The sequence below is a fragment of the Coffea arabica genome, chromosome 3c, assembly GCF_036785885.1.
Source record: "Coffea arabica cultivar ET-39 chromosome 3c, Coffea Arabica ET-39 HiFi, whole genome shotgun sequence".
Taxonomy (NCBI): domain Eukaryota; kingdom Viridiplantae; phylum Streptophyta; class Magnoliopsida; order Gentianales; family Rubiaceae; genus Coffea; species Coffea arabica.
The window spans coordinates 38,219,907-38,291,489 of NC_092314.1; the positions used below are offsets into that span (position 1 = coordinate 38,219,907).

At 34.5% G+C, this 71,583-nt stretch overlaps 7 protein-coding genes across 7 annotated transcripts; 1 reads left to right on the forward strand and 6 right to left on the reverse strand.

Annotated features, from left to right (window-relative positions):
• Positions 1-884: 884 nt before the first annotated feature.
• On the forward strand, positions 885-1,712 carry LOC113735901 (F-box/kelch-repeat protein At3g06240-like). The gene has a single exon (XM_027262869.1). It carries the CDS (start codon positions 885-887, stop codon positions 1,710-1,712), a length of 828 nt encoding a protein of 275 aa, XP_027118670.1.
• Positions 1,713-26,917: 25,205 nt separating this feature from the next.
• LOC113735016 (endochitinase EP3-like) lies at positions 26,918-28,542 on the reverse strand. The gene is made up of 2 exons (XM_027261891.2): positions 28,022-28,542; positions 26,918-27,426 (listed from the first exon to the last, which is right to left on the reverse strand). Exons 1-2 carry the CDS (start codon positions 28,428-28,430, stop codon positions 27,014-27,016), a joined length of 822 nt encoding a protein of 273 aa, XP_027117692.1. The 5' UTR covers positions 28,431-28,542; the 3' UTR covers positions 26,918-27,013.
• A 10,386-nt stretch (positions 28,543-38,928) lies between these two features.
• Positions 38,929-40,868, reverse strand: LOC113735014 (endochitinase EP3-like). Its single transcript, XM_027261889.2, has 2 exons — positions 40,432-40,868; positions 38,929-39,501 (listed from the first exon to the last, which is right to left on the reverse strand). Exons 1-2 carry the CDS (start codon positions 40,838-40,840, stop codon positions 39,089-39,091), a joined length of 822 nt encoding a protein of 273 aa, XP_027117690.1. The 5' UTR covers positions 40,841-40,868; the 3' UTR covers positions 38,929-39,088.
• An 11,496-nt stretch (positions 40,869-52,364) lies between these two features.
• Positions 52,365-52,988, reverse strand: LOC140037953 (uncharacterized). Its single transcript, XM_072083137.1, has one exon. The coding sequence runs from the start codon at positions 52,986-52,988 to the stop codon at positions 52,365-52,367; it is 624 nt and encodes a 207-aa protein (XP_071939238.1).
• Positions 52,989-52,998: 10 nt separating this feature from the next.
• Positions 52,999-54,665, reverse strand: LOC113735902 (uncharacterized). Its single transcript, XM_072083138.1, has 2 exons — positions 53,081-54,665; positions 52,999-53,006 (listed from the first exon to the last, which is right to left on the reverse strand). Exons 1-2 carry the CDS (start codon positions 54,663-54,665, stop codon positions 52,999-53,001), a joined length of 1,593 nt encoding a protein of 530 aa, XP_071939239.1.
• A 2,343-nt stretch (positions 54,666-57,008) lies between these two features.
• On the reverse strand, positions 57,009-58,953 carry LOC113735015 (endochitinase EP3-like). The gene is made up of 2 exons (XM_027261890.2): positions 58,517-58,953; positions 57,009-57,571 (listed from the first exon to the last, which is right to left on the reverse strand). The coding sequence occupies exons 1-2, from the start codon at positions 58,923-58,925 to the stop codon at positions 57,159-57,161; spliced, it is 822 nt and encodes a 273-aa protein (XP_027117691.1). The 5' UTR covers positions 58,926-58,953; the 3' UTR covers positions 57,009-57,158.
• An 8,210-nt stretch (positions 58,954-67,163) lies between these two features.
• On the reverse strand, positions 67,164-69,113 carry LOC113735903 (endochitinase EP3-like). Its single transcript, XM_027262871.1, has 3 exons — positions 68,744-69,113; positions 68,103-68,480; positions 67,164-67,549 (listed from the first exon to the last, which is right to left on the reverse strand). Exons 1-3 carry the CDS (start codon positions 69,111-69,113, stop codon positions 67,164-67,166), a joined length of 1,134 nt encoding a protein of 377 aa, XP_027118672.1.
• Positions 69,114-71,583: the final 2,470 nt, after the last annotated feature.

Sequence of the window (71,583 nt, forward strand, 5' to 3'; positions counted from 1 at the left end):
AAGCTTCCATCTGATCCTGTGAAGGTTCTTTTCGTACCCGTTTTCGCTGGGGGTGCGGACTTCCTGTTTCCGACTCCGACGATTCTTCTTTGTCCTTCTTCTGGGCTTCAGGACCTGGGTCACAACGATCTCCCCTTTACAGCTCAGGTAGTTCACGATTGCTTCGAAGGTGGGCAGATTTTCGCCACTGCTTGCACCAACTGTTCAGGTGGGATTCGAGAGAGCTCCGTCCCCTCCTCAACTTGGATTGGACCATGGTGAGGATTTTGCGGATCGCTCTGCTCGTTCCCCCAGGGCTTCTCAGTGTTCTTCTGAGATCAAGTCTTCGTCATGGTTTGCAAGGAAAAACAAACTTTCCCATAGACGGCGCCAATTGATGAGTATGCTAAGATCACGATCTGAATAGAGCTTCCATGTATGCTCCCGAACTGACCTGCAATGGATGAACAGGGAGACTAGCTCCCCGTTGTGACTCAGACGCTCAAATCAGTTGAGAAGTAAGAGAAAGTAATTGTATTGTATGGTGCTATATGTGTATGTGTGCGTACCTTTCCTGGTCCCTCCATTCCTTATTTATAAAGTCCTGTGGGATGGTCCGAAAAGAGTCATAAGTCATCCCGCTACCTTTGGTGGCTATCCCAAATATGAGTCTTACTAAGTCACGGGAATTGGAGTCCCATTTGAATTTTACCTTTGGCCTTACCCAATGGGTCTGGGGTCCTCCCCCTGTTCGAACTCTTGGAGGCCGGTGGCTGAGGTCCGAATTGGTAGGTCTGCACTGCCGAGCAGGCTGGCCGAACTGACACGTGTCGTTGGGAGAGTTGACCCCTCTACAGGTACAAAATAGTTTCCCTTTTCAGTTTCTGGGCTCTTGTGATGGTTTAATGTTGTCAATCCTCAACAATAAAAGTCTTTACTTGTGGAATCCTAGTACTATACTACTAAAGAAGTTGCCTGAAATTGGTTTCTGGGAAGATAGCTATGTGTTTTATGGATTTGGCTATGATCAATCCTATGATGATTATAAGGTTTTAAGAGGTGTTTGTTGTGATGAATATTGGTTTAATGAAGAGAATTTCATATATTCGCATAGCATAAAGAGAAAGGGGGTAAGAGTTTATAGTAAAAGAAGTAATTCTTGGAAAAGAATTGGAAATTGTCCTTATAATGAGGTTTTGCAAGTGGATGGAGCTTATGTTGATGGATTTTTCTATTGGCTAGTGCTTGAGAAAAGGGGTAAGGATCAAATGTTATGTAGAAGGATTGGATGCTTTGATTTAGGAGATGAAAAATTCAAGAATTTGGAACTACCTAAGTTTACTGGGCATATGCTACATGTTGGGGTTTTAGAAAGGTTTCTTTGTTTGGTTTGTAATCACTATGAATCTGGCCCTGGAGCATGGACAATATGGGTGATGAAAGAGCATGGTATCATAAGTTCCTGGGCTATAGTGGCCAACATTCCAATTCTATTCAGAACTCCTTTTGTGGTTCCATTGTCCATTAACAAACATGGAGAAGTTGTGTTGCAAATGGGTCACAAGAAAGTTGTCAAGTTTAATTCCAGGAAGAATAAGTTTGACGTTCTTGTGCACAAGAATTTTGAGATCGAAACAGCTCTGTATACTGAGAGCAATCTGTCACCCTGCACTAATCCCAAAAGAAAGGCAACCACCGAGGCCAGAGAGATACTCAAGAGAGTGGAGTTGTAAACTCGATGGTACTTCCAGTGTTATATCTCTTCTTCTATGCCTTCCTTGTGTTAATTACTGTACTGCCTCCTTTTTTAAGTCTTGATCTTCAAATTACTTTTGCTGGTGTATAAACTCAACAACGAATGATACATGATGCACTTGTCTTGCTTATTACTTTGGCTTAAGATGAATTCATTTGTTAAAGCTATGGAAGCTTTCAATGTCTACTGATATTTTCTAAAGATATCCAACTTTTTTATTGACTAAGATGAGGGGAGAACGGAAAAACAGGAGGAATTATTGGTCAAAATGAAACTATTGGTCTAATAGAAGGGGGAAAAAAAACCTTAAACTGTGGGAGTATGAGCTAATCTAGAACACAAACATGTTAATTAACCTCTCAACAGCTCAAGAGTTAGCGTAGCTACATTAACTTTCTATCAATTTTGCACCTGACATAGTGCTAGCTTTGAATCAATTGCACTCTATGACTGTCACAAAATGAACACCTTCTTGTCCACTTGCATTCTTAGGAATTGAAGCTCTCCAACTATATGCTTCCTAATTATTAGGTTTGTGGCTGGACTCACTACTTCTATTTTGTACTCAATTTCCATGTCTAAAGCTTTTATTTGATTTGCATTAACATCAATCTACATGGCACATATCAACAACTCATATTTTATTGTCTTCTAATTATTTTAAAATCCTTGAATTAAGTAAAACCCAAATTTGTTCCTTTATTTTGGGGATAATTTCAGATACCTCCCTCAAGGTTTTTGACAGTTTCATTTAAATATTCTCTAAAATTAAAAATTACACATACCTCCCCCCTATGATAGATATGACAACATGTTAGCACCAAAAGCCTCATAATGACCAACATTTCCTCAAAATGTTGCAGCTAATAATATTGCAAAAATGTGAGAAAAAATTGCCTACAACACTAATATTTTTTTATGTGCTTCTTGGCGCAAGCATCTACAAAAGCAAAATTGATTTTGTTATTTCTCAACTATTATCTTGAGAAGCAAAATTGATTTCCTCAATTTGCCATAGAGAGGAATAATGCTAAGAGTTTTAAATAGGATGCATTTTTTATACTTTATCTAGGTTATATGATGCCAAGATAGAGCTGTTGCAAATTGTCCACTTTTTCTTGCTTCTAACGGTCATAAGTGCAGAATTGTATATGCACTCTTTGTTGTACTGAGAGGATCCTTACTACTTTCACATCTTTTTTCTCTTTTTTAATTAATTTTTATAAACAAAGTGGCAAATGTTTCGTTCAGAATATAAAGAGAGTAAAGTTGGCAAAAATTCATGTGTCTATACCTTTTCCCACTTTTTTGACTTTCCTTTAAAGGCAAAGGCTACAATATTTATCAAATGTGTCCATCAAAAGGAGATGAGTGTAATTTTAATTTTAGAGGGTATTTAACTGCAATTGTCTGAAACCTCGAGGAAGGTATACGAAATTATCCCTTTATTTTGCTAGCAAACACTAAATAAGAAAATTTGCAATTTGATAAATCAATGAACTATTTTATAAACATATGGTAAACAGTAATTTAATTTCAATTGACTTTTTACATATTACGATGCAACTATTCATTCTCAAACTCAACAGTTTTTATTTTTATCACCTTTTCTCAATTGTTTCAGAAAATAAGAAAAAAAATAGAAACAAGCAATCATAATGTTTTTATGAAAATAAAATAATAAAAAAGATAGACAAGAGCTCACATTTAAGACTTTTTTTTTGTTTTGGTTTAAGAATTGTACATAAGGTAGCTGCTGGCCTTGACAAGATGAAGTTTCTGTTTTGAAGTGCACTACAGGCTCCCCGTCTAGGTACTCGACCTCTAGTAGTGATGGAGCCAGAAATTTTTTTTTTCTAGGGGATCAAAATTTTTTCTAACAAAATTATCTTGATATGTTATGTTCAAAATAATTTTCATCTATTTAAATATATTACATCTAAAAACATCAAATATTAACATTAATTATAAAGATATGTTTATTTTGTAAATATACAGCATAGTCATAATGATTAAGACAAGTAATAACCTTTGATTAAATATTTTATAACATCATAAACCATCCAAGTTGCACATTATGAGAAGATATTCCAATATGTCATCTATACAATATATATATATATATATATATATATATATATATAACTATGTAGTGTAAAAATAACTATTTTCAATTAAAAAAAGATTAAAGTTATGTTAACATACCTTGAAATTCCAACCTCTTTTCTTAAAAGTAAAATGGTTTTACGTTCTTTCATAGAACTAAATTCATTTATTATTAAATCAATGCTAAATTTTTCGGCAACTTCCTTTTCTATGTATACAGTTAGGCAATCATTTAAGAAATTATCTTTGAGCTTATTTCGGAGTTTTGTCTTGATTATCTTCATAATTTAAAATGTCTGTTTTATAGTTGCAGTTGATACAGGAAGAGAAGTGAGAACAACTCTAATCAATTGGATTAAATTGTATATTTGTATATGGGCCAATAAAGTAATTATTTTTGTTTTAACCCATTAATAATTATGTATTGGGTCTTTTTATTATAATATATTAAATTGGGTCAATTTACTATGGATCATCAAATTATATGTTTAGGTTTTTGAAATTTCATAATATAAATTAACATTGAAAAAATTAAGGGAAGCCAACTTTGTTTTACATATATATTTATATACTATAAATTAAAATTTTCAAAATTTAGGGCATGGCCCCCTCAGCCCCCTTGGCTCCATCATTGACCTGTAGAGTTACTTTATAACTCCCACCCCAAGCATGGAACTAGTATTCGCTTCGCTTGTGACATGTAAATTCGTGGAGGAATTGATGTATTATTTGAGATGTGCCTTGTACGTTATTTGAGCATGGTAGTGAGTGAGTGAGTCTCGACGAGAGTTGGGCAGGTGGTTTGCCGAACCCTTTGGTTCGCCTTAGGGGACGTCTACACGGACTCTATAACTCTTTTTGCCATCAGAACTTCACTTTCTTGCAAATACAATCATTTGAAAGCTGGCATTTCTTAAAGGCGAACTCCACTCCTACGAGCTCACGTTACGTGAATTCTTGAGAGCTGGTATTATCAAAATGCAAAGATCCTATAAAAGAAACAACTAGTAGTATGATTTTAAAATTCGTAACAAAGTTGGGAGGATAAAATTCCTCCATTTTGTAAATTTTGAAATGCTAAGATGGATCCATTCTATTATGCTAACGGAGATGTATTATACTAACGGAAGTGTAATTTTTGGGAGGATAAAATTCTTACCAATTATTGTTTTTAGGTGTGAAGAAAGGTTTTGCAACTTAGATGTCTTGCTCAACCTTTGAGTATAGTCAATACTTCTTTTTGGTATGATTCTTAGCATTCTTTGGGTCCCTTGTACAAAAAATATAAATATCCCGTCTCTCTACTCAAAAGTTTTGGTATGATTCTTAGCATTTTCTGTAGTGTATTCAACTAATACAAGATAGGTATGGAAAGGTAAAGAATATGGCAAAAAAGTAGACACGTTGTAAAGCTGGCATGTACGGAGGATGAAGGGAATAATTATAAAAAAGCAAGTGTTACCTATAACAGGTGCAGGCGGTTTAGAAATGTTCATGGGCCCATCGACCGTGAGGCGTACTGCGAAAGCTGAAAATGTATTGAGGTGTCACGGAATTCACATAAGTATAATAGGCCTAGGAATAAAACACTGAAGAGGAAGCGTAAGCAGTACTAAACACAGCCATGCAGGTGGTATTTAACATAAACTGATTTTTGTGAAAGTAAAAAACATATTTCCTATAACATACCTGTTCTTTATGATATTTTGACATTACATCAACAAAATACTAGCTATTTATGGGCATTTTATTCTGAATCATTACATTTATGTAAAATACATAAATGTTTGTAACTAAAATTGAAAAAGTGTTACACTAATATTTTTATAAAAGGGAAACTAGTAGATTTTGTATTTAACAAATTTTACATATGTGAAAGTAAAAAAGATATTACCCATAACATACCAGCTCTTTATGGGTTTTTTACATTACATCAACAAAATACTAGCTATTTATCGGCATTTTACTCTGAATCATTACATTTATGTAAAATACATAAATGTTTGTAACTAAAATTGAAAAAGTGTTACACTTATATTTTTACGAAAGGAAAACTGGTAGATTTTGTATTTAACAAATTTTAAATATGTGAAAGTAAAAAAGATTGCGCCCATAACATACCAGCTCTTTATGAGTTTTTTGCATTACATCAACAAAATACTAGCTATTTAAGAGCATTTTACTCTTTATCATTACATTTATGTAAAATATGTAAATGTTTATAACTAAAATTGAATAACTGTTACACTTATATTTTTACGAAAGGGAACTTGGTAGATTTTGTATTTAACAAATTTTAAATATGTGAAAGTAAAAAAGATTGTGCCCATAACATACCAGCTGTTTATGAGTTTTTTGCATTACATCAACAAACTACTAGCTATTTTTGGGCATTTTACTCTGAATCATTACATTTATGTAAAATACATAAATGTTTGTAACTAAAATTGAAAAATTGTTACACTTATATTTTTATGAAAGGAAAACTAGTAGATTTTGTATTTAATATAAATTAAATATGTTAAAGCAACATTACAGGTGGTTTTATTAGTTACTTAATTTGTTGACAAGAAACAATGTTTCTTTTGCAAAATTTGTTCATTAGATTTTTTCAAATAATTAGGGTATAAAGGTAAATTTTCACAATCTTTTGTTAGCAATAGGCCCCAATTTCCTCCTAAGCAGTGACGAAACCAAGATTTTTTCCTTGGGGGGTGCCAAAATTATTTTCATATGTTATGTTCAAAATAATTTTATTCTATTTAAATATATGGCATCCTAAAATATCAAATATTAAGACTTGAAATCAGCTGTGGGAAGGCTCCGATAAGAACCTTAATGGAGAAAATGATGGTTGGAAAATTCTTCATTTTTGTGCTTGAAGGAAGAGAAATGGATGTGGGCAGAAGCTGTTTGAGAAAAAAGGGTATATACAGGGAGGACAACTGGAAAATGGATCAGCTTGTGTGAAGAAGGGAGAGCTGTTATTGTTGAAAAAATTTAAGTTGACTAATGAATGAAAACAGAAATCACGTTTGACTTTAATTCGTGCATTGACTTTGACAGTGTCAATAAGTGGGAATTTTTGTTCTTGGTTTCTAGAATGGTATTTGTGAAAGATTGATTTTGATCAATTGATATCAATAATTTTGGAATTGAATAATGTAGACTCACAAGTCACAACTATTGTGTGTATTTTATGACTTGAAGTTGTCTACAGCATTTAATTTAGTGCTCATTAATACATTAACTTGCCTAACTATGTTTTAGTCATACTTCACACTTGCATTAGAGTTTAAGCACTCAAAAGTATGAGACATATCAATTTGTCAGTTACAATTCATGAAATAAAATAGTGTAGAACCTGTGTTAGAATAATTTTAGGTTAAATGGTAAAGAAAAGAAACACTTTTACATAGCAATATAAGTGGTAGTCAGTTTTGGAAAAGCTAAGAAAGGATTAAAGCCCTGTTTGATAACCTAATTCAACACTTAAATTTAATGAATTCAAATCTTAATATATTCAGACCGGTTGATAACCAAAGATTAAGGGGCAAACTCCACTTTACCCCCCTGTGGTTTAGTGTTTTTTCACATAACCCTCCTATGGTTTTAAAAGCTATACATAACCCCCTTATGGTTTGGATTAAAGTGTCAAAGTGACGGAAATGATCATTCATAACGGTGTCACCTAAAATGTCAAAAATACTCTTATGTAAAGTTGAAATTTATGTATTAACCAAGGGGGGTTATGTGTATATTTTAAAAATCATAAGGGAGTTATATGGTAAAGTATTAAATCATAAGGGGGTTATATGGTAAAATATAAAAATCATACGAGGTTAATGTGTCATGTATTTATAAGGGTAATTTTGACATTTTTAGAAGTTCCGTTACGAGTGACTATTTCCGTTACTTTGATACTTTAATCCAAACCATGAGGGGGTTATGTATAGCTTTTGAAACCATAAGGGGATTATGTAAAATAAGGGAAAACCACAGGGGGGTAAAATGTAATTTACCCTATATTTGTATATGGGCCAATAAAGTAATTATTTTTGTTTTAACCCATTAATAATTATGTATTGGGTCTTTTTATTATAATATATTAAATTGGGTCAATTTACTATGGATCATCAAATTATATGTTTAGGTTTTTGAAATTTCATAATATAAATTAACATTGAAAAAATTAAGGGAAGCCAACTTTGTTTTACATATATATTTATATACTATAAATTAAAATTTTCAAAATTTAGGGCATGGCCCCCTCAGCCCCCTTGGCTCCATCATTGACCTGTAGAGTTACTTTATAACTCCCACCCCAAGCATGGAACTAGTATTCGCTTCGCTTGTGACATGTAAATTCGTGGAGGAATTGATGTATTATTTGAGATGTGCCTTGTACGTTATTTGAGCATGGTAGTGAGTGAGTGAGTCTCGACGAGAGTTGGGCAGGTGGTTTGCCGAACCCTTTGGTTCGCCTTAGGGGACGTCTACACGGACTCTATAACTCTTTTTGCCATCAGAACTTCACTTTCTTGCAAATACAATCATTTGAAAGCTGGCATTTCTTAAAGGCGAACTCCACTCCTACGAGCTCACGTTACGTGAATTCTTGAGAGCTGGTATTATCAAAATGCAAAGATCCTATAAAAGAAACAACTAGTAGTATGATTTTAAAATTCGTAACAAAGTTGGGAGGATAAAATTCCTCCATTTTGTAAATTTTGAAATGCTAAGATGGATCCATTCTATTATGCTAACGGAGATGTATTATACTAACGGAAGTGTAATTTTTGGGAGGATAAAATTCTTACCAATTATTGTTTTTAGGTGTGAAGAAAGGTTTTGCAACTTAGATGTCTTGCTCAACCTTTGAGTATAGTCAATACTTCTTTTTGGTATGATTCTTAGCATTCTTTGGGTCCCTTGTACAAAAAATATAAATATCCCGTCTCTCTACTCGAAAGTTTGGGTCTAACTATAAAATCAAAAGTTATTGACTTTATCAGAGGTGATGATTGGGAAGTGGCAACATGGGGGGAAGTTTACTACTTTGGTTAGTGACTTCAAAAAGTCTACTCCTTTATCTTTGCTATATAACTTATATCGACCGAATCAAATGGCATGAAGAAATTGTTCTGTTCTGGTGTTAAGGTAAGGTGGCTCAACCTGATATGGGGCAAAGCGCATATTCCCAAGTTTGCTTTTGTGCTTTGGTTGGCTATACAGGAAAGATTGATGGCAAAGGCGGTTCAACTTGGCGTGGTTCAACTTGGCATGGGGCAAAGCTCATATTCCCAATTTTTCTTTTGTGCTTTGGTTGGTTATACAGGAAAGATTGATGACAAAGGATAGGGTTTGTAGGTGGGGTGTCACTAATGAATCTATGAATCTGTGGACAATTGTTTTCTAGTCGTTACTTTTTGCATTGTGCTTGGGATACAGTTAAAAGGATGTGTTTTTTTTTTTTTTTTTTTTTTTTTTGACAGAGGTACTTTATATTAGAGGTAGAATGAGTTGGAAAGGATGTTTTTACTTTATATAGAAGTGGAAGTAGCGTGAGTTGGCAACAGGAAGTGTTATGGTGGAGTAAGCATACATGCTTTGATTCGTTTGTTCCTAAATTCAAGAGGTTGGTTTTAGCAACAGTTTGGAACAAGCATATTTTTTCAGCAATCCATAAACAGAAAATCCCATTTCTGATATTCAAAAAATAAAATAAAATTTATCGTAATTTATCAATGTGATGTGATATACCTTATTGCACAGTAATGCGAATCCGTATGAAAAACGAATCTGTACGGATCAACTACCCTGTTAACTTACTCGCTATCATGAACTGAATAAATCTTTTCAAAGCAAACCTACTAATGTAATTGTGCATCAGATTTGAAATGCCTAAGTGCTTAATCCACTTCACTTCGCTATGGTTGATTGGTTGCTTGAAAATTAGGCAGCAAGCGAGCAGAATTATCACCTTGAAAATATTAAGTAGATCATGTACATTATGAAGCATGTAACTTGATGCTCTAAAATCAATCACTCATCACTAATAAATATTAGATAAAAAGAATGACTGACTTTAATTATACTCAGTGATAGATGATTAATGTTTGCATTACTTGCATTACATGATATTTTCACATGGTGCGGCACCGCGTGTTCTTCATACTAAAGAAGGAAGTACGGAATCACTATAGTCCACAAAACATGCCGTCTTCATCAATCATTCTCTTCTTCTTCGATGTAACTTTCCTGAATATATGTGCAAGCTTTAAAAAAAAAAATTCAGCAAGAAACCTCAAAACTCAACTACAGCTCTGGTACAGTAAAGAAAGAATACAGAAGGCTGGGAGTTCAAGCGTGTGACAACATCAATGAAGCAACTAATACCCGAATTCTCTGCCAGCAAGGCTTTCTTCAGTCGATCCAGCCAAAATAATAATAATAAGGGAAAATCAGTTTTGGTCCCCCATATTTGGCCTGTATTTCAAATTAGTCCCCAATGTTTCTGTGAGAACCCAAAAAAAAAAAATTTCACCTTTTCTTAGTATTATTTTATTTCTTTGCTTCCATTTTTATATTTTCCTTCAATATATTAATTTCCTATACATTTTTATAAGGGAATATAGTTTTCAAATCATTTTCTTGGTACAAGTTAGTCCACGTTAAATTTGAAGTGCGTATTATGGAGGTGGGACCTGCTAGTGCGGTAAATGCGATATATTTTTGACGACTAGTTGGAGTTTTATGTTAAGTGATATTATTTTACAAGATGTTAGGAGACAATTACAGTATATTGAGATAGATTAACCATTGGAAGAATTAGATAAGAATTAACTCTTGGAGTGCCACTTGTCACAAACCTGTTGGACCTTACCTTTGACCAAGACTTCTCTTGATCTTTATCTTGGAAAATTTGGATAAACTTCATTCATTTGTTTCTTCTCTTGGCCGAATCTTCTAGCTAGAAAAGGAGAAAAGAAAACTTCCAACTTCAATCCTTGCTTGGATCTTGAGTTCTAGCCACTAACTTCATAAATTGCTCCATATAAAGTGCTAGTTAAGGAAGATTAGGAACTTGAATGGAAGGATTTTTGGAGGACAAGGCCTAAGCTACCATCTTTCATAGGAAGATAAGGTATTTTGCCAAGAACTTTCTATTTACTTCAATTAATTGGTGATTAGTGGTTTTTAGTTGTTTTAGATGTTGTTTTGTGGAAAATTAGCACTTGAATGCATGAATTCCAGATTAGGATTTCATTTTTTTTTCCAATTCTGTCGGTACTGTTACACCTAGTTAGAAGCCGATTTGGCCTTAGCACAAAACATTAAAGTTGTATAGAATGATGTTTTATAGTAGCCTGCAAAATTTCAACTCAATCGGAGCAACGTAGCCTGTGAAAAGACCGAAATACCCCTGCTGCCCTGTTTCTATCCGAACATACTAATCAGCTTCTGTAATTAGTTGTTTTGACAAGGAATACTACTGATTTGGCTGTCTATGTCTTCTTAAGACTTATAGCCTTGTATCTTAGCTTTCAAATGGCTTTGGAATCACTTGAATTGGAGTTGTATATTCTAAGATATGACTGAATGAGTCAGGACTGCCATAGTAAACTTCGAATTGGAAAATCTGGAGTTGTTTTGGTAAATTTGACCTAGATACATTGCAAACTGGACTGAGTGCCTTCTTCAACCTTGTAGCCCCCTATCTTAGCTTCGAAATGGTATAAGTTGCACCTCAATCCGATAAGCGTAGCCTCGGATGTGCCCATTCCGCAAAAACCTGTCAAAACTGTCTTTTATAAATTTCGTTTCCACACTTGTTGTTAGCTTAAATTTTTGTCCTTGTATTGTCTTGAGCATATTGAGTGGTTGTTTATGTTGTGTGTAATGTTGGGATTGATTGAGGAAAACAATGAAGTCATAAATGGCTGGAAAATAGGTAAATACAAAGGGCGTGCTGTCCAAATTTTCGCTCGAGGACTTATTTTCTATTTGAACTTGTATATTTTCGTTTGGCAAATATTATGACCGTTTTTCCATCTTAAAACGTGGTCCTTATTCAATTGGAAACTCCAAATGTTTACTTACTCTTACCAAATAAAGAGAAGTGGTTTAGGGTTTTCTTGGGTACTTTGTTCTCCTTTTTACATGAATTTCATTAAGACCTTTAGTTTATAAAATCTACTTGAATATGAGATGATTTTGAACCATATAAACGATTCCGAAAACAGTATTTCTTAGCCTATCTAGTTGGATTCCGACTTGTCTTTGGTTCAAGTGTTTTCATTGGAAAATTTTATAATCCTTTTGAGTTTGGTTTTACATTTGGTCTACGAAACCCTAATTATTTTGTCTACGGGTCTAAATGTCCTTGTTTCACTTTAATACCTAATTGTTTGTGCTGGATGAGCTGTAATATTCTGTCTCATTAACTTTAGGTTTTCTCGGTAACTGAGGATAATATCCGGAAGGATATTTTGCAAGTTGTTTTGCGTACATAGGTGAGTGTTCCTTGTTTGCTATATTATTCTTGACTCCATGATTTGTGTTATTGTTTGATAACGTGTTAAGTACTTTCCATGACTTTCAAAACAAGTTTTCTGGGCGAGTGTGTACTTCATCGCACTTGACCTAAATACGTATGAACTTTTCCATGATTTAATGATTGAACAAACGATTAGTTGTGCATGAATGTAAGCCTTCTGGCTGAACTGGGCACTGCCCTTCGTTACCGATCGACTCGAGCCAGAAGCGGACTTGGTCGGGCGATATGGTGACCCTGGGTGAACGTTTGGTATACTCGAGTATTACCTTGTAGTCCGGACAACGACCGGATGGGTGGAGCCTGGCCAACGGCCGGGAAGGGGGTGAACGAACGAACGAAAGAACAAACGAGAGATTTTATTTATAAAAATGCATTTTCAAACGATTGGAGGAATAAGGGGAAATGTCAGGAGAACGAACGAACAAACAAACAAATTGCTCTTTGTGAGCCCGTATCCTTTTAATGAATGTGTTACTATCGCTTTCCATCGTAAATGTTTCTTGAATTATTGATACTCCATGTTTAATGTCTTGAATTGATTGTTTGAATATGTGTTCGGAACCTCACTGAGTTTTTAACTCACCCCTTTAGTTTTATTTTCCTTAACAGGGGATGGCGAGCAGGATGAGAGCATAGACTAGCCAGTCTAGTTCTTTTGTTTCTTTTGTAGTGGTTCTCGCCTAGTGCTTGGCACGGGCTAGACGTATGAAGAATTGAGAACTTTTGTATATTCGATCTTTATACTCCCTTTTGGGAAGACAATGTATATAAGTTCCGTTTTAAGTTTTGGATTGTTGCCCTATTTATTCTTGTGATTTATTCCGATTTCATTTAAGGACTATAATGAGGGAGTGAATTCCGACGAGAGTTGGGCAGGCGACCCGCCGAACCCTGGGGTACGGCCTAGGAAAGGTGGGGCCATCACAGTTTCGGTCAGAAAAGGGAGACTTGCAATTTTGGTCCCCATATTTAAATAATAGGTAGATTTAGAACGGAAATAAAACAATGACTAATGCTCAATATCAAATTGTTGTTAGTCAACAACTTTGACTCTACACTTTTGGTCCCCAATATTTTGATTTTGAATCATTACATTTTTCTAATTTTTAAATAGTGATATTAAGATTTTTGCATGAATTAAGATATAAATTAGAATGAAATAGTATTAAATGGGTGATAAGAATTTTAGTATAATTAAATTTCTTTTTCTTCTTTTCTTTTATTTCATTTACCATGCTAAGAATATATATGTTTCTCTTCTTTTGCATAGTTAGTTTCAAATTTGGTATAACATATGTATGTTATTGTTTCTCACTATTAATTTAAACTCTTTATATTGACGCAACATCATCATAGCCTAACTGGTCTATCTTTGTTAAATATGTTATAATTGGATGATAATATACAAATAACAAGTAAAACATGAAGTAGTAGAAGAAATGGAGAATTCTATCCTTGTAATCTAAATATCTCATAGTTACTACTTAAAAAATTGTCGCATGTCTTGTGCATGTAAGTTTTAAATTGTTGTAGTTAGGCATTGTACTTATAAATCTAGTGAAGATGAGTGTCAATATAAAGTAATTTCAGGAATTCTTAAAAAAACTATATTTTAGTTTTTGTTGTCTTTCCTACAAATTGAAAACTAATGTTCCAATTTTGTAGTTTTAAAGCATTTATTTTAATTTCTATGCACTTTGATAATCATTTAGTGGTTCATATAATGTATATGAAATACCAACTTCATTTCAAATTTAATTGGTAACCTATTAAAATCCCAAAAAAAAAGATCAACTTAATTTACAAAAAGTATATATTCCTTATATTTTAAAGGGACATTTAATTAAGTTTTTAATTATCATTAGAAATAAAAATAATAAAACTCACTATGAATTATTTATTTGAGACTAACTACGTAAAAGCAAAGAAACATATGATATATTGTTACTTATTAACATGAATAAATAAAATAAAATAAGCAAAAGAAGTTTAATTAGAATCATTATTGCCCATTTAATACTATTTCATTCTAATTTGCATCTCAATTCATGCTAAAACCCTTACTATCACTATTTAAAAATTAAAAAAAAATATATAATGATTCAAAATCTAAACATTAGGGACCAAAAGTGTAAAGTCGAAGTTGTTAACTAATGGCAATTTGATATTGACTATTAGTGGTTATTCAATTTTCATTAATTGTCAAAATTTTGTCTAAAATGATAAATTTTGGGAGCTAGATTTGTTTTAATCAAAGTATTGGAGATTAATTTGGCACACTAGCCTAAGATTGGAGGATAAAATTGCAATTCTCCCTAATAATAATTGTAAAGTTGTAGTAGCATTTTTGAAAGTCAGAGAGATCCACACAATGACATGAGATTTTAGATTCCAGGTGTCTAAAAACTATGGGCTGTATATAGCCAAGATAACGGACCAGAAAATGAAAAGAGCACTGGGATTACAAGATTAAGTAATTAGTTTGATTAGAGTAGAACATACTAAAGTGTTAGAAGTTGTCAGTAATTTTTATATGGCTTATAGCATTTAAAATTCATATTTTCACCATAAAAAGGATAATAAATTCATCAACATGCAATAGTAAACAATCGTTAGATGCAAGATATATAAAAGTTAACAAAAATTATCTTAGTACCTCTGATATATTCCAAATTTGGATAAATCATCTGCCCCCAATTAATATATGTGCATATCATCATTGTCAATAAATATTTATGCATAAGATTCCCGTTAGATTTTATATTGAAGTGGTTCAAGCTCCAAATCTAGTTTTAGACTTGAGAAAATAAGTTAAGAAATTCAAGATTTGACATACAAATCTGAAAAGCTCTCAAATCTAACAAAACAAGATATAAAATTATCTAAATAAAACTCTCACTAGGATATCTTAGTAGAGAAGAAAATTCTCACTAGATAGTCTCACTATACTTTATTAGACATTAAAAAAAAAAAGAGAGAAGTCAAACAGAGGGAGGAAGGCATTCCTCCATGGAGGAAAAAGTAAGGGAAAACCGCCAATTTGGTCCCTAAACATTTTCACTAACGCCAATTTGGTCCCTTAAAGTTTTTTACTATGAAATTAGTCCTCAAAGTAAAATATTTACGCCAATTAAGGACCTGCGTCGCAGCGCCGCTCCAAACTTGTCTCTTATTGAAGTAGACGGCGGTCCATTCAGGGGCTTTTTGGGCACTTCATGCCAAGATAAAAAATTAAACATAGCAAATGAAACCCAGATGGAGAAGAGAGGTGGTCCAATTTAGCCAAATTAGGGTCTTGAGCAGATCTCATTCTAAAATGTCTTCAAATTCCTCTTTTCGAATGCACAATAGAAGGAGAAATATGGATGAGGGGTCGTCCAGTTCAGCCACCAATGGAGATCTAAGGAACAGGACATATCACACTTCAACTCTTGGAGGATTCAGTGGTCAAAAGGTTGAAAACTACACTGAAGATGCCCGTGTGGAGTGCCATTGCCGAGAAGTATGCAAAATAGTTAGTTCGTGGACTATAGCAAATCCATCAAGAAGGTTTTACGGATGCAGAAATTACGGCGTAAGAGACCAAACTGGAATGGGATTTATTTGGATTCATTCCTTTTTTTTAGGCTAATTGTTTTTTTTTATTACTAATATGAGAATATATGATAATTTGCAGACGCGCCATGCTTGCAATTTCTTTTTATGGCACGATCCTCCCATGCCGGAGTACACCAAGAATGTGATGGTGAAATTGCTACGGGAGCTAAGAAAAGCAGAGGGGGAGAACATGGAAATGAAGAAAGAAATAAAAAATATGAAAAAAAGGATGAAACTATTACTGTTGGTTGTATTTGGCTGCTGCATTTTATTAGTGATAGTGTTGAGTGACAATGCCAAAAAAAAGGCATGTAGAGCAAGGACTCAAAATGTTGCAGTAGCTTAGATAGTGCTGAATTTTGAACCTAGTTTAGAAAGCTATTGTGTTATGTATGACTATTGAAACATGGTTAGGTACTTATTTCTCATGTTTAATTTCAGAAGAGTTTTGCTTTGAATTTGAACAATCCCAACCTTGAAACCAAACTCTACAGTGACACAACAGCAAAACAACCAGCTATGACCGCAACTAAATATGAACTATGTCATACTCACCAAAAAAAAAAAATTTCTGCAGAGTTTTGCTTTCATTTTTAAGAATTCTAACTAGCAACCAAATACATAGGCCCTGTTTGGAACCTGAATTTTTTGGAAGTTTGTCTAAAACTTTAGTTAGTGCACTATAGAAGTTTTTGGAAAAATTTTTTAAGATGAAAAACTTTTTTTTTCTTTTCTTTTTTTTCTTTCTTTTTCTCTTTCTCTTTCTTTTTCTTTCTTTCCTTTTTCTCTTCTTTCCTCTCTTCTTCTGCTTCTTTCTTCCCCCTCCCCCTTCCCTCCCCCGTCACCTCTGCCTCCAACATTGAAGAAGCAGCAGACAAGGTCCAAAATTTTTTTTTCTAAGAAGGCTGTGCGGATTTTGTACCTTGCAAATTTTGAACTCTTCACTGTCATAAGGTGTGCCTGAAGACGTCATCATCTACCCTCTTTTTACGTCATCTTCCTCTGCCTTGGTTCTGGTTGTCTTCCTTTTTCTCCTCTATTGCAAAATGTATGTTGTAACAATAAAGCTTTACTGCAAAACGGAATAGTTGGGAAGAATCAGCTTTCTCTTTTAAAAGCTTTTTGCATCTCGTTATACAAAGCCTATTAGCAGGGACCATCACTTACTGAATTTTGTCCATTACTGTAGAGGCACCTTTATTCCTTTTGCCTCGACTTCAAAATAATCAGCTCATCATCTCCTTTTCATTTCCCCCAAATGCTTTTCGCTTTTTTTTTTTAATGTTTTTGAACATGTCCCTCTTTTGTTCTTTGCGCCTACATTTTTGCTTCATGATCTAAAACACCGATGAAAATTTCCCCTGGAAAGAAGACAAGAAGTTTCCCATGGAAATACCAGTCTCCATCTCACAAGGCCCGCGCCAAATCAGACTTTGAAAAGCTTAAAGCCTTTTTATTTCTTTTTTCCAGAGAGGAGGAGGGGGAAGGAGAGGGGGAGAGGGAGAAAGGGAAAGAAAAAGGATGTCGGTGCCGAAATAGGTGACCGGCGCCGGAAACAGTGGCGGAGGTGGTGGTTGGCGATGAAGGTGTGGTGGATCCGGGTGGGGGAGAAAGAAGAAGAAAAGAGAAAGTTTTGTGTGTATTAGATATTTTGAAGTGTGTAAGTTAAAAAATTTTGATAAGTTTTTTTGGGGTTCCTGTAGTAAAAGTTGTTAAAAAACTAGTAGCAAACAAATTTACCCAAAAACTTGGGTTCCAAACAGGGCCATAGTACGTTAAGGTTTTTTCAGATAACAACCTGAGCAATAAAAAATTTAAGAACCTGCCAATGAGTATCATTCCAACCATTAACAAAAAAGGGATATGTTCATATGAGTTGGACATGATAGTTAGGTACCAAAATAATAGCACAATTCCAGCAAACTAAATGTTCCAACTAATATGATTTAACTAGGGAACTAGGATACATGTTCCATAAGTAGGCTCACAAACAATGTTTAGCCAAATATCGTTAGCCAAAATACTTAAGTAGGCTCAAAAAACTGCTTTCAGTCCCTATATTCTCCAACTAATATATTGATCAACTTTGGATGTGAGCTACTGCAGCTACTTGCCATTACTCATAACTAGCTAGACGGTCTTCAGTTCTGGGTTCATTCTCCTCGTCTGGATCATCTATGAGCTTGTGTACCTGCATAAACATGCAAGTATAAGTGTGTTGTTATAAAGAAAGTATGCAAAGTAGAAACTATTTTTCATCTCATAAACTAACCCTCTACTTTATCCTGTGTTTTTTCCCAACTAGCTCAACATATGAGCAATAAGCATCCATAGATGCCTTCCATATTCTTCAACATTGTGCTTGATATGTAGGACATGTTTTCCTGTTATGTCCTGGAGCTCGACAAATTCTGCATTTTACGGTCTTTGTTTTTTGTTCAGGAACTTGACTAGGAGCTGAAGATGTCAACTCTATTGTTTCAGCTAGTTCTTGAACTTCAGTTCATGTGCATGAAGCTACAAGGGAAAATAATAATTATCAGTGGCTACATAGATACAATTAACATGCGAGTTGTAATTTGAGTATGGAGCAACTATGTCCTGCACCTCCAGCAGCTTGTTTTCCAACTGTATAGCTTTGCCAAGCATGATATTGATGAGCTTCTGGCTGTTTTTGAAAAGCTGGTTGTGCATTAGACACATTAGGACATAACCCCTCTGTTTAGAGAAAACATTAGCAAATAGACTTAATATTACTCAGAATAGTGTAGGTGTTTGGTAGGAATAACAAACCAACTGTTGAAGTATTTCTCTCATTTGCACAACTTTGCTCGCTGTTGTGGATTTTTGGGCAAGTTCTTCTATTGTGACTCAACTCTTGACAATTTTTGCACCTATTACTGTTGAAAGATGGCCCCTTACTGCTACCATGTGTAGTTAACTGTTCCAGTGGTATAAGTCGGGGGCATTTTCTTTTAGTGTGTCCTTTTTCATGGCAGTTTGAACAACTCAGTGGACATACTCCTGCTCTTGACAACTTTGTAACTCCATTACTGCCTTTTCGAGGTTCATCCGATTCCCTTCGACTTGCTTTCTTAGGCCTTCCAGGAAGTCTCACTTTCTTAGGTGGCAGTACAAGTTCATTGGTTGAGGATTTTCATGCATTTGGACCACTTATTGGAGGAATAGCAGGTTCATATGCAGCCAAGTACGCCTCCCTTGAATAACACTTGTGTACATAGTCCTCTAGTTTGCCACGGGAAAGTGAAATGCATGCAATGGCTTGACAACAAGGCAAGTCTGTGAGCTCCCACTTTCTACAAGTACACATACACTTGTCTAGGTCTACCATATAGGTTCCCCCATAGATGTGTTGGACTTCAAATCTTTTGTCATCTGACTGTCGAGCAATATTGGCAGCACACTCAGTTTTTGCCTTTTCCAACTTGTTCTGAATTTTTGGGCAAATGTCATTAGTCCGTTTCTTCATCCATTCTTTTTTTGTCCTTAATTTTTCCATCAGATAAACTTTAATGTTCTCAAGCATACCAAAAATTGGTTTTTCTTTGGCCTCTAGGACGACTGAGTTGAAACTCTCACATAAGTTATTCAATAGAATATCACACTTTCTGCTTCTCTAAAGTGTGATCTTGACCAGTGTGCTAGATTAGTGTTGTCTAGCAGCTACCTATGAGCATTGCGATCATACTCTCTTAAAATTTCCATTTCAGATTCAAATCTCCTCATATACGACGACCGTGCACACGCCCAAAATCTATTCTTAATGGATTGTCCAGGGTGCAACTTCTTCATGTTGTTGTGTAGGTGCCGTACACAATGTCTATGCTCTACTCCTGGAATCACTTCTTCAATAGTAGATCCTAAACCCTGCAAGTGTAAACCAATAAACAAAAGACGAATCATTGAAATAGGACAAAAAAAAAGGCAGCAAGCATAAGCAGCAGAATGTTACCTTTTGCCTATCACTAATAATAGTCCATCTCTTCTGTTCAGAAATTGACAAATCACACTTCAAGAATTCTATGAACCATTTCCAAGAATTTTTATTTTCGACCTCCACCACGGCATAAGCAACAGGATAAATGCAGTCATTTGCATCAATACCAATTGTTGTTAACAATATTCCGAGATGGGGACCCCTCAAGTGACAAACATCCACCTCAATCACACGTCTACAACCAACTTTGAACCCTCTTTTCAACGCTTTAAAGCATATATACAATCTTAAAAATCTATCCTTACCACTGCTTTCGTCAAGTATGGTCTCCATATGCACTGTTGTCTCGGGATTACAGGTAAGCAGTTCTTCACAATAGTCCCATAGCTTTCTGTATTGATTTTTGTAACTACCATAAATCAACAACTTGGCCTTCATGAAAGTCTTGCTTGCCTGGTGCTTAGTGATGTTGACATTGAGTTCAAGGTGAACTTTTTCCATGAATTGTGCAACTGTCACCTTCTTATTCAGCCTAAGGAATTCCATGTAATGTCTACTTAAGAAACCTGAATTGGCCCTTTTGTGATAAAATGTCCTACCACAATGACAAGATGGTCCCTTGGTTCGTATGACAAATGCATCATTATTAGCCTCTTTAGAAGCATAAATGAACCAGCTGCAATTTGCATCCTTGCAATTAGCCCTCATTCTTCTAATATCATTCTTTTTCCATTGAAAAACTTTTCCCCATTTCACACCACAGTAATCAACTGCTCTCTTGAAGATTTGTTTATCGTCGAATAACAACCCAGCATAAAATTTTGGTTCTGCCATGTCAATTTCAGGCCTAAACCTGATATATCTTGGCTTCCTTATTCTTAAACTGTCCTCATCTGAGGACTCACAGCAGTTATTTAGATCCTCAGTGTTGATTGTGGCTGATTCTTCATGCACTACAATGGGATCTCCACCATAAAGATTCAAGTCATCCTCGTCAGCCCCATTTTTGCTACTTTCTTGTTTGCATGCTGCTGTTTTTCCTAGTGCATCAACATTGATTTTGTGGCATTATTTTGACTACCTTGAGTCTCTCCATCAGCAAGTGTTTCTCCTATTTTCTGATCAACCCATTTTTGCTACTTTCTTATTTGCATGCTGTTGTTTTTCCTATTGTATCATCAGTTGGTTTTATGGCATTATTTTTACTACCTTGAGTCTCTCCACCAGCAAGTGTTTATCCTATTTTCTGATCAGTTTTTACCTCTTTTTTAGTACTAGCAACAACTTTTGGAAAAATCACATCATCTTCATCTTTGCTAAAGTCATAATCACTATCATGAAAACTTTCAGCATCAGTAGACTCTAATTCTGCATCATCATCAACAATGCAGTCATCTTCTTCCTCAATAACTTCAACTGGCACTGTAGTATCTTTAAAGGTAGTGCAGTCATCGAAGGTTATGTCAATATAACAACAATCTTCTTTTGACACACTAGACTTAGCCTCACCAACAGTACACCTTTCTAATTTACTCTCCAACAGCCTAATATGAAATTCTTGCACCAAATATAGTTCAACACCACCAATTTGGCTTCCTATGACAGCCATATCTACAACATCAGCTTCACCATCTATTTTGTAAAGTTTAAATTCATTCTCTCTGCCTAGAACTCTATAATACATTTTTACATTACCTTCATATCCAAGCAAAATACAGAATGCAAAGAGACTGTTCAAACTCACTCCATTTGTAAGAACACCCTTAAAAGATTCCACACTGTCCCCGAAATACTTTTCTTCTGGTGGTCTAAAATATACGCCACCATGAAATATTTTCAGCGTAAAATAATTCAATCTGTGTCCTGTTTCTATTTTTTTCACAAAAAAGACAAAAACATTTTTATTAATTATTTTTCACGTGCTCAACCTTTATTCTATCCCTATTTCCAGTACCATAAAAGCAACAATATAATGCAATTTTGCCAACAAAGGGACCACATAAGCTAAAGAAAAATTGCAAAAAGCAACATTCCAGTACCATGAAAGCAACAATATAATGCAATTTGCCAACAAAGGGACCACATGAACTAAAGAAAAGTACCATGAATGCAACAATATAATGTAATTTTGTCAACAAAGGGACCATATGAGCTAAAGAAAAATCGAAAAAAGCAACATCAATCCCATATCATACCCCATATTCAACCACCCGAATACCTGGTCTTTACTACCCATGAAATGGACATAGTGCATAAAATAAAAATCGATTCACAATATGTAAAGAATCAACCGATTATGTAACCAAATCATCACAACAGATTCACAATAAGTTTGGACTGACCAAACTTTCCCGCTACCATTTCACTGGTTTTAGCTCCAGCACTCTTTTGCTCACCCAATTGTTCCATCTTTAGCGATTTGATTTTATTGAAATCGCTTTCCATCATCTGATTCAGGTGCACTAATGCAGATTTCAGTCAGCAGCAAAAAGCCCTAAATCAGTTTCACACACACTCTCTCAGAAGCTTTGACGGGTATTTTACATACGTGCAAGCTAAAAAATACCGAATTACACCCGTTCACTGCAAGTATACAGATCAACTAGTAGTTTAGGGTATATATCGGGTCGATCCCACAAGGAAGAGTGAACAATTACCGGTATTACTAAAGCTTCTCTATTATTTAGACTATCAATAAATTATAACAAATTTAACCTACTGAAATTATACACAATAACAAATAAAAGCTCCTTAGGTTGTAGTATCCCTAACTACTCATGCAAGTGCTATATTTGGATCATTGAGTACTACATTTAAGCTAGTTATGGTGTAATTTCCTTAACCATGTGAAACCTACTTTCGTAGTGAATCAATTATATTTATAACTAATCCATACCTATTCTCATGGTTATGAAATTAGCTACAAGTTCATTTTTTCAGTGAAATTACATGAAATGAATCACTAAAAACCACATAGGTGCACCTCTACTTTCGTGATTGTACTCCCTATGTTTAGCACTTCTTGAACTAATGTTAAATCTCAATTTTCATTGTAGAAATAACACCTTAGATAATCACAATTAATGGTACCAGATTAATCATGATTTAAAGAGCTAAAGTGCTAAATAACTTGCTCAAATCATAGCAGTTAAATAGCCAAATGATAAACACTAATAATCATAGAAAGTTCAACCAAACCCAAGGCATAAACTTTAGAAACACATAATAGACATAAATTCCAGAACTTGCATAATAACCATAGTTAAGAATCCAATACAAAAGATAAAGAATTGGAGTAGAGATAACCCATGTCACTTGAGCTTCAACTTCTCCTTCTTCATCTCCATCTTCATCCTAATCTAGCTATTATACAAGAATGGATTAACTACACTTACTACACTATCCTACACTAAGGAAATGAAAGAACTACATTTCTGCACTTCAAGTTCTCTCCCCGTATGATGAATGAATGAATGTCTCCCCCAAATGTCTCTGCATATAAGCTGATGAAAATCTCCTCTCTAGTCCAAAATTTCTGCTCTAATGATTCTCAATTCTCCATTTGTTAAGGAAGTCAAAAACAATGACTTTTGACTTGGAATAAGCCATATTGTATGCTCTTTTTTGTCTTCTGAAGCATGTGCACCGAATTCACTTGCAACTTATAGCTGGAAAGTAGTCTGAACACAAGAGTATTGACTGAACAAATTGCAGAATTTCGGCCAGAAAACGCGCCTACACAAAACGCGGTTACAAGTCACGTTTTGTGTACTCGCGTATTCACTTTGACCTTACTTTATCTGCAATTTTCTCTATCATAAAGGCCGAACTGGCTTTTGTGCAAAACACAAAAGTTGTAGCCCTTCGAGTTAGCTTTCCAATTCTTCAAGAATCATCTAATTTGGAGATTTGTAGCCTGAGATATGACTGAAATACTAACACCTGGTCAAATCCCTGTTTTCAACTTTGGACAGCAGTGTTGAATTATGGTATTTCGACTTTTGGACTTTGAAAACGGCTGAATTGGACTTTGATGTCTTCATACCAAATGTAGATCTATCTCTTAGCTTCAAAATGGTACCAAGATCACCTTGATCCGACCTGTTTAGCTCCAGATATAGTCAAAATACCAAAACGTGTCAGAGTTGTCAAAGCTGATATTTCTTGCATTTTTCCTTTTACACTTCATATTTTATTTTCACCACTTTAATCCATCTTCAATCATCCAAATATCTTCCCAATGCACTTCATTTGATGATTGAATCATTAAACCTACAAAATATGAAGTTTTTACCATAAAAATCAATAAAATGCAATGTTTAGCTATTTTAACATAAAATGTAGTTTTTTACCAAAACCTTAGTTATTTTAGTTGTAAAACTAAATAATCAAACCAAAATTAACTAATAAAACACACTAAAAAATACGTAAAATATATTCTTATCAAGCTTTCCTAATTTCGGCATATATTGGACGCATTTTTATTTTCTATCCAAGCCTTAAAATGATCTTGGCATGAAGTGCCCAAAAAGCCCCTGAATGGACCGCCGTCTACTTCAATCAGTGACAAGTTTGGAGCAACGCTGCGATGCATGTCCTTAATTAGCGTAAATATTTTACTTTGAGGACTAATTTCATAGTAAAAAACTTTAAGGGACCAAATTGGCGTTAGTGAAAGTGTTTAGGGACTAAACTGCGATTTTCCCAAAAAAAAATTGTCTTGAAGGTTGTGTAGAGAGATGTTGGAGAAACTTCTTTTGTTTTTTTTCATTGGTTATCTTTCTAATTGTTAGTTAATGAATAATAAACTCTAAATGAAACTACTAAATTTGCAACCGAAGACATTTTTGTGCTTGTATTTTAGTATCGTAATCGTCATCCAATCAGAGCCGCCTATGACGGCTTCATTAAATATATAAGGGAAATTTGTTCAAAACGACCCTCACATTTTGTAAAATAATTTTTTCATCCCTCACTTTTAAAAATATAATTTTACTCCTCTTACAAATTCATATTGGTCAAATTTGGTCCCTACTTAGGTTTCTGACTAGTTTTTTGTCAGAATTCACCACGTGCCTTGCACGTGATCATATTTTATAGGCAAAATTGTCAAATCAAATTTTATATAATTCTATTCGTATTCCCTCATATTTCATAAAATAAATTTTTTCGTCCCTTATATTTCACAAAATGAATTTTTTCATCCTTCACATTTTTCAAAATGAATTTTTTCATCTTTTATTGATCATGTGTGTGAATAATTTTTTTAAATCCATGTATATATTTATTTGATTTCACCTGAACAGTACGAATAGCATATGAAATCAAATAGAAATATATTACATACTATTCGTACTGGTCAAGTGAAATCAAATACATAAATACATGAGTTTAAAAAAATTGTTAGTTTTTCAGTTATATTCATTTTCTTTTACTCGAAATTTGAAAATAAAGAAGGCATTTAATCTTAAATATTGTCAAGTATTTATATCGAATTAAATTTGGATAGAAAAAGTAAACAAAAGAAAAGTATGACAAAAAGAAATAAGTGATTGGCACTTTCAAATTTTAAGAGAATCACAAGGCAAGTAATTCAACTATTGGTCTTAAAGTGTCGAGTAGAAATTTCAAATTTAAACTGAAATTTGTTAGCACAATTATAGAATTCGAGTTAGGACCCATTAATTAGATGACCTTATTACACAATTCAATAAATAAATTATTACTAAAAAAGAAAGGCCACAAATATTGAATACGTTCAAATGGTGAAATCATATAAATATATACATGGGTTTCAAACAAAATTATTAGTTTTAAACCCCTATATATATCTATTGAATTACATATGTATAACCAAGATTAGCATGTTTAGATGAAATCCAATAGAGATAAATTACATGTTACTCATAGTGTTCAAATAAAATCAAATAAACATACACGTGTGTTTATAGAAAAAAAAGTTATTCGTACACATGATCAATGAGAGATGAAAAATTCATTTTGAAAAATGTGAGGGATAGAAAAATTCATTTTTTAAAATATGAGGAACGAAATAATTCATTTTGTGAAATATGAGAAACTATGAATCAGATTATTTAAAAATTTGATTTGACAATTTTGCCCTTACAAAATGATCACATGCAAGTCACGTGGTGGATTCCGGCAAAAAACTAGTCGGAAACCTAGGTATGGACCAAATTTGATCAATATGAATTTGTAAGGGACATAAAATTACACTTTTAAAAGTGAGGGATAAAAAAAGTTATCTTATAAAATGTGAGAGACATTTTGAACGATTTTCCCAATATATAATTTGGAGGAACCAGGATTTGAGGCCAAATTACGGCAACCTTCAAGGCACTTCATTGTTTTCTCACAAATTTTGTTTATTTATTGTAAAAGATTAACTTTAAAGTGTGCTCAAATTTTCTCTCAAACTTTACCCGTGAAAATTGTTTGTCTTCATCTCGTTGACTGTCTCCCCCAGTGCATACAGATGTATTATGGGCATTTTGGTGAAAGAAGGCATAAACCGAGTTCTACACAACTAAATTTTGCCAATAGCATATGAAAATATGAAGAAGAATAATAATAAATGAAGGATCTGTCTAACAGGTGTCCATAGAGTGTGATTAAAATATATGTCAGGTGTCATGTTTTTGGAAATGTAAAATTAATTAGAAAAAATAAATAAATACAAGAGAGAGTAGATAAAATTAAATAAGAAAAGTATATAAATGCAAGAAAGGTTAATAATTGTTAATAGATATATATACATGATAGATTAGATGAACGTTAAATATGTTAGCGAGTGCCTTATTAGCACCCGTTAAAAAAAACCCATAAATGAAAGATGTGATCACCAAATCATTGACAAAGAATGTGTTGAAAATGAAACAAGAAATCCAAACATGATAAGGGATCAAAAATGGAATTTAATAATTGCAGATACTCCAAGAAGTTGAGTTGAAATCAGTTTTCCGTTCTGCTGTCAAAGAACTACAAAGGTACTCAACTTCTGCTATTTTTTATTAGTTTCGAAACTCTTACAAGTACCCTAACACCTGAGATTATCACCGGGATCAACACCCAACTGGTCACAATATTCAGTATAATACTCAACACGAGCACTAACAGCGTCCGGATTTGCACCATCGCATTCAAGCTGTCCGTTAACGGCACGAATTGTAGCCCCAAAACCCTGACCAGAAATGATAAGATCATGACAATTGTTCATCCAGAACCACAAGGCAGTTTTGAATGAAATAACATTATCTGTGGCCACAGTTTCAGGTTCATTTAGTCCATCGAACCCTATGCTTTCACCTGCTGGTCCATAGTTAAAGTTCCATGATATTTGTAATGGACCCCTGCCGTAATATCCCTTGCCTGGCACACATGGGTACTGAGTGTTGCTCTCATCACAGTAATCTTTGGAGGGGCCGTCTATCTCTTCTATGTAGCACAAATCTGCGCAATATAGAGAAGTCTATCAATTATCACTGTATTCAATTGCATACATGAAAGCCACTCATTGATACATCATGGATTTTAGATATTTTTACTATTAAAAAAAATATAATCTAAATACAAAAATAAATGAGAACATAAAAAAAATTGATTATTTAAAATCAGAATCTATAGTCAGTTATAATAATCAATCAAGAACAACCCCAAAACAATGTCATCAATAATTAAGAAGGGACCGTATGTTATAAAGAAATTGTAAAGTTATAAGTAATCACAGACTAAATAAATAACCAATACAACAAAGTAGAAAAAAAAAAGGAAAACAATAACCCCTCTGCCCAGTTATAAGAGACACACCCCTCATGATAAATTTCTTTTTTTTTTAGGTAGGTCATTTTAAGTTATTTGACAATAGTAAGTATTTCATATTAATGTCGTTATCTTTAAAGAAAGTTCTTGGACAACAGTGCACAGGACAACATCCTATGTAGAACTGTACAAAGATTTAGTAAATAGGATCTCAGACTTAGAAAAGTTACTAAAAATTTAAAAAAAAAAAAACTAAATCTCCTTGGTGGAGTTGTTCAAAGCTTACGTCCAGTCTCATGAGTCACATGAGCAATGAAGGCAGCAATCTCCCTTTTAGAATCATCAACTGAACCAACTGTTCCAAACTCAGAATACGAATTCAGAGCTTCAAGAAATGCCGATGCAGTATAGAACCCTTTTCCAGCACAGCTTGAAGCAGCTTGATCAGAAGTCCCGCTCAAGAAAGCGTCTGTCACAACATCAGCAACTGAAACACCATTATTACCGCCATCTGATGCAGCGGTGCAAGGGCCGGACTGGCAGCCTTTGCCACAATAGTCGTCGCTGGTGCCACAATAGCCCCACTGGCTGCAGCATAAATCTGGTTCACAGTCACAGTTTTGGCTTGAAATCAGCTGGGAAAAGGACCCTACAAGAACTGCAATGGAGAAAATGATGATTAGAAAATTCTTCATTTCTGTACTTGAAGAAGGAGAAAAGGATGTGGACAGAAATTGTTTGAGTAAGAAGGATATTTATAGCATAGAGAATTGGAAAAGTGATCAGCTTGTGTGAAGTATGGAGAACTGCTACTGTTGGAAATCTTGAAGTTGAGCACTGAAGGGAATGGATATAAAAAGCAATATTAGTGCTTGACTTTCAATTAATCTATTGACTTTGTCACTGTCAAATTGTAGCAACCTTCTTTCTTCGCATTCGGAATGGGAATTGTGGAAAAGAAAAAATTTGGCCAATTGATATCAACAATTGTGAGTACAAGTCACAAGTCACAAATATAATGCGTGCAAAAAAGATAACTTGATGTTGTCTGTATCATCTGATGTTAATGACGACTAACTATGTTGTAGTCCTACTTCAGTCTCGTATTTGAGTCAGAACACAGATGATATTTGTACCATTCTAGATCCACGGGCTGCCCTACTACACATACTTTTCATTTGGCTTAAAAAAAACATTTTAAAGGGTGTAAGCTTTACAATTAAAGCACGATCTTTACCTTATCATGCAAAGTATTGGACATGTAAAATTTGATCACTGTTATAGTGAAAAGAACTCAAATGATCAAATTTTATCCAGTTGATAAATATAGAATCCTAAATAAAATGCATAGTCCTTTTTTTTTCCTTTAGAGTTCTTATTGCATACTATATGAATTAATTGGTAAAATTTTGGTAGCGTATAGGAAACGATACCAATATAAAAACTAACATTTACTACTCGAGGGCTTATTATGCTGCCCAATTTTTTGGTTTCTACCATGAGCTGAAAAAAAAATCTGTTCGAAGCATAAGTTTCCCCATATTCTCATAGACTTTACAAATGAAAGTAGAATTGGCAGAAAAGTCCAAAACCCAACAACCCGCCCAATCCGCCCATTAATTTCCATTAATTTTAAAGCATGGGTTGGGTCAATTGGGTTATGAGTTTTGTTGGGTTGGATAAGAACAACCCAATTTATTCACTGGGCGGGATGGACTTTTTATTTGAGTATCCAATACCTAACTTGTTTAAATGTAATTCAAAATAATAAATACAAGATTCAATACACATATGTCCAACTATTTGCATTTGGACATGTGTTAATAATTCATTGATTAATTTGTATTCAAAATTCTCATATATATATATATATATATATATATTTTTTTTCAATCAATTTTTTAAAATTTTATTTAAAAGAAAAAAGAAATTTGAAATAAAAACTCATGCTTATTTTACTTTTATAACAGTAGTTAAACTTGCTTAACTTTTATAATAATTTATTATGCCTTTTAAGAGTATGTTGTTTTCCTCCCTCTTTTTTTTCTTTTTTTTTTTTTTGGTTGTTCTCAAGTTGCTACTTGCTTTTGTTTGTTAATATTTCGTGTACATAAATAGAGTTTTAAATTTGTTCTAATTGCATTCTTTTTTAATATTTCATGATGGCTTTTGTTTGTTAATATTTCGTGTATGTATAATATCGTACAAATTTCTTTTTTAACCTTTTAGCATTATATAATTTCGGATTCTTCAAATTTACAAACAAAAGCTTACTTTGTATTAGCCTAATTTTTCGATAATTCAAAATAATACGATCTCGATGGTAAAAATGTCAGAATAGTTCATGAATTCACCTCTCATTTATTTCTTAAAAAGTTTGGGATTTTCTTTAATAATTTTTTGGGGACCAATACCAGTTTTACAAGCATATAATATTTTCTGCTTTATATCAGAGCTCTGGTAATTCCAAAAGATTAATATGACAATAGCATCAAGTATGATCCTAGATGATTCTAATTAATCAGGTAATGAATTATCTAACTATATCAAATCAATAAAAAAAACTTTCTAATATATATTATATGTATATAGATCATGATATTAACTTCAAATCAATATAGTTGACTTGCGGATTCTATTTTGTTTTGATTAATTATGACAACTTGGGCATGGCTAGTCCAATGATTTCATTTTGTCTGAAGCAAATACCTCCAATCTTCAACTTCATGAGAAACTTGGAATCAACAAGACAATTAATTTTCCCTCTTAATTACCGAGTCCAAAAAACCAAAATGCAGTAATGTCTCCAGTCATTTAATAAGTTTCAATCAATTAGTAGTATTAAAAAGTATAAAGTAAACAATTTTTTTAGCTAATCTATTTAAATGTACAATTTATTATCTAAAATTCACAATACAAGTAATATAAAATATTATTCTATTTATGATGTGTTTTCAAGGAACTTAAGAAGTCATGAGTGTGTGTGAAAATATATTTATGTATGTGAAAATGTGTTTGTATGTGTGAAAAAAATCTTTTTTGTATGTTAAAATGTATGTGAAAAAAGTTTATGTATTAAAATGTATGAATTAATATGTTGGGTCATATTTGGATCATGGGTTTGAGATAATCTAATATGACCCAACCCAAAATCAACTTAATCTAAAGTTGGGCAGGTTTAAATGAAAATCCAATATTAACCCGTCCAAAATCCGCCCAACCCGCCTAATTGTCAGGTCTAAATGAAAGTTATTTGTTTCTCGTCGTTCATTGTCTCACCATGCGTGTGCAGATGAGTTATTGGCCTTTTGGTGGCAGAAAGATAAAACAGAATTGAACCAAAGACCATATAATTCCCTAATTAGTCTCTTCAGCCAGTTGAATTAGATCTTATTCAAAGTCTTCAGTACTTCGGATAATAGCGCTCTATGTTCCTTAGTCTCTTATGCTTCGGTTTACTCCCAATATTAAAACATTGGTGCATTTAGACCCTTGCATATGGTAATTCATAATCTTAGTATAGTTATGATCCTCAAATATCATACCTTGAGAAACATCACGGCTAAAATTGCCAATAGCATATTGAAACATAAAAAGGGTAAATTCTGTAGTGTATTCAACTAATACAAGATAGGTATGGAAAGGTAAAGAATATGGCAAAAAAGCAGACACGTTGCAAAGCTGGCATGTACGGAGGATGAAGGGAATAATTATAAAAAAGCAAGTGTTACCTATAACAGGTGCAGGCGGTTTAGAAATGTTCATGGGCCCATCGACCGTGAGGCGTACTGCGAAAGCTGAAAATGTATTGAGGTGTCACGGAATTCACATAAGTATAATAGGCCTAGGAATAAAACACTGAAGAGGAAGCGTAAGCAGTACTAAACACAGCCATGCAGGTGGTATTTAACATAAACTGATTTTTGTGAAAGGTAAAAACATATTTCCTATAACATACCTGTTCTTTATGATATTTTGACATTACATCAACAAAATACTAGCTATTTATGGGCATTTTATTCTGAATCATTACATTTATGTAAAATACATAAATGTTTGTAACTAAAATTGAAAAAGTGTTACACTAATATTTTTATAAAAGGGAAACTAGTAGATTTTGTATTTAACAAATTTTACATATGTGAAAGTAAAAAAGATATTACCCATAACATACCAGCTCTTTATGGGTTTTTTACATTACATCAACAAAATACTAGCTATTTATCGGCATTTTACTCTGAATCATTACATTTATGTAAAATACATAAATGTTTGTAACTAAAATTGAAAAAGTGTTACACTTATATTTTTACGAAAGGAAAACTGGTAGATTTTGTATTTAACAAATTTTAAATATGTGAAAGTAAAAAAGATTGCGCCCATAACATACCAGCTCTTTATGAGTTTTTTGCATTACATCAACAAAATACTAGCTATTTAAGAGCATTTTACTCTTTATCATTACATTTATGTAAAATATGTAAATGTTTATAACTAAAATTGAATAACTGTTACACTTATATTTTTACGAAAGGGAACTTGGTAGATTTTGTATTTAACAAATTTTAAATATGTGAAAGTAAAAAAGATTGTGCCCATAACATACCAGCTGTTTATGAGTTTTTTGCATTACATCAACAAAATACTAGCTATTTTTGGGCATTTTACTCTGAATCATTACATTTATGTAAAATACATAAATGTTTGTAACTAAAATTGAAAAATTGTTACACTTATATTTTTATGAAAGGAAAACTAGTAGATTTTGTATTTAATATAAATTAAATATGTTAAAGCAACATTACAGGTGGTTTTATTAGTTACTTAATTTGTTGACAAGAAACAATGTTTCTTTTGCAAAATTTGTTCATTAGATTTTTTCAAATAATTAGGGTATAAAGGTAAATTTTCACAATCTTTTGTTAGCAATAGGCCCCAATTTCCTCCTAAGCAGTGACGAAACCAAGATTTTTTCCTTGGGGGGTGCCAAAATTATTTTCATATGTTATGTTCAAAATAATTTTATTCTATTTAAATATATGGCATCCTAAAATATCAAATATTAAGACTTGAAATCAGCTGTGGGAAGGCTCCGATAAGAACCTTAATGGAGAAAATGATGGTTGGAAAATTCTTCATTTTTGTGCTTGAAGGAAGAGAAATGGATGTGGGCAGAAGCTGTTTGAGAAAAAAGGGTATATACAGGGAGGACAACTGGAAAATGGATCAGCTTGTGTGAAGAAGGGAGAGCTGTTATTGTTGAAAAAATTTAAGTTGACTAATGAATGAAAACAGAAATCACGTTTGACTTTAATTCGTGCATTGACTTTGACAGTGTCAATAAGTGGGAATTTTTGTTCTTGGTTTCTAGAATGGTATTTGTGAAAGATTGATTTTGATCAATTGATATCAATAATTTTGGAATTGAATAATGTAGACTCACAAGTCACAACTATTGTGTGTATTTTATGACTTGAAGTTGTCTACAGCATTTAATTTAGTGCTCATTAATACATTAACTTGCCTAACTATGTTTTAGTCATACTTCACACTTGCATTAGAGTTTAAGCACTCAAAAGTATGAGACATATCAATTTGTCAGTTACAATTCATGAAATAAAATAGTGTAGAACCTGTGTTAGAATAATTTTAGGTTAAATGGTAAAGAAAAGAAACACTTTTACATAGCAATATAAGTGGTAGTCAGTTTTGGAAAAGCTAAGAAAGGATTAAAGCCCTGTTTGATAACCTAATTCAACACTTAAATTTAATGAATTCAAATCTTAATATATTCAGACCGGTTGATAACCAAAGATTAAGGGGCAAACTCCACTTTACCCCCCTGTGGTTTAGTGTTTTTTCACATAACCCTCCTATGGTTTTAAAAGCTATACATAACCCCCTTATGGTTTGGATTAAAGTGTCAAAGTGACGGAAATGATCATTCATAACGGTGTCACCTAAAATGTCAAAAATACCCTTATGTAAAGTTGAAATTTATGTATTAACCAAGGGGGGTTATGTGTATATTTTAAAAATCATAAGGGAGTTATATGGTAAAGTATTAAACCATAAGGGGGTTATATGGTAAAATATAAAAATCATACGAGGTTAATGTGTCATGTATTTATAAGGGTAATTTTGACATTTTTAGAAGTTCCGTTACGAGTGACTATTTCCGTTACTTTGATACTTTAATCCAAACCATGAGGGGGTTATGTATAGCTTTTGAAACCATAAGGGGATTATGTAAAATAAGGGAAAACCACAGGGGGTAAAATGTAATTTATCCAAGATTAAACATCTGAATTAATTAATTGTTATCGAATTTTCTAGGCAAAACTTATTCTCAAAATTAAATGATAAGTTATTTACTTATCATTGAATATGATATGCATTCAAATATATTAGATTTCATACTTAATAACTCAATAATTTAACGAATTCAATTTTCAATTTTCAAATTTTAGACTTCAATTTTCACTTAACTTTTATCAAACGCATCCTAATTAGGCCACTTGCATATCATGAATGACAAAACTATGTGGCTTCTGCTAGTACACGTTACGATAGTATTCCACTTCACGTGTTTGTTGGGGATACTGGCATGTCCATTTGCATCATGTCCCATTTCATAACAAAATATTATATTTTAAATATATATGAAATATTTAATTTACATATGTTAATTTTTTAATACAATAATATAATGTACTTGTAAATCAAATAGTATCAAGTAAAATAACTACATAGAATGCTTTGAACTGCAGTGCCCCTGTTAGATTGAATCTTTAACAAATTGAATGCTTTGAACTTTTTTCATTCAGGATTTCAGTGCTATAATTTATAAACAGTATTTCCAAAAAAGAATTGTTAGTGAAGATATCAAATTGGTGCCCCTAGTAAGTAATTGTGTTCAGAAAACAACTAGAGTCAAAAGTCAAATTTTCGTTTCTTTGCTGTTCTTGTCTAAAGACAATTCTGCTGACAAAGAAGTTCGAAAAAAAATATGCTCACAATTTGGCAGGGCAAACCTCCTTGCTAAAAATTAAGATAAGAAAAAAAGTCAATTCATTTTCTCCTCATGTTTACTATTATCTTATTAAATTAAAGGAAACCACGCTTATAAATTATAATCACTTATATAAAAAATCCAACGGCAATTTTCTCCATTATATGGGAAAAAGAGGAAGGGGGAAAAAGGAAGAAGCTTATTATGTTCTGTAGAAAAAGGAAAGAATTGAGAAATATAATAGGTTTCGGTGATATTACAACTTGTAGTAGCAGCTTGGTTCTCTCTCTCCCCGCGCAAGTGTGGCTTAAGTCAATCACAGCTCACAGATGCCCATTGATGTCCATTGCTCTGTTTTTAAACTCAGACTGGACCGACCAACTGGCCGGTTCGAGTTAATCCTAAAAACTGGAAAATAAAAAACTTAGTCAAATCAAGTCAAAACTCGGATTTGACCGGGTTTTGAAGCGATTTGACCGGAAAAATGAACTCGATCTTTTTTTTTTCTTTTTTTGAAAGGTCAGAATATTTTTAATATGATGTTTTGATTCTTAAGTTGTTAAAAATTATTAACATATTTCAAATATTTCATACTTTATAAATGTTGTCTTAAAGTTTGGTGTTATTTTTCAATTAAGTCCATAATTTTAATTCTAAACTTGTTAATGCTTATTAAATAATATAAATTGCTACTTGATTGTTCTAATTTATTTGTATTTTCTTATTAAATATATTTGAAACATCAAATATATATGAATATACCTTTATTAATATTAACATGTTATTAAGTATTTTACATATAATATTTTAATTTTTAAATAAATTTTATTTATGACGTCATTCGGTTCAACCCCTATCGAGTTCGGTTGAACCCATTGACCCCTGACCCCTGAGTTCGACTGGATCGATATCCGGTCCGGTTCTGAAAATATAGGTCCATTGTTGAATTAGTCTCCCTGAAAATTTCTAGCCATAAGAATTTTAACATTTTTTTTAGTTTAAGTGAATTGTCTCAAAATGGGATTTCTCACTTCCATTTCCTCTCTTCATATCATCCAACTTATTCCTCCTCCAAATTTCAACTTGCTACTCCATAACTTACTTCATGGATCTATATATATGTTCTCAGCAATGTGATGTCATACTTCTAGTTCTAGATACATTCAAAAGCCATGGATAGTCGATCATTTGGACAATTGTAGTTTAAACAACTAAGAATTAGTGCACTCAAGGATAAAATTCATTTTGAAATATCTAGTTCATTGAAAACATATGGTCCTTAATTTTTGTTTGGATTTTGACGATATACAAGTCTGAAATTCTAGAAAACAAAGAAAACTGCCATCCTTGAACAATTCTTTAGAGATTTTTTTTCTTTTTATTTTTTGAGCAAATGAAACATCTTCCCGTTTATCATTAGAACATAAGCTTTATAAAGGAGCAAAATCTCTTACTACAACAAAAAATCTGTAGCGAGCTATTTTCCTTACTACGAGGAGCTTTAGGCCATAAGAGACAAGTCAGGTTGAACAATTTTAACCACTGCTGATTTAATAAAATTTGGAGTGAAGCCCTCCAACGTGTACAGGGTTTGTCTTTCCAAAAAAACAAAAAACAAAAAACAAAACCGCTGCGGCAACTACTTCCATTATCAGCATTCTGTATACGATAATCAACATTTAGTCTTTCCCAAATTTAGTATATTTTAGTGCAAAATTGAAAAAATTCTCTTGGCGCAAGTGGAAAATTGTAGATTTGCAATCAATTACAAATTTTCTTAGAAAATAGATGCCCAGTGATCAACTATGGCGCTTCATAGTTCAGCTTTTCCATTCTCATACGTAGGAGTTAATCAGAATTTTCTATGACAAAAAAAAAAGGAAGAAGATTCATGAAGAAAAATAATCTATTGGCTGTACTATATTTCGATTTAGACATCAATAGTGCAACGGCAAAAGGACTTAATGATGTAATGAATTTATGATGATTTAATTAACTAACAACGCAATCAATTCGGTCTACTAAATGTCATACTCAAGAGGTCATCATCTTTGTCAAAGGGTCTATACATTCCATACATTAATAGTAAATGTTAGTGGATTTGTTACTATTGCTGACCATGTTAGCCACTGATTTCTATTAAATCATGTCTTTAGCTTCTTATAAGCTTCTCTATACCCTACCTAATCTCATACCATTTTACTTTCTTTTGGATTATGCGGAATGCCTACTTGACTGCCGGATGCAATGCCTATATTTTAATGATTCCGGTACATTTTCAAAATCTTCAATTTATTTTGTAAAGTATCGAAGTTCAGTTCACTAATTGGCCATAAAAACACATCAATAGCAAAGCTGAAATATGCCACTTATCCTGAGACTTTGCAGAAAGTTTGGAATGTTAATGTTGTCCCTTGTAATCCGACTTATCCGATTATGTGAAACTGAAGTTGTTGAAGGGTGAGATGAGTTTTTCACTTGTATACAAGCTGTTTAATGGGGTTTTCAATAAAAACTTTATCATTTGCTCCAAAAAAAAAAAAAAGAAGAAGAATAAGGGTGAGTTGAGGAAGCTGAATGCTAAGCAATATAGTTCTATTAGTGATAGAATAAACAGGTGTGTATGGCCAGTTATGTGAAGTGCAATCCTTTTCCTTCATTCACCTTTTGATATCTCTTTGCAATTTCAAGAACAATCTCAGAGTAGTTGTCTCAACTAGGAGGCGACCAGCTAGGATTTATGTTTACTTTACGGGCCAAAGATAAGAATGAGATCTTCTGGCCTGGCCACGTCTTCTTCTTCTTGGTTTTTTTTTTTTTTAATTCTTCTTATAGATCTTTCAGGCGAGTAAGCAACCTTTTGGGGAAATAATGTGGTATATTTGGACATTGGGATAATTTAACAAATCTCCTCTGAGTTTTATAACAAATTCATCATAGTTCCCCTCAAATTATGACATGACGCTTGTGTCTATTAGCTATTGATTTCCAAGGTAAATACTGAATTTTACCTCTACGTTTACCATTGACACTTCTATACAAAGCGATACAAATTATATATAAGAGATTTGTGAAAATGTTATACTTCCGAGCTATAACTCATAAACAAATGCATTCGTAAAACCCTTTTGATTCAAATATATAGATATACTCAACTATACATTTAACAATTTAATGTGTGCTAAAGTGAGTAGAATAGGCTTTTGAAAAGGTACTCAAAAGTATGCTACTTCCATCATTACCTTCTAGCACGCATTGTGCAAACTCTTTTCAAATAGAAAAAAGGGAACGGAAAGGAGATACAAAAAAGGGCTACAAATTCTTTAAAATATGGCAAGGGTAAGCATGGAAGTAACATATAACATGAAACAAACATATTGTTAAGGAAACCTTAAATCAAGAGAGGTAACAGTAAGTTTGAAAACTTTGGTGCAGCTAAATGAAGTCAAAAACCTTAAACAAGGTTGATGGAATTATCCTTTGTAAACTTTATGTGTCCCTGGCCAAGTGAAAAAATACTGTTCAAAATTCTTATTTCTATCGGAACCATTTCGAGGAACTCCAATTCGGATGTCAACACTAAAGGAAATCTTCCCTATGGTACAACTGATTTTGAAATTAACTAATTATTTATATATTTTTTTGGAAACGATAACTATTGTATAAACTAATCTATCCTACATTAAAGGGAAGGGGGCAAACCTAAAGAGGTCCAGGGATATATAGGAAGCAAATGCATTGTATATAGGAAGCTGAAAACCGAACAAGACTTTATTATTAGGTTATCAGTATTATTGGTCGTATCCAAGTGTCATCATGTTTTGTTTATTCAAGTGTCATAATGTTATTGATAGTATAATTGGGTTGCATGATTATGGTTGAAAGCGTGGAATATGCGATTAAACTCCGTGTTAGGAGTACTGGTTTTGCTGTGGGTTTTTTCGTTTTCTTTGTCGCCTGCATGGGGGCTTTAGAGCATAAGCTTTTGTTTTGTTTCGAAACATCACTGCCAAAATTGCCAATAGCATATCGAAACATGAACACAAAATGAAAGATGTGAGGAAACTTTAATGAAGATATGCCTTGAGATTTAAACACCAAAGACAAAAGCTCGAAAAATATGATCAAGGGATCAAAATAAGAACATGCGTGTTGATAAAACACTCCAACAAGTTAAGTCGAACCAAGGTCAACATAATCAATTATTTGATTTCAAGAGTCATAACTTTTGCTTGTAAAGAACAAATAAAGTTAAGCAATTTATTGCTTTTTCCCCCCAATCAGCTGTGTACCTCAACATTATTTCACGTCAAAAACTTGTTTTTCCTCGGACTAAAAACCCTAGCATCTGAGGTTATCACCAGTCTCGACACCCAATTGTCTACAATATTCAGTATAATACTCAACTCGAGCACTAACTGTGTTTGGATTTGCACCATCACATTCAAGCTGACCATTAATGGCACGAATTGTAGCCCCAAAACCCTGGCCAGAAGTGATAAGATCATGACAATGGTTCATCCAATACCACAAGCCAGTTTTGAATGAAATAACATTATTTGTAGCTACAGTTTCAGGTTGGCTGAGTCCATTGAATCCAATGCTTTCACCTGCTGGTCCATAGTTAAAGTTCCATGATAACTGTATTGGACCCCTGCCGTAATATCCCTTGCCTGGCACACATGGATACTGAGTGTTGCTCTCATCACAGTAATCTCTGGAGGGGCCGTCTATCTCTTCTATGTAGCACAAATCTGCGCAATATAAAGAAATTTTGTCACTCAATTGAAATGATTGATAAAGGGTTAGAAGAATCAAAGAAAATCAGCAGGTCTGGAATTTTTTGTAAATTTTTAGATTTGATTGTTTTACTGATGAATTCAATTGGTGAGAAAAGACTTTATCCCATTTTGTAAAAATTGGATTGGACAGACTTAAAGTAAACACTCTTTTTATGAGGTAAAATTTTAGAATGATTTAACATTATAGGGTTATACGATAGATAAATAAAAATTGGCAATAGCAAGATTAAGAAGGGACCAACAGTGATATAAAAATTACAAAGGTATCATGGACGTCTAAAATATATTTGGCTAATAAATTTGAACTAATTTACGGCCAAATTTAGGTGAAATAGTTAATTCTACTTGGTAAATTGGAAGTTCGGAAACGTGTATCTGTCAGTTGTCATACTCATGAGCGAGCCAATCTTAACTTAAAAAAGAAAAAGAAAAAAAGAAAAAGAAAAAAGGAATCCAAAAGATAAAAGTAGAAAAGGCATGAATTTTAAAACGTAATCGTAATACCTTGTACCCGAAACAAATATGTGCAATACTTATTAAGCTAAGCAAAGCCACATGATCTACTCTTAGATGCAGCAAAATATACAACCACCTTAAGCTTGGAATGTAAAGGCAGAAAAACTTGCTTATGTAGATATAAAAGTGACCACTACAAGAAAAGTAAAAAGAATATGGAGAGAATAATCCTTCTGTTCATCATGATAAATTATTTAACAGTAATAAATCTTTCATATTCAAGTTTTATTTTTTGAAGAAAAAATTCTTGGATAATAGTGCACAGGAGATTCCAAGATACACTATCTAGAAATTCACAGGAGCTACTAAAAAAGTAGAAAATATCTTCAAAATTTAATTTCCAAGCTAGTGTTATTCAAAACTTACGTCCAGTCTCATGAGTGACATGAGCAAAGAAAGCAGCAATCTCTCTTTTAGAATCATCAACAGAACCAACGGTTCCAAACTGGGGATACGAATTCAGAGCTTCAAGAAAAGCTGATCGAGTATAGAACCCTTTTCCAGCACAGCTTGAAGCAGCTTGATCAGCAATCTCATTAAAGAAAGCGTCCGTCACAATATCAGCAACTGAAACGCCACTATTACCACTGCTCGGAGCAGCGGTGCAAGGGCCGGATTGACAGCCAGAGCCGCAGTAGTCGTTGCCAGTACCGCAATAGCCGAATTTGCTGCAGCACAAGTCTGGTGCACAGCCGCAGTTTTGGCTTGAAATCAGCTGTGGAAAGGCTCCTACAAGAACTACAATGGAGAAAATGATGGTTGGAAAACTCTTCATTTTTGGATTTGATAAAGGAGAGAAGCTTGTGGGCAGAAGTTGTATCAGAAAAAAGGGTATATATAGGGAAGAGAACTGAAAACTGATCAGCTTGTGTGAAGCATGCACAGCTGTTATTATTGAAAATATTGAATTTGAGCAATTAAAGAAAACAGAACAGAAGACGAAAGCGTGAATGGTTGACTTCTATCGGGTGTATTGACTTTGACATTGTCAATGAAGCGGAAACTTTCTTTCTTGGTTTCTAGAATGGGAAAGGTCAAAAAGGAAGGTTTTGGCCAATTCGTATGAACAATTGTGAGAATAAGGCATGTAGACTCACAAGTCCCCACTATAATGTGTGCAAAAATATAATTTGAAGTTGCCCAAATCATTTAATTTCATGCTTGTTATTGAGTTTTTTGCCTAACTGTGTTTTAGTAATACTTCAAAATTGTGTTTGAGTTAGAACGGAAAAAAATATGAGACATACTTATTTTTTTAATTGCAATTCCAGAAATAAAATCTTATAAAACATGTATTAGAAAAATTTTGAGGGTAAATGATATGAAAAAAAAAAGAAATAGTTCTATAAATTGACATAAGTGTTCATCGGCTTTTGGAAAAATTAAGAAAGAATAAAGCAGCCGACATATATATCATGCATAACAACATTATGTGGCTTTTGTTAGTACACGCTATGACCATATATGTTTCATTTGAGATGTTTGTCGGATGTGTTGAATTGTTGGCAATGAAATGCTCCAAAATGTTTTCATGCAAGATTTCAGCACTATAGTTTATAAATAGTATTAGGTCATAGTGAATTATCGGCATATCGTTACATGCAGAGTCGTGAAAATATACAAGTCTTTCCCTATCATTAATTAGTTGGTCAAATGACAATTTTAGAATGGAGCTTCATGGCTGCTGACTATGTCAAGAAACTTCTTGCAGTAAATTGGGCGAGTTAATGTACTTTCTTTTTCTAAGTATTTCCACTTAAACTCTCAAATCGACCATAGTTTTAACTAATTTTGCTCTGGTTTTATTCTTGGTTCGCAAAATTCAGAAGAACCAAAACAAACCCTTGTTACTGAAGATATCAAAATGGTAACCCAAATTGATTTTGAAAAACATTCTGAAGCAAATTTCAAGTTTTGGTTTCTTTGCTCTTTTTCTACTGAAAGGCAACTTCCCCGGGCCAAGAAATTGAAACAAATAGCATGATGCTTAAGTTTTCTATGCTCTTATGATCAAGTCAAACCTTGCTTATAATCAATTACATAAAAAATTACGGGCAATTTCGTCATTATTTGGGAGGAGGAGGAATATTAAGCAAAAAAAAAAAAAGTTCTATTAAGAAAACGATGAAGCATATTATTTTCCAGGAATAAAAAAGAACGAGCAGAGAAATACATTAGTTTGGATGACATAACAACATTTAGCAACATGATTAGGGATGCAATGGGATGGGTGCCAATTGGGAATCAATGGGATGGGAGAAAATGCAGGAGGGGATTGGAGAATATTTCTCCTCCAACATTAAATGGATACCTCCATCCCATCCCCTAAAACCCCTTGTTGCTATTCCTAAACAGGATACTACTTATATCCTCTCTCTATGAGCATGTGTGGCTAGTGAGGAATGCAGGATTTTGATTTTGGCAGGGGGAGGGTGGGGCAAATTGACAATCAAGAAACAATAGAAAAAAAAAAAACCTTAGCAAATAAAGCACACAAACTTAAAATGAAAGTTTAATATACGATAAATAAAATATAAATATTTTTAATAATAAAATACACCATATAAATAAAATGATAGAGCCATAATTGGGCACCATAAGTGCTGTTATTTGGTCATAATGTTGGCTACTTATCATGCTAAGTAGTGCAGCTTTGCTCATATTTGATATTTGTGTAAATTACAAGCGGTTGGTGTCGAAAGTGGTCTCTCGAGGCAAATTTTCAGAAGACTTTTTATTTCAAGGCGTGTCCATACCAGAAACTGAAGAGAGACTCAGACTCCTCAAAGGTGGACCGCGGGACTAATTAACTAAACTTACCTTTATTCCTGCTGGACGCTGCTGGAAGTGCGTTAAGACAAAAAGGCAATAATTTCCAGCGAATTGGGTAACAACCAATAAGGAGGAAAATTAGGGGCACTAGTCTACAAAGCCGGACCCCGCGAGACTGGTAGACAAAGTGGGGAATTAGGAAGTCTTCAAAGCGGCTATTTTCTCGTGGGCTGCAGAGGTGAAAAGAACAAGTAGTTTGAGTCTTGCAGAGAGCTTTCGAGTTCTCTTACGTTTTGTCTTGCGGCGGCCACCCGGGGGAGGATTGGAAAAGCCAGATTCACGTGGGATTAGGAGATTAGCTTTAGTTTCTTGTATCCCTGGGTAGACGATCTTCTCTCTGCTTTGCTTTTGACGACTTTCTTTAGACCTTTTTCTTCACTTTTCTCCAGCACGAACACGAAACCAAAAAAGAAGCAAGACTTTTCATTTGTCTCATCGTTATTTCATCTTTCCCAACTTTTTGGTAATTAAGTGGATGGAATCAATCAAATCACGCGAGATTGATGTGATGAGGAGTGGCTAGGTTTCTCTACTACCCAAAGGTCGACGCGAAGGCGCGGTTCATAGCATCTGTGAGATCTAATCGAATTTCACTATTTCTTCCCATCCGTTACTATTCGTGCATTTCCTGGATTAACTGTTTATGGTTATTTTATTAATTGAGTATCAACAGCCGGATATTTAATTTAATCTAATAGCCTACTGTCACGTTAATTAAATTGAATCCGTAATTGTTCGTTTAGTTGATAATTAGTGACAACCATCATAATTGGTTTTATGTTGGGAAAATGTAAGATCTAATTTAAATAAACCCTCTTAGCGTGTTTATTGATTAGGGCCGAGTTTTTCTAGTGTTAATGCAACTGAATAATTAAATTCCTACGATGGTACCTAAGGTTATTTTCTAGTTAGAGAAGTAGTCAACGGTCGTACCTTGGCTGTCGAAAAAGTAAGAAAAAACTGGCAGTCAGAGCTTGTTGATAGCTATAACCAACCTAGTGACGAATGAGTGAAAAGTGAAATATCTTTGCATCGATGATCATTTAATTGGACTGTGCCTGAAAAGTTGATCCTTTGGGTAGAATTTTGCTAATTGCTATTTTTAGTGAATTGTACTTGGCGAGTTAGCTTTTGAATTTTATTTATTTTATTTTTATTTTCATTTCATAAATATCCCCCAATTTTGTTATATTGACTTGGAAAAAAAACAACTTTTTGCCCGTTACTTGTGGAATCGACCCTACTTGCCATTTTCAGAAACAACTTCTTAAATTTTAATCCTTATGAAACCCAGCTTCTCTCTCAATTTTCAGAGGTTTCTTTTCCTTCATCATGTCAAAGTTGCTATTATAATCACTATAATTAGACAGCTAAACCTGTCATTCCAATTATACCCTTGGTCCGCCGTGGGAAATACATAAAATGTGGTGGCGCTGCCCAATAATTCCCACATTGAACCAGATAAAATTGTTTAAGGACTAAATTGGTAAAAAAAATCGTCAATGATGAAATTGATTTAAGTGAAAAAGTTCAAGGACCAAATTGGCGATTTTTCCTTATTATTATTATTATTATTATTATTATTATTATTAGTCTGAGATGGCGAACAAGTTGTGGAGACTTATTTCACCTTTACAAGGTCATTGGAGGGCTTGACGAGGTGCAATGTGGTAAGGAAAGGCACAAAAAACTCTTTTTTCTTTATTAAAAAACATACAAATTGCACTAATAATGGCTGAAAATGCATCCAACATGCAATAGTGAAAAATCATTAGATGCAAGATGTATAAAAGTTAACAAAAATTATCTTAGTACCTCTGATATATTCCAAATTAAGATAAATCATCTGCCCCCAATGAATATATGTGTATATCATCACTGTCAATAAATATTTATGCATATCATTGCCGTTAGATTTTATATTGAAGTGGTTCAAGCTCCAAATCTAGTTTTAGACTTGAGAAAATAAGTTAAGAAATTCAAGATTTGACATACAAATCTGAAAAGCTCTCAAATCTAACAAAACAAGATATAAAATTATCTAAATAAAACTCTCAATAGGATATCTTAGTAGAGAAGAAAATTCTCACTAGAAAGTCTCACTATAATTTATTCGACATAAAAAAAAAAAAGAGAAGTCAAACAGAGGGAGGAAGGCATTCCTCCATGGAGGAAAAAATAATTGTCTTGAAGGTTTTGTAGAGAGATGGTGGAGAAACTTCTTTTGTTTTATCCATCGGATATCTTTCTAATTGTTAGTTAACGAACAATAAACTCTAAATGAAACTATTAAATTTGCAACCGAAGACATTTTTGTTCTTGTATTTTAGTATCGTAATCGTCACCCAATCAGAGCCGCCCATGACGGCATCACTAAATATATAATTTGGGGGAACCAGGATTTGAGGCCAAATTTCGGCAACCTTCAAGGCACTTCATTGTTTTCTCATAAATTTTGTTTATTTATCGTAAAAGATTAACTTTAAAGTGTCCTCAAATTTCTTCCCTATTTCTCTCAACTTTACCCGTGAAAATTGTTTGTCTTCATCTCGTTGATTGTCTCCCCCAGTGCATACAAATGTATTATGGGCATTTTGGTGAAAGAAAGGCACAAACCGAGTTCTGCACAACTAAATTTTGCCAATAGCCTATGAAAATATGAAGAAGAATAATAACATATGAAGGGTCTGTCTAATAGGTGTCCATAGGGAACCATCAAAATATATCTCAGGTGTCATGTTTTTGGAAATGTAAAATTAATTAGAAAAAGTAAATAAATATAAGAGAGAGTAGATAAGATTAAATAAGGAAAGTATACAACTGCAAGAAAGGTTAATAATTATTAGTAAGTGTATATATATGATATCCTTATACTATATAAAATTGAGTTTTGGTCAAAGAATAGGTTGAATTTCAACCGCATAGGTGGGGGCTTTTTGGGAATGTGAAATGTTGTGTATTAGTTTAAAAGCTTTAGATACAAGTTAAGGAAGCATGGATTTGGGTATGTTTACTGAAACAACCCCATTTTAATACATTTAAAGTTTGTCATTGATGAGCCATCTGGGTATTGATGGAATGTGTAATTAGTGTGCAACCGTTTTTGCATTTTGTACAACCCATAAATGCTTGTGTGTTGGTGTAATTACTGGAATATCCATTAGCTACCAATAATTCCCCTTTTCAGCCGCAGATAACCGGTTGAGATGTTACTTTGTCTGAAACGTTTGAATGACAATTGGATTTAGGAAATGAGCCAACGATTTTTCTATCAATGATAGGAACCCATTTCTCTATCATTTATAATCTACATTTATGAGCTACAAACGTTAGTCAGTTTATCCCCTTTCAGTTTCAAGAGTTAAGTTTTCCCTTTTTGCCTTTATCTATAAAGATTTGTCTCATCGTTTTCTCTTCCATCCGAGCTCAACTCTGAAATTACCTATTATTTCGTCATTAATTACACCCAATTCAATTGCCAAACCGTTGGTATGTTAATGCCTAAACGGTTGATTATCAGTTATTCCCTGTTCGCATTTTAGGATTGGGACCCCTCCCCCCAAAATTTTCAGTTCCGCCCTTAATTTTGTCAGTGTGCTCTTAGTACCTACAATTAGCGACTCATATCGCGTTGCCTAGCTGCAAGATAGCATTTTTCGCGTTGCCTAATCCCAATTGGCCTGGATTAGTTACAATCTTATAGGTTTGGAGCAACAGCAAGAAAGAACTCTCGGTGGAGATTCTGGAATAAGGTTAGCTTTTTGTGTTATTCTGCCTTTCTACATTATCAATGACCTTCAATTTGACACAGTCTTATTGTAATGTTGTGTGAATAAATTGATTATATCATTTATTTTTTCATGCTAAGTTTTATTTCTTCTCATAATGTACTATTGTTTGTTCAACAAAAAAATCTCCTTCCCCAAGGCACCAAACACCCGCGCGATACTCGGGCACTTCCGCCTAGTGTTAGGTAAATGTTAACAAGTGCCTTATTAGCATCTGTTAGAAAAACCCATAAATGAAAGATGCGATCACCAAATCATTGACAAAGAAATGCGTTGAAAATGAAAAAAGAAAGTCAAACATGATAAGGGATCAAAAATGGAATTTAATAATTGCAGATACTTCAAGAAGTTGAGTTGAAATCAGTTATCCGATTTCAAATTCACAACTTTTGCTTTCAAAGAAGGGTAAATGACCAATCTCGTCACTAAATATTTTACTAGTATCGATTTAGTTTTTAACTTTTATTTCTAATCAATTTGATATGTGAACTTAATTTGTAGTTCCAATTAAGGACCTTCATGGTGGCGGTACCACAAAAACCAATTTGGCTCCTAATTGATCAACTAAAGAAGGATATTTTGAAAACTTCACTCACAAAATTGTAATAAATCAACCAAATCGTGTAAAAAGTCACAGGATTAAAGTTTAAAATGTTTAAAAGTCACAGGATATCTTAGTAGAGAAGAAAATTCTCACTAGAAAGTCTCACTATAATTTATTCGACATAAAAAAAAAGAAGAGAGGTCAAACAGAGGGAGGAAGGCATTCCTCCATGGAGGAAAAAATAATTGTCTTGAAGGTTTTGTAGAGAGATGGTGGAGAAACTTCTTTTGTTTTATCCATTGGTTATCTTTCTAATTGTTAGTTAACGAACAATAAACACTAAATGAAACTACAATATTAATAGTGCATTAATATTTCATAGTTAATCAGAATTTTCTATGACAAAAAAAAAAAGAAGATTCATGAAGAAAAATAATCTATTGGCTGTACTTTATTTCGATTTAGACATCAATATTGCAATGGCAAAAGGACTTTGTAGATGAACCTAGTTGATGTAATGAATTTATGATGATTTAATTAACTAACAAGGCAATCAATTCGGTCTACTAAATGTCATACTCAAGAGGTCATCATCTTTGTCAAAGGGTCTATACATTCCATACATTAGTAGTGAATGTTAGTGGATTTGTTACTATTGCTGACCATGTTAGCCACTAATCTCTATTAAATCATGTCTTTAGCTTCTTATAAGCTTCTCTATACCCTACCTAATCTCATACCATTTTACCTTCTCTTGGATTATGTGGAATGCCTACTTGACTGCCGGATGCAATGCCTATATTTTAATGATTCCAGTACATTTTCAAAATCTTCAATTAGCTTTTAAAGTATCGAAGTTTCAGTTCACTAATTGGCCATAAAGACAGATCAATAGCAAAGTTGAAATATGCCACTTATCCTGAGACTTTGTAGAAAGTTTGGTATGTTAATGTTGTCCCTTGTAATCCGAATATGTGAAACTGCAGTTGTTGAAGGGTGAGATGAGTTCTTCAGTTTTATACAAGCTGTATAATGGGGTTTTCAATAAAAAGTTTATCATTTGCACAAAAAAAGAAAAAAAAAAAAGAAGAAGGGTGAATTGAGGAAGCTGAATGCTAAGCGATATAGTTCTAGTAGTGATAGAATAAAACAGGTCTGTATGGCCAGTTATGTGAAGTGCAATCGTTCTCCTTCATTCACCTTTCGATATTACTTTACGGGCCAAATATAAGAATGAGATCTCTTGGGCTGGCCACGTCTTCTTCTTCTTCGGTTTTTTTTTTTCGCATTCTTCTTATAGATCTTTCAGGCGAATCAGCATTCTTTGGGGAAATAATGTAGTATATTTGGACATTGGGATAATTTAACAAATCTCCTTTGAGTTTTATGACAAATTCATCATAGTTCCCCCTCAAATTATTACATTACACTTATGTCTATTAGCTATTGATTTCCAAGGTAAATGCTGAATTTTACCTGTACGTTTACCATTGACACTTTCTATACAAAGCGATACAAATTATATATAAGAGATTTGTGAAAGTGTTATACTTCCGAGCTATAACTCATAAACAAAGGCATTCGTAAAACCCTTTTGATTCAAATATATAGATTTTTTTTTATCCAACGCCAAAATGATATTGCCCAATAAAAAAAAAAAAAGAAAACTTTTTTTTTTTGGTTAAACCAAACTATTATTAATGCAGCCCCAAAAAAGTACAAAGTTTGGGACCAGCCCTTCTCCAGGAGTACAAGCTCACACACCCTGCGCCACCTCTAATTAACCCCTACCGCCGGCATCTACGAAAATTTGGATACCCCCACGCATCTAATATATAGATATACTCACCTATACACTTAACAATTTAATGTATGCTAAAGTGAGTAGAATAGGGTTTTGAAAAAGTACTCAAAAGTATGCTACTTCCATCATTACCTTCTCGCACGCATTGTGCAAACACTTTTCAAATAGAAAAAAGGGAATGAAGAGGTGGTGGCTGTCAAACTACCAAAGATAAAATTTATATTAGACCTACTACCAAAACTGAATGAGTATAGTGGTGAGTAGGGTCGTCTCCTCAGGAAACCGATAGATTTATCACACACGGGTAATTGGGGGATTTTTGGAAGACAGAGATAGATGAAACAAATTAATGATATAAAATTACTAAATAAACAATCACAATAAATGCAATAACTCAAGAATGAAATAAACAATTAATTGACACACCCTAATTAAGGAGATAATCTCGGCACCGGTTCACACAATTGATCATAGATACCAGGGATAATTCACACGTTCGCAAATAAATTGGTTCTAGCAATTTAGCAACCGCCAAACTCCCAATCTCTCCTTAAGTTTGTAGTAGTTCAGAGATGCTCGTAAACTACCCTCTTGTAAAATAGACAACCCCAGAGACGCTCGAAGGATTTAATCTAATTACAGCTTTAGGAATTAGAGAGACCCAATTCTAGTTAACAAACACACAAGCGGGTTCATTTAAACTAGATTAATTATTCCCACGGCCCAGATTAGACTGCTTGCGAGGCAATAAAATTGTGCCGTTCGCCACTAAATTAAGACAATCAAGTGAAACACACCCTTATCCTAATTGGCGGTATATTATTTAGACAATTGAACAACTGGCCACATTAATTCAATATATCTAAACAATAACAAGCAATTCAAACAAAGAATAATTAAATACTCACAAACGTAGAATTTAAAATAATAAAAAACGATCTCACAATTGCTTGTGTTCCGGCCCTTGATTACTCCTCAACTAGATAAACGAAATTAGCCTTGCCACATAACGACGAAGCAATTCATAGTTTTCATGAAGTTCTTGCTAAACCAAAAACTAAGTGAAAACCATGCGGCCGCTAGGCTACTAACAATGATAAAGCAAAAGCAAGGACAAAAGTCCAAGTCGAAGATACTCTAATCTATTGCTGTCTCTTAATTTATAGTGTTGCCGCAGCTTCCCTTTGCTTGTTGAATTGGAATTTGTTTCCCCCCAGGATTGTTTCCTTAGTTCCCTTTTTGAGTTGCTGCCAAAAATCTTCATTGAAAAGGCTTCCTAATCCCACGTGAGTTCAGAATTTGCTTCCAAAGAAAGGTGGTAATTCCAAGGATAGGACCCGCGGTCCGTCTTTTTCACGCAGCTCTGTGTTGTCTGGCGTGGGCACGCCAGAGAAGGCCTAGTCTTCTAGAATTTGCCTCTTTTTTTCACTTTTTAACACCACTCGCCTACAAATAACACAAATACCAAATCTGGGCAGAAATCCAGTGTCTTGCACAATAAGTGACCAAAATTAAGACTAAATACCAACGAATAAACATTCAATTATCGCCCTATCAAATCCCTCCACACCAAGACAATGCTTGTCCTCAAGCATCTCAGAACTTTGAGATACAATCACAGTTACACACATGTAGCAGTCCACCATGCGAGTACAAATATCTTATTCCTCTAACAATGTTATCAAATTCAGAATATTGCAAGACTCAACCCTCTCTTATAGAATGGTATATGATTACTCACCACACCGACAAGAAACACAAAGGGTCGCTCTCACCACACAATAAAATGATGTTACCATATGCTTGCTAATATATCACATCGCTACTACTTAAACCAAATTTAATGCAAAAATCAAAGGGTCTTGATGCGGGTTGTAATGGGGTTTAGGCACGGGTAGGATCAAACAGGTATTTTAAACTCATTATACCCAAGGAAGTACCATCGACCTACTGCATGAATACCAATTTTCTTTTTCATCCCAATGATCCTTCCAAAGCATACCCATAAATTTTTCAAAAAGTAGCAACTGTAAGTACAACCAAGGACTTCACCCAATCATCTCAGCAGATCACAAAAACACTTTTTTTTTTTTTTCCTTCTTTCTTCTTCTTTTTTTTGCTTTCTTCTTTTTTTTTTCTTGGTGTGCCCCTTTTCTTCTCTTTCTCCCCCCTTTTTTTTGTTTGTTTCAAATATGCCCAACTACAAGGGGATATAGACACACATGCTAACTTCAATCATCCATTGTCAACCCAACTCGAAATTATCATGCACTGAAATCAAGGTATTCCTTTGACACGGGTAGAAACAAAGAGGGTTTAAACAAAAGGGGTTTAGGGGTGACAAAATGAGTTTTTAAACAAAGAAAGGGTCCAGGCTCAACCATGGTCAATTAGGGGAGATCTTACTAGGGTTGGTCTTTAGAAAGCTAAAAATGGCGAACCTAAGTGCCCTTATCATTTTAATGCATCAAACTCCAGGATGTGATCTTGACATGCATAACAAAGCAAGTTCTAGAACAATCAAATCATGTGTGATAGCATTCAAAGAAAGGAAATGAAGTAATTGTCAATACAATGCTCATTAGCTCAACAGCTCACAACAGGGTATTAGCAGTCAAATCTTGCAAATTTCCTCATTCAATTCCATTATCAAGAAAATAAGACATTTAACCACATAATAACACTGTTCATGCTTGTAGAGTAATTGCAATCATCATCATAGCATCAAGTTTTAGACATTTTCAATTTGAAGCCAACCAAACTCATCACCTATATTTTTTTTTCTCTCTTTTTTTTTGTTTTATTGTGTTTTCTTTTCATATATTGCTATCAAACCTAAAGAGCTGAAACTACTCCCCCCCACACCAGAAATCTACATTGTCCTCAATGGAGCAAAGAAAAATAAAAGGTAAAAACAAAGGAACAGGAGTTTCCCTGAAGGTCATGAAGGCACGATAGCACTATGGAGGAGGAGGGTGAGGAGACTGAACGCCAATGTGGGCGACAAAGGCCACTAGATTCTCTGTCTGAATAGTAGAATGGACCTGCAAGGCTCTTTTTTTTTTTTTTTTCTCTCACACTGGTTGGAAGGCGTGGGCATGCCTTGAAACCCATAGTCTTCTGTTCATCAAACTCTAATCCCAATAAAACGTCACAAAACACACCAAAGACCTACAATACCGATTTTCTATCAATAGAAATCCAAAACAACCTGATCTTGAACACAAAAATATGAAATAAAAAAATAAAAATTGACTAAAAATTGAAAATCTTGGGTTGCCTCCCAAGTAGCGCCTTTCTTTAACGTCTTTGGCTAGACAATACCACGTGCTCAATCTGGATGTAACTCAAATTTCTTTGCAACTCTTGACATCTTGTGCGAATCAAAATTGCAATTGATTACAACCTTCAACGCATTTCTACCATTTAATTCAAACTTTTGCTGCATGAAAGGGTCAATTACATCTATAACAAAAACAGAATGTGCCTCATTGGAACATTTAATGGCATTACAAGTATTGAATTTTATTATGTCACCATCAAATTCCATTGTCAAGGTTCCTGAATAAACATCAATTTTTGTTTTGGATGTCATTAAAAATGGCCTACCTAACAAAACTGGGGGTGAAACAGAAAAATCATCATCCATATCTAGCACATAGAAATCTACAAGAAAAACCAATTTATCAACTTGAACTGGAATATCCTCCAATATCCCATCAGGATATGCATTAGACATATCAGCAAGTTGCATAATGGCACTCGTTTCTTTTAATGATCCAAGATTTAGAGAATTATAAATGGAACGAGGCATAATATTTATTGCAACTCCTAAATCTATCAATGCTTTTTCGATCTTAACGTTCCCTATTTTGCAAGGAACAGTAAACATACATGGATCCTTATGTTTACAAGGCAATTTCTGTTGTAGGACCACTGAAACATTTTCTCCCATATAAATCTTTTCAAAGTCCTTCAACTCAACTTTGCAAAAAATGTCAAAAACTTCTTGTTCTTGCTCCTCTTTCCTAGATTTTGCATATCGACTGGAAAATGGAGGAGGAGGCGTCACCACTACTGGGGGTGCATCTCTGGGCTCTTTCCTTGGAAGGGATTGAGTTGGAGATTTCATTGTTTCTTCCTCAACTTGCTCTTCAAGATCATGCTTAGATACTGCATTTTGATATTCTTGTAATTCTTTGCCACTTCTCAAAGTAATTGTACTCACATTCTCCATTGGATTGGGAATCACTTGAACTGGTAGCTTTCTTCCACTATTCTCAAAGTTGCTCAATGAAGAAGCCAGTTGTGACATTTGTGCCTCCAAGATCCTAATGCTTGCGCGTGTCTCTTGTTGAAATCTTTGTTGGTCCTGCCGCATTTGACAAGTGCTGTCAGCTAGTGATTTAACCAAGTCTTCTAGGGACATACCTGAATCAGATGTGAATGGTTGTTGTACTGGTTGTCTTTGTTGAAATGGTTTTTGGAATCCCGAAGGTTTCTGAGCATAGCTGAAGTTGGAGTGGTTCCACCACCCTGGATTGTATGTGGGCGCATATGGGTCATTTCTCCATTGGGGTGGTCCAGACATACCTCCCATGGCATTGGCCTGCTCATATGGATCTTCCTGAAGAGTTGGGCACATGTCGGTTACATGTTCGGGGGCCGCACATATCCCACATGTTTTTACAGTTTGAACCTTCCCCATTGCCATCTGTCGAACCAAAGTTGTTAGCTCTATTAACTGATGTGCCAGGTCAACATGATTGACCTTATTGACTCTCCTAGTTATGCCCTCGGACCGGGTCCCAAACTGCTGAGAGTTCTCAGCCATGTTTGAAATCAGCAGTTTGGCTTCATCTGGGGTTTTATTAACCAAAACTCTTCCACTGGCTGCATCCACCATGCTCCTCTCCATTGGAAGAAGTCCTTCGTAGAAGTATTGGATCAACAGTTGGTCAGGAATTTGATGGTGCGGGCAACTGGCACACAATTGTTTGAAACGCTCCCAGTATTCATTGAGGGTTTCTCCATTTGCCTGCCTTATTCCACATATCTCCTTGCGGATGTTGGCTGCCCTCGAAGCGAGGAAGAACTTCTCAAGAAATTGTCGTTTTAAGCCTTCCCACATAGTGATGGACCCTGATGGCAAGTAGAAAAGCCAATCCTTAGCCTTGTCTGCTAAGAAAAACGAAAATGCAAGCAACTTGATTTGTTCCTCAGTAATGCCATGAGGTCGCATGGTGGAACACACTACATGGAATTCCTTCAAGTGCTTGTGTAGGTCCTCACCTGCAATACCACGAAAAATCGGCAATAAGTGAATTAATCCAGATTTTAGCTCAAAAGCTTCCTCAGTATCTGTGTATGTGATGCACAGAGGTTGTTGGTTAACATTCGGGGTTGCGAGCTCCCTCAAAGTCCTTTGGGCTGCCATTGTCTCGTCTAGTCCAGGGAAGTCGTCTTCCAGCTCAACTGATGAGTCGCCCAAGTCAAAACTTCGTTCAACTCCGGAAAGCAGGGTCGCGGAAGGTTGTTGTTTTAGCAACTTGGTCTCCTTCGTTAGCCTCCTGGCAGTTTTCGCGATCTCCGGGTCAAACTCGAGGTTTCCTGTACGAGAAGATCGAGGCATAAAACAAGGCTAGAGTAGCCTGTGCAATAAATCACTTAAGCACCAGTTCCCCGGCAACGGCGCCAAAATTTGGTGGCTGTCAAACTACCAAAGATAAAATTTATATTAGACCTACTACCAAAATTGAATGAGTATAGTGGTGAGTAGGGTCGTCTCCTCAGGAAACCGGTAGATTTATCACACACAGGTAATTGGGGAATTTTTGGAAGAGAGAGATAGATGAAACAAATTAATGATATAAAATTACTAAATAAATAATCGCAATAAATGCAATAACTCAAGAATGAAATAAACAATTAATTGACACACCCTAGTTAAGGAGGTAATCTCGGCACCGGTTCACACAATTGATCATAGATACCAGGGATAATTCACACGTTCGCAAATAAATTGGTTCTAGCAATTTAGCAACCGCCAAACTCCTAATCTCTCCTTAAGTTTATAGTAGTTCAGAGATGCTCGTAAACTACCCTCTTGTAAAATAGACAACCCCAGAGACGTTCGAAGGATTTAATCTAATTACAGCTTTAGAAATTAGAGAGACCCAATTCTAGTTAACAAACACACAAGCGGGTTCATTTAAACTAGATTAATTATTCCCACGGGACAATTTTCCCACGGCCCAAATTAGACTGCTTGCGAGGCAATGAAATTGTGCCGTTCGCCACTAAATTAAGATAATCAAGTGAAACGCACCCTTATCCTAATTGGCGGTATATTATTTAGACAATTGAACAACTGGCCACATTAATTCAATATATCTAAACAATAACAAGCAATTCAAACAAAGAATAATTAAATACTCACAAACGTAGAATTTAAAATAATAAAAACGATCTCACAATTGTTTGTGTTCCGGCCCTTGATTACTCCTCAACTAGATAAACGAAATTAGCCTTGCCACATAACGACGAAGCAATTCATAGTTTTCATGAAGTTCTTGCTAAACCAAAAACTAAGTGAAAACCATGCGGCCGCTAGGCTACTAACAATGATAAAGCAAAAGCAAGGACAAAAGTCCAAGTCGAAGATACTCTAATCTATTGCTGTCTCTTAATTTATAGTGTTGCCGCAGCTTCCCTTTGCTTGTTGAATTGGAATTTGTTTCCCCCCAGGATTGTTTCCTTAGTTCCCTTTTTGAGTTGCTGCCAAAAATCTTCATTGAAAACACTTCCTAATCCCACGTAAGTTCAGAATTTGCTTCCAAAGAAAGGTGGTAATTCCAGGGATAGGACCCGCGGTCCATCTTTTTCACGCAGCTCTGCGTTGTCTGGCGTGGGCATGCCAGAGAAGGCCTAGTCTTCTGGAATTTGCCTCTTTTTTTCACTTTTTAACACCACTCGTCTGCAAATAACACAAATACCAAATCTGGGCAGAAATCCAGTGTCTTGCACAATAAGTGACCAAAATTAAGACCAAATACCAACGAATAAACATTCAATTATCGCCCTATCAAGAGGAGATATAAAAAAGGGTTACAAATTCTTTAAAATATGGCAAGGGTAAGCATGCAAGTAACATATAACATGAAACAAACATGTTAAGGAAACCTTAAAACAAGAGAGGTAACAGTAAGTTTGAAAACTTTGGTGCAGCTAAATGAAGTCAAAACCCTAAAACAAGGTTGATGGAATTATCCCTTGTAAACTTTATGTGTCCTTCACCAAGTGAAAAAATACTGTTCAAAATTCTTATTTCTATCGGAACCATTTCGAGGAACTCCAATTCGGATGTCAATACTAAAAGAAATTTTCCCTATGGTACGACTGATTTTGAAATTCACTAATTATTTGTATAATTGTATCATATATGTGCTTTTATGTATTGTGTAATGATTCACATCAAATTCATGAGAAATTTCGCATCCCTCTCACAGAAGTTAGCAAAAGCATTGTATATAGGAAGCTGAAAACCAAACAAGACTTCATTATTAGGTTATCAGTATTATTGGTCGTATCCAAGTGGCATCATGTTTTGTTTATTCAAGTGTCATAATGTTATTAATAGTATAATTGGGTTGCATGATTATGGTAGAAAGTGTGGAATATGCGATTAAACTCCGTGTTAGGAGTACTGATTTTGCTGTGGGTTTTTTCGTTTTCTTTGTCACCTGCATGGTGCTTTAGAGCATAAGCCCTTGTTTTGTTTCGAAACATCACCGCCAAAATTGCCAATAGCATCTCGGAACATGAACACAAAATGAAAGATGTGAGGAAACTTTAATGAAGATATGCCTTGAGATTTAAACACCAAAGACAAAAGCTCGAAAAATATTATCAACGGATCAAAATAAGAACATGCGTGTTGGTAAAACACTCCAACAAGTTAAGTCGAACCAAGATCAAAATAATCAATTATTTGATTTCAAGAGTCATAACTTTTGCTTGTAAAGAACAAATAAAGTTAAACAATTTATTGCTTTTTCCTCCCAATCAGCTGTGTACCTCAACATTATTTCACGTCAAAAACTTGTTTTTCCTCGGATTAAATACCCTAGCATCTGAGGTTATCACCAGTCCCGACACCCAATTGTCTACAATATTCAGTATAATACTCAACTCGAGCACTAACTGTGTTTGGATTTGCACCATCACATTCAAGCTGACCATTAATGGCACGAATTGTAGCCCCAAAACCCTGGCCAGAAGTGATAAGATCATGACAATGGTTCATCCAATACCACAAGCCAGTTTTGAATGAAATAACATTATTTGTAGCTACAGTTTCAGGTTGGCTGAGTCCATTGAATCCAATGCTTTCACCTGCTGGTCCATAGTTAAAGTTCCATGATAACTGTATTGGACCCCTGCCGTAATATCCCTTGCCTGGCACACATGGATACTGAGTGTTGCTCTCATCACAGTAATCTCTGGAGGGGCCGTCTATCTCTTCTATGTAGCACAAATCTGCGCAATATAAAGAAATTTTGTCACTCAATTGAAATGATTGATAAAGGGTTAGAATCAAAGAAAATCAGCAGGTCTGGAATTTTTTCTAAATTTTTAGATTTGATTGTTTTACTGATGAATTCAATTGGTGAGAAAAACTTTATCCCATTTTGTAAAAATTGGATTGGACAGACTTAAAGTAAACACTCTTTTTATGAGGTAAAATTTTAGAATGATTTAACATTATAGGGTTATACGATAGATAAATAAAAATTGGCAATAGCAAGATTAAGAAGGGACCAACAGTGATATAAAAATTACAAAGGTATCATGGACGTCTAAAATATATTTGGCTAATAAATTTGAACTAATTTACGGCCAAATTTATGTGAAATAGTTAATTCTACTTGGTAAATTGGAAGTTCGGAAATGTGCATCTGTCAGTTGTCATACTCATGAGCGAGCCAATCTTTACTTAAAAAAAAAAAAAAAAAAAGAAAAAGATAAAAGGAATCCAAAAGATAAAAGTAGAAAAGGCATGAATTTAAAACGTAATCGTAATACCTTGTACCCGAAACAAATATGTGCAATACTTATTAAGCTAAGCAAAGCCACATGATCTACTCTTAGATGCAGCAAAATATACAACCACCTTAAGCTCGGAATGTAAAGGCAGAAAAACTTGCTTATGTAGATATAAAAGTGACCACTACAAGAATAAAAAAGAATATGGAGATAATAATCCTTCTGTTCAGCTTTAAATTATTAAGAATATGGAGATAATAAATTATTTAACAGTAATAAATCTTTCATATTCAAGTTTTATTTTTTGAAGAAGAAATTCTTGGATAATAGTGCACAGGAGATTCCAAGATATACTATCTAGAAATTTACAGGAGCTACTAAAAAAGTAGAAAATATCTTCAAAATTTAATTTCCAAGCTAGTGTTATTCAAAACTTACGTCCAGTCTCATGAGTGACATGAGCAAAGAAAGCAGCAATCTCTCTTTTAGAATCATCAACAGAACCAACGGTTCCAAACTGGGGATACGAATTCAGAGCTTCAAGAAAAGCTGATCGAGTATAGAACCCTTTTCCAGCACAGCTTGAAGCAGCTTGATCAGCAATCTCATTAAAGAAAGCGTCCGTCACAATATCAGCAACTGAAACGCCACTATTACCACTGCTCGGAGCAGCGGTGCAAGGGCCGGATTGACAGCCAGAGCCGCAGTAGTCGTTGCCAGTACCGCAATAGCCGAATTTGCTGCAGCACAAGTCTGGTGCACAGCCGCAGTTTTGGCTTGAAATCAGCTGTGGAAAGGCTCCTACAAGAACTACAATGGAGAAAATGATGGTTGGAAAACTCTTCATTTTTGGATTTGATAAAGGAGAGAAGCTTGTGGGCAGAAGTTGTATCAGAAAAAAGGGTATATATAGGGAAGAGAACTGAAAACTGATCAGCTTGTGTGAAGCATGCACAGCTGTTATTATTGAAAATATTGAATTTGAGCAATTAAAGAAAACAGAACAGAAGACGAAAGCGTGAATGGTTGACTTCTATCGGGTGTATTGACTTTGACATTGTCAATGAAGCGGAAACTTTCTTTCTTGGTTTCTAGAATGGGAAAGGTCAAAAAGGAAGGTTTTGGCCAATTCGTATGAACAATTGTGAGAATAAGGCATGTAGACTCACAAGTCCCCACTATAATGTGTGCAAAAATATAATTTGAAGTTGCCCAAATCATTTAATTTCATGCTTGTTATTGAGTTTTTTGCCTAACTGTGTTTTAGTAATACTTCAAAATTGTGTTTGAGTTAGAACGGAAAAAAATATGAGACATACTTATTTTTTTAATTGCAATTCCAGAAATAAAATCTTATAAAACATGTATTAGAAAAATTTTGAGGGTAAATGATATGAAAAAAAAAAGAAATAGTTCTATAAATTGACATAAGTGTTCATCGGCTTTTGGAAAAATTAAGAAAGAATAAAGCAGCCGACATATATATCATGCATAACAACATTATGTGGCTTTTGTTAGTACACGCTATGACCATATATGTTTCATTTGAGATGTTTGTCGGATGTGTTGAATTGTTGGCAATGAAATGCTCCAAAATGTTTTCATGCAAGATTTCAGCACTATAGTTTATAAATAGTATTAGGTCATAGTGAATTATCAAATTCGGATTTAAACCCGACCCATTGACAGCTCTAGCAGTAGTATAACACTCTAGCAGTAGTATAACAAACGGAAGGGTGTAACGTAATTCAGTTCCCTTCCAACCCGAAAAATGGGGAAAGAAAATTTTGGCTGTGAAAGCCTATTGAAAGTGTTGATGAAGCTAAAGTAGCCAGGAAGTTTCCCGTTTTAAAAATTTTTGAAGAGGGAAGGGAAGGGATTGGGGGAGGCTTTAAGCGTTGTTGCACTAAAATAATACGACTACTAGTAACTATACATTAAAAGTTGATGAATGATGCGAATCTACAGCTGCAACTTGCAGCAGGGCAGGGGAGTTGATGAGACCAACCACCAGCAGCTGCCTGCCTGTTGAAAAGAATAGTGCAACTTGCGATTTAAACCCGACCCATATCGTTACATGCAGAGTCGTGAAAATATACAAGTCTTTCCCTATCATTAATTAGTTGGTCAAATGACAATTTTAGAATGGAGCTCCATGGCGGCTGACTATGTCAAGAAACATCTTGCAGTAAATTGGGCGAGTTAATGTACTTTTCTTTTTCTAAATATTTCCACTTAAACTCTTAAATCGACCATAGTTTTATTCTTGGTTCGCAAAATTCAGAAAAACCAAAACAAACCCTTGTTACTGAAGATATCAAAATGGTAACCCAACTAAGTAATTGATTTTGAAAAACATTCTGAAGCAAATTTCAAGTTTTGGTTTCTTTGCTCTTTTTCTACTGAAAGGCAACTTCCCCGGGCCAAGAAATTTATGATGCTTAAGTTTTCTATGCTCTTATGATCAAGTCAAACCATACTTATAATCAATTACATAAAAAATTACGGGCAATTTCGTCATTATTTGGGAGGAGGAGGAATATTAAGCAAAAAAAAAAAAAGTTCTATTAAGAAAACGATGAAGCATATTATTTTCCAGGAATAAAAAAGAACGAGCAGAGAAATACATTAGTTTGGATGACATAGCAACATTTAGCAACATGATTAGGGATGCAATGGGATGGGTGCCAATTGGGAATCAATGGGATGGGAGAAAATGCAGGAGGGGATTGGAGAATATTTCTCCTCCAACATTAAATGGATACCTCCATCCCATCCCCTAAAACCCCTTGTTGCTATTCCTAAACAGGATGCTACTTATATCCTCTCTCTATGAGCATGTGTGGCTAGTGAGGAATGCAGGATTTTGATTTTGGCGGGGGGAGGGTGGGGCAAATTGACAATCAAGAAACAATAGAAAAAAAAAACCTTAGCAAATAAAGCACACAAACTTAAAATGAAAGTTTAATATACGATAAATAAAATATAAATATTTTTAATAATGAAATACACCATATAAATAAAATGATAGAGCAGTAATTGGGCACCATAAATGCTGTCATTTGGTCATAATGTTGGCTACTTATCATGCAAAGTAGTGCAACTTTGCTCATATTTGATATTTGTGTAAATTACAAGCGGTTGGTGTCGAAAGTGGTCTCTCGAGGCAAATTTCCAGAAGACTTTTTATTTCAGGGCGTGCTCACGCCAGAAACTGTAGAGAGACTCCTCAAAGGTGGACCGCGGGACTAATTAACTAAACTTACCTTTATTCCTGTTGGACGTTGCTGGAAGTGCGTTAAAACAAAAAGGCAATAATTTCCAGCGAATTGGGTAACAACCAATAAGGAGGAAAATTAGGGACACTAGTCTACAAAGCCGGACCCCGCCAGAGTGGTAGACAAAGTGGGGAATTAGGAAGTCTTCAAAGCGGCTATTTTCTCGTGGGCTGCAGAGGTGAAAAGGACAAGTATTTTGAGTCTTGCAGAGAGCTTTTGAGTTCTCTTACGTTTGGTCTTGCGGCAGCCACCCGGTGGAGGATTGAAAAAGCCAGATTCACGTGGGATGAGGAGATTAGCTTTAGTTTCTTGTTGTTGGGATATCAAGTGTGAATCAATATCTCACATCGGAAAGAGATGACTAGAATGAGGAACATATAAGTGGGAATGATCCATAGACCCAATGCCTTAAGGTTTTGGGTTGGATGTGGTGTCAAACCCATGGTTGTGGTTCACATTCTAGCTCATGATTAAATTCTCTCCGAGTTTGGCTCTCCCAGAGCCCAACAAGTGGTATCAGAGCTCCGTTGGGGTTTTGGTTAATTATTTGAAATTGAATGAGTGGTGGTATACCATGGGGTTTGGAACTATACAGTTTCCAATTCAACCGTTTAATGGAACTACAAGTTTCACTCTTTGGCAAAGAAGAGTGAAGGATGTTCTAGTTCAACAAGGTTTGGCAAAAGCGTTGAATGGAAAGAACAAGAAGCCAGAGAGCATGAATGATGATGAGTTTGAGGAGTTGGACGCAAGGTGTGCGAGCACGATTCGGCTGTATGTGGCGGACAACATCATAAATAATGTGATAGATGAGAAAGATTCTGTAGCAGACCTCTGGAAAAAATTGAAAAAGCTTTATCTGGCTAAAAGCTTATCCAATAAGTTGCATCTAAAGCGGCAACTTTATGCACTAAAGATGGTGGAAGGTGGCAGTCTCATGGATCACATGAATACGTTCAACGGAATTTTGGATCAACTCCAAAAAGTTGGCGTGGATATTGAGGAAGAAGATAAGGCCCTTTTACTTCTTACCTCAGTCTCTGATTCTTACGAAAGTGTCGTGACGACCCTGTTTTATGGGAATGACACTTTAGAGTTCAAGAATGTGCAGTTTTCTTTGTTGGATCATGAAAAACAAAGGAAGGCAAACCAGGATGTGACACAAGAAGCTGCATTAATTGCTCGAGGTGAGAATAAAAGAGGAAAACAATTTGGCAGTGAATCTAAGGCAGGTGGTTCAAAGGCCAAGAGAAAGGGTGGAATCCAGTGCTTTGGTTGTCATGAGTTTGGTCATATCAAAAGATATTGCCCTCATCAAAAGAAAAATGATGAGAATGACTATGATGGTATTGCTGGATATGCATCGGGTGGAGATATTCTCACAATCTCCAAAGGTAATAATACTTCTTCTCGTGATGGTTGGATCTTAGATTCTGGATGTGTTTCACATGTTTGCTCCAGGTTAGACTATTTTGATACTCTCCAAAGAAAGAAGGCAGGTTTTATGTGCTTGGGTGATGGATCTACTTGTCAAGTCAAAGGTGTTGGAGTGGTGAAAATCAAAATGTTGAATGGAGAGATTCGTTCTTTGGGTGGTGTGGCTTATGTTCCAAAGCTACGAAGGAATCTAATTTCTTTGAGCAAATTAGACTCCGAGGGTTACCATTTTTTCGCTGCAGGTGGAGTCTTGAAAATCACACATGATGAGACGGTCTTGTTGATGGGGAAGAAGTATGGTAATCTAAACCATTTGAATATCTCAATGGATTGGGAGCAGAATGGGATCCAAGAATGCTCTCAAATTACAAATGGTGGTGAGAGGAAAAATCCTGCTATGGGAGAGGGTGAATTGAGGCCCCTCTCGCGAGTCAACTAGATGTTGGACTCGGTTAGCTACACACGTTCATTTGCCGATTGAATCAATTGAAAACAAGACCGTATTGATTCGAGTGTGTAGTTAGGCACCAAGGTCCTTGGTGGGAAAAGGCAAATGGAGTTTTTTTTTGGATGGTTTGCTGTGTTTGCTAAAAGAAATACTCGCAAAGGTGGAGATTTGATAGGAAATTGGCTTAATTTCTTTTAGTCAAGATTCCTATTTGGTGTGGGAAGTAACTAGTTTCCTAATTGGATTTAGTTACTTGAAGTAATAGTCAAGTAAATTCCTATTTAGCTAGATACTATTTTCTACTCTATATGAGTTTAGGAAATAGTATTGGTTTCCAATTGTTATTTGATTATTTGGCAGTAATGTTCTCTATAAATAGGTAGATTGGCATACTACAATGACACACAAGAAAGGAGTGAGAGAGTTCTTAGTGGGTGAGAGGGTTATACAAGAGTTGGGGTTTGGGAATCAGTTGTAATCTTCTGATGTTTTTCTCTCATAGTAAGAACAAGTTTTTCTCTCCGTGGATGTAGGTTTGGTGATTAAGCCAAACCACGTTAATTCTTGTGTGTTGTTCATCGTTCGTGCTAGATATTGTTTTCTATTAAATTGTTAGTCTTTTCTTTTTCAAATAATTGGCCTGATACCCTAACAAGTGGTATCAGAGCTGATGGTTCGGCTGGGCAGTGACTCCAAGGTAAAAAGCCAGTGGGAGTGGTAAGGCGTGGCTTGAATAAGAGCGGGAAAAAAAAATCATGTAGACCTGCAGTGAGGCAAGGGCATGTGGGCTCTTGAGCAAGAATCATACACTCCAGATTAAAGTGGGCTTGATGGAGTGGGAGAGAGGTCCGATGTGAAAGAGATTCACAATTGAGGGGGAGATTGTTGGGATATCAAGTGTGAATCAATATCCCACATCGGAAAGAGATGACTAGAATGAGGAACATATAAGTGGGAATGATCCATAGACCCAATGCCTTAAGATTTTGGGTTGGATATGGTGTCAAACCCATGGTTGTGGTTCCCATTCTAACTTATGGTTAAATTCTCTCCGAGTTTGGCTCTCCCAGAGCCCAACACTTGTATCCCCGGGTAGACGATCTGCTCTCTGCTTTGCTTTTGACGACTTTCTTTAGACCTTTTTCTTTACTTTTCTCCAGCACGAACACGAAACCAAAAAAGAAGCAAGACTTTTCGTTTGTCTCGTCGTTATTTCATCTTTCCCAACTTTTTGGTAATTAAGTGGATGGAATCAATCAAATCACGCAAGATTGATGTGATGAGGAACGGCTAGATTTCTCTGCTACCCAAAGGTTGACGCGAAGGCGCGGTCCATAACATCTGTGAGATCTAATCGAACTTTCACTATTTCTTCCAATCCGTTACTATTCGTGCATTTCCTGGATTAACTGTTTATGGTTATTTTATTAATTGAGTATCAACAGCCGGATATTTAATTTAATCTAATAGCCTACTGTCACGTTAACTAAATTGAATCCGTAATTGTTCGTTTAGTTGATAATTAGTGACAACCATCATAATTGGTTTTATGTTGGGGAAACGTAAGATCTAATTTAAATAAACCCTCTTAGCATGTTTATTGGTTAGGGTTGGGTTTTTCTAGCGTTAATGCAACTGAATAATTGAATTCTTACGGTCGTAACTAAGGTTATTTTCTGGTTAGAGAAGCAATCAATGGTCGTACTTTGGCTATCGAAAAAGTAAGAAAAAACTGGCAGTCAGAGTTTGTTGATAGCTATAACCAACCTAGTGACGAATGAATGAAATATCTTTGCATCAATGATCATTTAATTGGACCGTGCCTGAAAAGTTAATCCTTTGGATAGAATTTTGCTAATTGCTATTTTTAGTAAATTGTACTTGGCGAGTTAGCTTTTGAATTTTGTTTATTTTATTTTCATTTTCATTCCATTAAATATCTCCCAATTTTGTTCTATTGACTTGGAAAGAAACAACTTCTTACCCGTTACTTGTGGAATCGACCCTACTTGGCATTTTCAGAAACAACTTCTTAAATTTTAATCTTTATGAAACCCAGCTTCTCCCTCAATTTTCAGAGGTTTCTTTTCCTTCATCATGTCAAAGTTGCTATTATAATCACTGTAATTAGACAGCTAAACTTGTCATTCCAATTATACCCTTGATCCGCCGTGGGAAATACATAAAATGTGGTTGAACTGCCCAATAAGTTCCACATTGAACCAGATAAAATTGTTTAAGGACTAAATTGGTAAAAAAAAAATCATAAATGATGAAATTGATTTAAGTGAAAAAGTTCAAGGACCAAATTGGCGATTTTTCCGTATTATTATTATTATTATTATTATTATTATTAGTCTGAGATGCCGAACAAGTTGTGGAGACTTATTTCACCTTTACAAGGTCATTGGAGGGCTTGACGAGGTGCGATTTGGTAAGGAAAGGCACAAAAAACTCTTTTTTCTTTATTAAAAAACATACAAATTGCACTAATAATGGCTGAAAATGCATCCAACATGCAATAGTGAAAAATTGTTAGATGCAAGATATATAAAAGTTAACAAAAATTATCTTAGTACCTCTGATATATTCCAAATTCAGATAAATCATCTGCCCCCAATGAATATATGTGCATATCATCATTGTCAATAAATATTTATGCATATCATTGCCGTTAGATTTTATAATGAAGTGGTTCAAGCTCCAAATCTAGTTTTAGACTTGAGAAAATAAGTTAAGAAATTCAAGATTTGACATACAAATCTGAAAAGCTCTCAAATCTAACAAAACAAGATATAAAATTATATAAATAAAACTCTCACTAGGATATCTTAGTAGAGAGGAAAATTCTCACTAGAAAGTCTCACTATAATTTATTCGACATAAAAAAAAAAAGAGAAGTCAAACAGAGGGAGGAAGGCATTCCTTCATGGAGGAAAAAATAATTGTCTTGAAGGTTTTGTAGAGAGATGGTGGAGAAACTTCTTTTGTTTTATCCATTGGATATCTTTCTAATTGTTAGCTAACGAACAATAAACTCTAAATGAAACTACTAAATTTGCAACCGAAGACATTTTTGTTCTTGTATTTTAGTATCGTAATCGTCACCCAATCAGAGCCGCCCATGACGGCTTCATTAAATATATAATTTGGGGGAACCAGGAGTTGAGGCCAAATTTCGGCAACCTTCAAGGCACTTCATTGTTTTCTCACAAATTTTGTTTATTTAGTGTAAAAGATTAACTTTAAAGTGTCCTCAAATTTCTTCCCTATTTTCTCTCAAACTTTACCCGTGAAAATTGTTTGTCTTCATCTCGTTGATTGTCTCCCCCAGTGCATACAAATGTATTATGGGCATTTTGGTGAAAGAAAGGCACAAACCGAGTTCTGCACAACTAAATTTTGCCAATAGCATATGAAAATATGAAGAAGAATAATAATAAATGAAGGATCTGTCTAATAGGTGTCCATAAAGCGTCATTAAAATATATCTCAGGCGTCATGCTTTTGGAAATGTAAAATTAATTAGAAAAAATAAATAAATACAAGAGAGAGTAAATAAAATTAAATAAGAAAAATATATAAATGCAAGAAAGATTAATAATTGTTAATAGATGTATATACATGATAGATTAGATAAACGTTAAATATGTTAACCAGCGCCTTATTAGCAACCGTTAAAAAAAACCCATAAATGAAAGATGTGATCACCAAATCATTGACAAAGAAATGTGTTGAAAATGAAACAAGAAAGTCAAACATGATAAGGGATCAAAAATAGAATTTAATAATTGCAGATACTCCAAGAAGTTGAGTTGAAATCAGTTATCCGATTTCCAATTCACAACTTATGCTGTCAAAGAACTACAAAGGTACTCAACTTCTGCAAATATTTATTAGTTTCGAAACTCTTACAAGTACCCTAGCACCTGAGATCAAGACCCAACTGGTCACAATATTCAGTATAATACTCAACACGAGCACTAACAGCGTCCGGATTTGCACCATCACTTTCAAGCTGTCCGTTAACGGCACGAATTGTAGCCCCAAAACCCTGACCAGAAATTATAAGATCATGACAATTGTTCATCCAGAACCACAAGGCAGTTTTGAATGAAATAACATTATCTGTGGCCACAGTTTCAGGTTCATTTAGTCCATCGAACCCTATGCTTTCCCCTGCTGGCCCATAGTTAAAGTTCCATGATATTTGTAATGGACCCTTGCCTGGCACACATGGGTACTGAGTGTTGCTCTCATCACAGTAATCTTTGGAGGGGCCGTCTATCTCTTCTATGTAGCACAAATCTGCGCATATAGAGAAGTCTGTATTCAATTATCACTGGATTTCAGATGTTTTTACTATTAAAAAAAATATAATCTAAATACAAAAATAAATGAGAAAATAAAAAAGTTGATTATTTAAAATCAGAATCTATAGTCAGTTATAATAATCAATCAAGAACAACCCCAAAACAATGTCATCAATAATTAAGAAGGGACCATATGTTATAAAGAAATTGTAAAGTTACAAGTAATCACAGACTAAATAAATAACCAATGCAACAAAGTAGAAAAAAAAAAAAGGAAAACAATAACCCCTCTGCCCAGTTATAAGAGACACACCCTCATGATAAATTTCTTTTTTTTTAGGTAGGTCATTTTAAGTTATTTGATAATAGTAAGTATTTCATATTAATGTCGTTATCTTTGAAGAAAGCTCTTGGACAACAGTGCACAGGACAACATCCTATGTAGAACTGTACAAAGATTTAGTAAATAGGATCTCAGACTTAGAAAAGTTACTAAAAATTTCAAAAAAAAAAACTAAATCTCCTTGGTGGAGTTGTTCAAAGCTTACGTCCAGTCTCATGAGTCACATGAGCAATGAAGGCAGCAATCTCCCTTTTAGAATCATCAACTGAACCAACTGTTCCAAACTCAGAATACGAATTCAGAGCTTCAAGAAATGCCGATGCAGTATAGAACCCTTTTCCAGCACAGCTTGAAGCAGCTTGATCAGAAGTCCCGCTCAAGAAAGCGTCTGTCACAACATCAGCAACTGAAACACCATTATTACCACCATCTGATGCAGCGGTGCAAGGGCCGGACTGGCAGCCTTTGCCACAACAGTCGTCGCTGGTGCCACAATGGCCCCACTGGCTGCAGCATAAATCTGGTTCAGAGTCACAGTTTTGGCTTGAAATCAACTGGGAAAAGGACCCTACAAGAACCAATGTTTTCAGGACCGGGCCGGTCCGACCGCGGACCGGCCATGGCACCGGTCCGGTCCAGTATCAAACCCGGAAGCTAGTGGAAAACCGCTAAAAACCATATGAACCGTTGAACCGCTAAAAACCCGTGTGAACCGTAAACCGGCAGTTCTCAAATTTTGAAACAATAACCTCAAATTCAAAACAATAACAAGAATGGAGACTTAGAAAAGTTACTAAAAATTTCAAAAAAAACTAAATCTCCTTGGTGGAGTTGTTCAAAGCTTACGTCTAGTCTCATGAGTCACATGAGCAATGAAGGCAACAATCTCCCTTTTAGAATCATCAACTGAACCAACTGTTCCAAACTCAGAATACGAATTCAGAGCTTCAAGAAATGCCGATGCAGTATAGAACCCTTCTCCAGCACACCTTGAAGCAGCTTGATCAGAAGTCCCGCTCAAGAAAGCGTCTGCCACAACATCAGCAACTAAAACACAATTATTACCACCATCTGATGCAGCGGTGCAAGGGCCGGACTGGCAGCCTTTGCCACAATAGTCGTCGCTGGTGCCACCATAGCCCGGGAAAAGGACCCTACAAGAACCAATGTTTTCAGGACCGGACCAGACCGACCGGTCTGATCGTGGACCGGCCATGGCACCGGTCCGGTCCAGTATCAAACCCGGAAGCTAGTGAAAAACTGCTGGAAACCATGTGAACCGTTGAACCGCTAAAAACCCGTGTGAACCGTAAACCAGCGGTTCTCAAATTTTGAAGCAATAACCTCAAATTCAAAACAATAACAAGAATGGAGGCTGTTGGGATTTGAACTCTAATCTTCATGACCATAATAAGGTATGCTTACCACTAAACCACAACTGGAGGACAAGCTTTTGTTATGTAGAATTTTACTTAACTTAACCAAAAAACTAGAATCAGATTAAATAAAAAAAAACCCTAACAGACCTAGCTTCACCAATTAGATTAAATTAAAAAAAGCCTAAAATTTTTGGCTTTTTTTTTAGCCTCACCAATTAGATTTATATTTTTTGTAATAAACTTTTAAATTTTTTTCAGGTTAAATTGATGAAATTGTGAAGGGGATGCTGTTGCCTTGTTATGCAAATGATGGAAGTTTGTTATTCAAATTGTTTGCCTTGAATATGAGTTGAACTTTTTATGGACTTTTTTAGAATTGTGAAAGAATGTTAACATTTATTTTATTTATTTTTGTGTTTTTATTTGTGATAATTGATGAACATTTGGACTATATCTATTTATGTTTGTAATGAATTTATGAAAACTTGGAGTGAATTATGATATTTTAGTTATATTTATCATTCCAGGTTTCATGTATAACTTTTGAAAAATTTATTATTATCTCAACTTAAATTTAGATTTAACTTTTAAGTTATATTGGTGAATGTATTTTAGGGACTTAAGTTATTAATAACCATGTTAGATTGTTCATTAGCCATCAAGTTCTAGTGTAGACTATAGAGTGAAGACCTGTGAAGTACAACAAAAAAAAAAAAAATTGTTGAACCGTTGAACCGGCCGGTCGGACCGTGAACCGGCCCCCTCTCCGATTCGCTGGCCGGTCCGAGTTTAAAAACATTGACAAGAATTGCAATGAAGAAAACGATGATTAGAAAATTCTTCATTTTTGTACTTGAAGAGGGAGGAAAGGATGTGGACAGAAATTGTTTGAGTAAGAAGGAGGATATTTATATCATAGAGAACTGGAAAAGTGATCAGCTTGTGTGAAGTATGGAGAACTGCTATTGTTGGAAATCTTGAAGTTGAGGACTGAATGGAATGGATATAAAAAGCAATATTAGTGCTTGACTTTTAATTAAGGGATAATTGCAGAAACCTCCCCTGAGGTTTCTGACATTTGCACTGACCTCCCCTGTGGTTTGAAAAATTACACTGACCTCCCCTGAGGTTACTAATCCTTTGCAAAATTAGTCCAAACGATTAAAATATTGTTTTAGGGAGTAAAATTAGAATTTTGTACCAAATTTATCCTTTGTACTACATGTCCAATGAATGACAAAATACTACAAATCAATTAACAATTAATAAACTTTAAGGAGTACAGTTTATAGGCAAATAAACATTACCTATTTAAAATACCGGCTCTTTACGGGTATTTTACTTTCAGATATTTAATTTAATACAAATATTTACGCTCAAATATAGATTTGTATTTACTTTCAAATATTTAATTTTTGTTAAATACAAAAACTACCAATCTCTCTTTCGTAAAAATATTAATATAACACTTTTTTAATTTTAGTTACAAACATTTATGTATTTAATATAAATTAAATGATTTAGAATAAAATACTCATAAAGAGCCAATATTTTACTCATGTAATGGATGAAAGCCATAAAGAATTAATACTTTATGAGCCATTTTTTTAAAAAAATATTTAATTTATATTAAATAAATAACCTACCGATTTTGTTTTTGCAAGCATATTACTGTAACACTTTTTAAATTTTACTTACAAATATTGATATATTTATCATAAATTAAATATTTGAAAGTAAAATATCCGCAAAGAGCCGGCACTTTAAATGAATAATACGTGTTTGCCCATAAAGAGCGGGTAACTATTTAAAGTACCGGCTCTTTACGAGTATTTTACTTTCAAACATTTAATTTAATACAAATATTTACGCTCAAATACAGATTTGTATTTACTTTCAAATATTTAATTTTTGTTAAATACAAAACCTACCAATCTCTCTTCCGTAAAAATATTAATATAACACTTTTTCAATTTTAGTTACAAATATTTATGTACTTAACATAAATTAAATGATTCAGAATAAAATGCACATAAAGAGCGAATACTTTATTTATGTAATGGATGAAAGCCATAAAGAATTAATACTTTAAGGGCCATTTCTTTTTTTTAAAAAATATTTAATTTATATTAAATAAATAACCTACCAATTTCCTTTTTGCAAGAATATTACTATAACACTTTTTGAATTTTACTTACAAATGTTGATATATTTATCATAAATTAAATGTTTGAAAGTAAAATACCCGTAAAGAACTGGTACTTTAAATGAGTAATGCGTGTTTGCCCATGAATTATACTCCTTAAC

Coding starts and splice junctions, on each gene's coding strand:
- LOC113735902 (XM_072083138.1), bottom strand. CDS start 54,665: ATGCCTCGATCTTCTCGTACAGGAAACCTCGAGTTTGACCCGGAGATC.
- LOC113735015 (XM_027261890.2), bottom strand. CDS start 58,925: ATGAAGAGTTTTCCAACCATCATTTTCTCCATTGTAGTTCTTGTAGGA. Junction 57,572..58,516: donor TGTCACTCATGAGACTGGAC/GTAAGTTTTGAA, acceptor TATATTGCGCAG/ATTTGTGCTACATAGAAGAG.
- LOC113735901 (XM_027262869.1), top strand. CDS start 885: ATGTTGTCAATCCTCAACAATAAAAGTCTTTACTTGTGGAATCCTAGT.
- LOC113735016 (XM_027261891.2), bottom strand. CDS start 28,430: ATGAAGAATTTTCTAATCATCATTTTCTCCATTGCAGTTCTTGTAGGG. Junction 27,427..28,021: donor TGTGACTCATGAGACTGGAC/GTAAGCTTTGAA, acceptor TATATTGCGCAG/ATTTGTGCTACATAGAAGAG.
- LOC113735903 (XM_027262871.1), bottom strand. CDS start 69,113: ATGGCCGGTCCACGATCAGACCGGTCGGTCTGGTCCGGTCCTGAAAAC. Junction 68,481..68,743: donor TGTGACTCATGAGACTAGAC/GTAAGCTTTGAA, acceptor CGGTCCTGAAAA/CATTGGTTCTTGTAGGGTCC. Junction 67,550..68,102: donor TGTGACTCATGAGACTGGAC/GTAAGCTTTGAA, acceptor CTATATGCGCAG/ATTTGTGCTACATAGAAGAG.
- LOC113735014 (XM_027261889.2), bottom strand. CDS start 40,840: ATGAAGAGTTTTCCAACCATCATTTTCTCCATTGTAGTTCTTGTAGGA. Junction 39,502..40,431: donor TGTCACTCATGAGACTGGAC/GTAAGTTTTGAA, acceptor TATATTGCGCAG/ATTTGTGCTACATAGAAGAG.
- LOC140037953 (XM_072083137.1), bottom strand. CDS start 52,988: ATGGGAGAAAATGTTTCAGTGGTCCTACAACAGAAATTGCCTTGTAAA.